Source organism: Cavia porcellus, unplaced genomic scaffold (assembly GCF_034190915.1).
Source record: "Cavia porcellus strain 051 isolate PalLab524CR breed Dunkin Hartley unplaced genomic scaffold, mCavPor4.1 scaffold_20, whole genome shotgun sequence".
NCBI classification, from domain to species: Eukaryota; Metazoa; Chordata; class Mammalia; order Rodentia; family Caviidae; genus Cavia; species Cavia porcellus.
This window is the reverse complement of record NW_026947503.1, coordinates 50,179,198-50,240,145: the sequence shown is the minus strand read 5'-3', so window position 1 is coordinate 50,240,145 and position 60,948 is coordinate 50,179,198. Positions and strand designations below refer to the sequence as shown.

General features: G+C 40.2%; 1 protein-coding gene across 1 annotated transcript; it reads left to right on the top strand.

The window, feature by feature from the left end:
* The first annotated feature begins 1,163 nt into the window (after nt 1-1,163).
* Nucleotides 1,164-45,647, top strand: Dsg2 (desmoglein 2). The gene is made up of 15 exons (XM_063231804.1): nt 1,164-1,714; nt 13,846-13,881; nt 14,984-15,118; nt 19,719-19,877; nt 19,985-20,129; nt 20,858-21,021; nt 22,914-23,051; nt 23,139-23,324; nt 27,282-27,547; nt 30,983-31,125; nt 31,397-31,624; nt 36,474-36,701; nt 38,559-38,680; nt 40,461-40,799; nt 42,846-45,647. The coding sequence occupies exons 1-15, from the start codon at nt 1,667-1,669 to the stop codon at nt 43,857-43,859; spliced, it is 3,351 nt and encodes a 1,116-aa protein (XP_063087874.1). The 5' UTR covers nt 1,164-1,666; the 3' UTR covers nt 43,860-45,647.
* Nucleotides 45,648-60,948: the final 15,301 nt, after the last annotated feature.

The following is a 60,948-nucleotide window of genomic DNA, read 5'->3' as shown; positions in this document are numbered from 1 at the left end:
GCTCTGGGCACTGGAAGCAGCACGGTAAACTCAGCAGAAACTCTTCCTAGTTGCTCAACTACTTTAACATCCACCATACAAAAACAATAAAAAGGAAACAAAACAAACAAAAATAAACAGAAGTCACAGCACTTTGAGAGGCTGAGGCAGGAGGATCACAAATTCAACCCCTGTCTGAGCACCTCAGCAATTCAGTGAGATTCAGTCTCAACACTTAGAACAACCCGGCCAGGGACATAGTTTACTGAGAAGTCCTTGAGTTCAATCCCCAGTACACGGGAAAAGGGGGGAGGGGAAGCGAGGCGGGAGAGGGTAGGGAGAAAGAGGGAAAAACAGAAGTTAGGAGCTAGGCTGCAGGTAAACTCTAAACAAACATAGGACAATAGGAGACTGTTTCTCAGCTCCCCGGAGTGGGCAGGAGCTAGGGCAGAAGGGACTAAAGAGACAGCAACTCTACAGAGTTTTAAAAACTCGCCAAACTGGAATTGGGGACTGAGGGTGGGGGAGACAGTGGGGGAGGAGGGAGGCCCTTCTGAGAACCTGCTGTTTTTACCCCTAACCGATCTTTCCCGTCTCCAGTCAACCCTCTTTGCTCCACTGGGCTCTTCCACCACTTTATCGCCAGTCCTTAACAATTTTTCTAAAAGAAATTTCCTAACCAGTAGAGAGATTCCAGGATTTGGAAGTCCATACTCTGTATCTCTGCTGTTCAGCTTGAGCTCAACTGAACGTTCCACCATTTCGATAATATTGGGAGAATTTTAACAGCTCTCATTCACTGAACCCCTAAGTGCTACAGGTTTTTCAATTCGCACAACAGCGAGATGTGTTGGCCTCCACTGGCCCCGTTAGACCGAGGTGAAAATGCGGCTTGGCGGGGCTTGTCAGGGGTTCGCAGCCAGCTCCTCCGCAGAGGTCTGATCACCGCACGGGTGCGATCTGTGTACGCGGATTTGCACATCGAGGCCTGAGTATACGCCTTCCCCCCAACAGCCCAGGCTAAGCTTTCTCCTAGCCGTGCCCAGCCTTCAAAGGGTTAAAGGCCTGTCCATTTTGACCTGTGAGTCTCCGCACAACTGTTTATCCCGAACCGGACGAGCTGCAAACCTGCTGGACGCAAAACCCGGCCCCGTGGACTAGGTGCTAGGGCTCCGCTGGGGCCGCCACCTCGCCCCCGCGCTCTGAGCCCCGGAGCTGGGCGCACGCCACGGGAGGGCACTGCGTGTACCCGCGCCACCAGGGGCCTCCGCGCGCCACCTGCGCTCGGGCCCCGCGCCCGTCCGCCAGACACCCGGCCTCCCGCCGTAGTGTGCCGGCTCCCCCGCGGCTCGGTGCGGTCGCGGACTGCGCTTGGACCGGGGCCCGCGTGCGGCCCGGGGCTCCCAGCTCCCGCTACTCTCGGAGGAGGCGGGGAGCGCCCGGCGGGGCCGGCGGGGCGGGGCGGGGCGGGGCTTGCCAAGGGCGCCACCGTCCCGGCGTCACGGCCCAGGTGCGCGTGCGGCCCTGCGCCTCCAGTGCTCGTGCGCTCGGGCGCACCTCGGGGTGCAACTTCTCGCGGCGGCCACACCTGGAACCGCGCCCCAAGGAGAGGCGGCCCTCAGGCTGGAGCGAGGCCGGGACGCGGGCGGGCGGCAGTGGAGCCTTGGGCGGCCGAGTGGAGGGCGCGATGGCGCGGGGCCCGGGGCGCCCGTGCGCGCTGCTGCTGCTGTTGGTGGTGAGTGCGGTGGGCCGGGGCGGCTGCGGGGACCCCGACCCGGGCTGCGGGAAGTCAGTCGGCCGGGCTGGCGGACGGGGTGCTGGGACCTGTCGGCTCGGCTCTGCTTTTCCTTTCGCCACACTCGGGACCCGGCGTCCTTGGCTAACCGTGATCGGTGAGTGTAGTGAGCCTGGACGGGGGACACCTGGACTGGGAACGAGGGCTTTGTTTGAAGTCTTTCCGGACTGGGTACTTGAAGACCGCAGGGACCGGTACTGGGGCCTTCTTCCCAGCTCCCGAAAGTCCCCTACAATCCCCAGGCTCTCCAGCCATCGCCGCTTGGCAGGGGGAACCAGAAACAAACCTGTATTCTTAGAGTGCAAAACAAGAGCTAAAAGCATTTTCTTTAAGACCTGCGACTTACAAAGCTTTCTGTTTGCCTTTGATGAAGCTGCATTACTTTTATGAAAATCACATTTTTAACTTTAAAGATCACGAAGTCGCGTTTTAAAAACAATTTCCTTGTACTAAAAGGAAGTAATCGTGTAATCGTTTCAGTACTTTTTCGAAGAAAATAGAAGTGTAGAATCACCACAATCCAGTGGGGATTTGAGAGCTTTTCAACCACGGAAGTCAACGTTCACCTCTGAGCTCTGTTTGATCATGTTTTATGTCGAGCTCTTGTAACCTGAACAGCTCCTTCTAAGATAACAACGTGCCAATATGTTAACTAGTGTTAATATCCTACTATTTTTTTGAAACTCTGTATCATTTCTAACCTTTTTTGTTTTGCTTTTTAAAATAAAAAGTAGATTTTTAACTTTTGATTTCTATATTCAAAAGAATTTTTAAACCATTGCTTTTCTTTTTGTTAAAGGGATTGCACGTAATTAAGGAGCATAGCTGACTGACAGGGTTTGGTAAATGGGATTTGATAAAGTGGCAGATATCTTGGTAGTGTAGGTGTGGTCTCAGCCTTCTGGAGACTTCACAAGTGCTTTTCACAGATGAGACAGGAAAATCATTCTCGATTTTCTCATGTAATTATTAAAATTAAAAATACAAGTAGCACTCTATGAATGACTCTGACTTTCAGAAGCTGAGGTTTTTTTTTTTTTTTTTTTTTTTTTTCCATTCTGGAATTGTGGAGGAAAAAGAAAAACAAGGTGTGTGTGTGTGTGTGTGTGTGTGTGTGTGTGTGTTTGATCTCCATATAGGTAAGATTTTTTGAAATAGAAATAGAATGCTCCTTTAAAAAGAGACCATAACTGGGTGTAGTGGCACACTCCTGTAATCCCAGCACTTGGGAAGCTGAGGCAGGAGCATGGTTGCAAGTTCCAGACCAGCCTGGGCTACAAAGTGAGTTCAAGGGCATCCAGAACTGCATAGCAGGAACCCTGTCTCAAAAAAAATGACCATAGTCAACTGGTCAGGAGCAAAATTCTTGGACTATTCTATATATTTTATAGTATTTTTTATAATATAAATTTTGAGTATGATTTTTTTGTTAGTGTTTTGCTTACTTGTCCAAGAATAGTAGGTTTTTCAGCATTTTGCTCCCAATGTGTTTAAAGTTGGAAGGACAGTGTTTCCGTAAAGAAAAGAAAACAGCAGGCCCTTTACCAGAAAAAATGTAAATTTTTTTTGCATTTTGATGCAAATTCTATTGCATCAAAGTCCTATTACAAATAACAGAATTTCTCTAACAAGCTAAACTATTGAGATTTATTTCAGCACACTCATTGGACTACGTAAGTGTAGGGAGGATGAAGAAACCCACTCTAGTTTGAGCTGTCAGTCATGACTTCAAAGCCACAGAGCCCAGTTTAGAGAGTTGCTGCCTGTCCTGTGTCCACTGCTGCTTCCACAGTGAGAAGCTGCAAGTATCACAATGGAACTTTCCCTGCCAGCTTCCAGCCCAGGTCACACCTGATCCAAACCCTGGCAAAGGCAAAGCCGATGCACTGCCCCTTAGCACCAGTGAATCTAGAGACCGATATTAGAGCCCACATAAGACCACTGCAAAAACCAGCCAGATCCAGGGTGTGCCAGCCAACACAGAAGACACATTCAACGTCTACTTCCTGTCACTCTTGCAAATATCATGTAAATTCAGGAGAAGCATCTCAAATCTGAAAATCCTAAATGCTATCACCAAAATACCTTTTTGGACAATGTGTTGGGGCTCAAAACAGTTTTGAATTTTAAAGCACTTCAGATTTGGGCTTTCCAGTTTAGGACTGCTCAATCTGTAAAGTCTAAGGAAATTTCAAAATCTGAAAGAAATTGAGAGCTAAGCATATCACAAAGCAGATGGCCAGCCGGCACTGACCTAACCCAAAGTTACCGAGAAGTGGGCCTGCAAAGGACCGTCTTTCGCTTCAAATGTGGATTTGGCAGCACAAGGAAGCACATCAGAGGGTAACGGTTGAGTGTCACCTATACCACTGTCATTCAGGACAACACTATTAAAATGGGAAAGACAAGTTATCTGAGTAAAACTTTAAAATTTGTCCTCTTCAAGCAGTCTTTATCTACGGTCCATTGACTCTCAAATTGTCCATTAACAGAATTCAGACTCTTCCCCAAGATGTGAGGGATTAATTACATACGTATTTCCACTAATCTCTAAACTGAAATTAGCATGTAAGTCACAAAGATGACAATGTAGTAGGGTTGGCAAGATCTATGACTTTGTGACAGTGGAATTCACAGCTGTTTTTACATATTCCAGTTATTTCAAAATAGCATTTCTGCTGACTATCACTAATAGCCTTTACTAGCTCTTTTAATTCTATCACATATTTTAAAAATTCTACAACTATTTCGATATAATTGGGCTTATTCTTAATCCAGTGTAGTTTCAAATCTTAAAATGTTATTCTGAAAGGGGATCGTAGGCGTCACCAGACTGGTAAGGAGAGGATTCAGGAGAGTGATTGTCTCGTGATTGCCTCAGTCTAATTAACCTTGTCCTTTGCAATCGAACTCCATAGCAAGGATCCAGAGGCAGCCTGTGGTACTGTGGGCGGGCATGACTAGTGTCCATTTGCTGGAACTGCTGGAACAAGTTGCAAAGTCTGGGGAGCTTAAAACAACAGAAGTTTACTGTCTTAGAATTTTGGAGGCTAGAGATCCACAATGAAGGTATTGCCAGAGCCCCACTGCCTCTGCAATCTGTGGGTGTGCCTCCTCGCCTCTTCTGTGTGGTAGTTTATCAGCAGCCTTTAACTTTCTTCTCTTACAGAAGGGCCACTCCAGTTTTCCATCTCGCGTAGAGTTCTTTCTCTTGTACCTTTCTAGCATCTTTCATTTGCATGTCCGTGTCCAAATTTCCCATTTTAGAAAAACACTGGTCATACTGACTATGGGCCTAACCTTATAAGCTTACCTGAGTTCAACCTGTACAGACACTGTTTCCAAATGAGGTCACATAAGGTGGTTAGAACTTCATCATGTCTTATTTTAGTTTTACCTATATCAAGATATTCCATTATCTCTAACTTACCAATAACACCAGAGTTATGCTTAATGTTTTATTATGCAAACGAGCTACACAAATTTAAGAATAAACTGCATGGTAAATATTGAAGTTAGAAAGAATGTTTAATTATCCAAGGATTTTAGAAGCTTTGCATTTGCTTTTATTCTAAAAATTTGTAGATAATGGAAAAATGGCATAAACTTTTGTTTATGAGTTTGAAGCAAAATACTTTACACAAAAAAATGAGCATTCTAAAGTGACCCTATATTAGAAATACCTAGTGAGCTAACTTCAAATCTGTAAGATTCACAAATACGTACTGATAGAAACTTTGCAGTTGACCTATCAGACAGATAGGTGTAAGGGAGAGTAACTGGCCTAAATCTTACAGAATAGCTTATCTGTGAAGAAAGAGGCACAATGTGAACAACACATTGAATAGGAAGTGGTATTTTTGAAAATTGCCAAACTATAATAAAAATTAGAGACCTTAATTGAAATCATAAATGAGCTTTAGGTCTATTCGTTTTTTTCTTTCTTTCAATGTACCACAAATTTCAGCAGCTTTGATAGCACTTTTCAAACATTTCATCTGTATATAATGAAATACTCTTTTCTGAATTTGGTTTACTTAAAGTATCATACATATACTTCATAAGACATTGAAATTTTTTTACTTCAAGTCACAAGTAAAATTTGCTGTACTTGTTGGAACACCAGGGTTTATACTATAGTATAGTGATAAGATGAGAAATGCCCACAAGAAAAAAAAACTAAGTGTATATGACTACTGTTTAGTGAGTGCTTCCTTGATGCTAGGCAGTGTTCTAGATTGTGAAAGGCCAGACATATATTCTGCCTTCCAGGTACCTGTTACAGTCTGGTAAATGATACAACAAGGAAATGGCTAACTTCTCAGTTGGTAATGATAAAAAGAAAAAAATGATAAACAAACACACAGTCCCACAGGGCCTGCAGAAACTGGGCGTCCCTGCCAGGATCTCAGTGTAATTCCAGATTGGTGAGATGACAGGCAGAGAACCAGGGAGGATGTCCTGGGTTGAGTGAATAATATGTACAAAGGCCTGAATACAGGCACACCTGGTTCTTCCGAAGAACTGGACTTTAAAGCCTATTGCTGCTTCATCATAGACTATGAGGTGGAAGAGTTTGCAGATGAGTCCTTGACCTTCGGACTAACAGAAGTCAAAACAATGGCTATAGCTAGGTGAGTGTTTTTAGGGATATGTTCAGATTGCTAGGTAAATGAAAAGATCTTTTTTGCTTGAGATGGTCAGGAGAGTCAAAAAGGAATAAATAGAATGTGGCTGGTTGAAAACAATAACAACAGAAAAGGCTGATTCTTAAAAAAGAAGGAAGAAGGGGTTCAGGACGGGGTCAGCTGGGATCAGACAGGCAGAGAAGCCCAGAGACTGTGCAGCCTGCAGGAGCAGAGAGCTGGTTTGAAAGCGAAGGAGTGGGACCGATTTTGGTTATCAGATGCCTGGTGCTTCATTCCCAGAGTCTGAGGATGCTAAACGTTCAAGAATGCTTGACTGCTTATGAAGCATTTTCCTATCTAAAATGCCAGTAGCACTCATGCTGAGAAACAATGATAAACAGATGTAAGAGGTTCAGATTTGGGCACTGGATGATTTGTATCCAGGTAGGGACTCTGCCTCAACCCATGTGGTTCATTGCTGTTACCCTACTGCTGGTCCTCATTACTGTGCATCTCCACCGGCTTACTCCCTGCTTTCATCTTCAAACTGTCTCTTGCCTTTTATGTTGTGTGGAATTGCCAGATTTCTCAGAGGCAATGCTAACAAATGCCCTATGCAGAAGTGGGCAGTGATGCTGTTCTCCTTTGTAAGGTCAGCGAAGCTCTCAGCACACCTGCACCTCTTTCTTCTTGCCACTCATACAGTCCAGGTACCAAACCGGACCACTCGTTCTCCATCCTCACATCTCCTGTTCAGGTGTGTGCTGTCTCTGATCTGTGCATGTTCCTCCTCCCATCTCTACAGACATGTTCTGCCTCTTCTCCAAGGCCCAGCCCACAGCTCCATCTCCTCATCAAGCAGAAAGTGGTTTCCGCCCTTCCTGAGCTCCAGAGAGCTATTTCTGTAGGTGTTTATATGATTATGGTGACCTCCCTCGTAGTGTGGTACTTAAGAGTAGCGACCCTCTCTCCTGTCACCTCCCTTTCTCCAGTTTCTGTTACCTGTACTAAAACTTGAAGGAATAATTCATAAATTTTGAATAACTTTCATTACAGTCTATTATAGTTGATTTATTATTAGTTACTGGTCTATTTAGTACATTATTATTAATCTCTTTCTGTGCCTACATTATAAATTGAACCTTAATATCGCTATAAATGTAGGAAAAACAGTATACATGCAGTGCAATGCTACCTAAAGTTTAAGGCATCCTTGGCGATCTTCTAACATACCCATTAGACAAGGAGGGAGCTGCTATATACTTTTTTCTTTTCTGGTAAACTGTATACTTCATTAGATCAAGATCTTTGCATCCTATATCTGCAAACTGGCTAAATGTCTTGGTCTTTAAATGTAAGAGTTAATAATCTGAATTTCACTTGTTTAGAATTAATTTTTAATGCCTAGAGGTTGGGTAGCTCATTTTGTTTGACTTCCTTACTTTTAGGAATCACTCATCATGCTTCTGGGGTCAGGAAAACTGTACCCCAAAATCCTAGCACTTACAGTAGAGAAAAGAGCAGTGTAGGGAAGAGAATGTGACCTGTTTGAGCACAGCCTGTGTGTCAGATCTGGATTTAGTGAACGTTAACATGCGAGGAAGCTGAATAGAACCGAGTTTGCTTGACACCAAGTTCATGTCCGGCTGTCTGGAAGCGTTGTGTCACCTGCCTCCCTGGTGGCAGCCATCAGTACAATAATATTCTAGAAGAATATTAGTTAGAATTACTCCAGAAAGGAAAAAATGAGAGAAGGCTAAATCCAGTTTTATTTGCTTACATAAATCTAACCCTAGAAAAGTATTCACTTACCTTTTTTTTTGTATCAGAAACTGAACTCATGGCCTTATGCTTGTCATGCAGGGATTTATGCTGCTGAGATAAATCTGTGGCCCTGACTTACCTTTCTAAAGCCCGAGGTATTTTCTGTATTACTAGTTCCCTTCTATAGAGTTGTTGGTCCCATTCTGATGAATCCTCGATTTGCCTTCCTGACTGACCAGTGCCACCTACTGGTAAAAAAAAAAAACCATCTACAGCTCTTGGTTTTCAGGAACTTTTCTGAGAGAGAAAAAAGCAATCAGTTTTGGTTTTGCTTCGTTTAATTTTTTACTGTAATTTTCATAAATCCTTTACAGCAAAAAAAGGGGGAACAAGCACGATTTTTGTCCATCAAGTAATGTGAAATATGTGAAGTGTATTACACAAGATTTATTTATATTTTGCCTGATTCAAAAGCATTATGCATCTGCTACAGAAAATGATGACATAGTTCAAAAATGATAAATGCTCAGCATCCGTAACACTTAAACCAGAAAAGAACTATACACAAACTAGAAAGGAACTATAAACCAGGGGGAGTACCACTTAAAGCAATCCCAGCCTGTGGATTAATCCTAGTAAAGTAAAATCTTCCTGTGATGGACTCAGTTCCTGCATTTCCTGAGTTAGAGCACTTCTTTCCATGCTCTGTTATGAAGGGCCCCTTCTCAGCTTGCGAATCACGGGTACCCTCTTCTGCCCTCTCCCTCGCTGCTCAGTGGTTTGTACACTGGCTTTCTACAGTGCCCTTCCAGGAGCAGGAGCATTCTGAGCATTACCAGACACTTGTTAGAAATACCAGGTCCTGGGCCAGCCTCGCTGAGGTGGGCCTCGCAGTCCGTGTTGTCACATAATCTCCAAGCCCCGTGGGTGTCACAGCCACCGCTGGCCTCTTCTTGAAGAAGACAATTGGGAGCAGAAAAACGAATTATTAAAAAGCCTACTTTTAACTACTTGTTAGCAACTCTGATCTTTTTTTAAAAAATGATTTAGGGGCCAAGGAATTGACACTGAATAGCATAATGTTGACCTATCTGGGCTTTCAGTTAATTTGTCTATACCAAGAGGGGAAATTGGAGCCGTCCACAATTGTACTGGGTAGAAGGATGCACAGATGACCTAACAGGCGGAGGGTAGCGTGGCTCCAGCAGCTCCCCACTGTACAACTCTCCAAGTCAATAAAATGACACCCAGGAAAATGTCTTCCTCATAGGCGCTGACTTCAGGGTGACTCACTAAAGTATTTGTTACACTGAAATTACCCCAGACATCTGAGGAGCAGGCGAAAGATGATGATAAATCATGTACTATACTCTGCTAGTCAGAGGTATTTACTATCTAAAGTTGAAGTTCAGAGTTCTTAACGAGTTCAGAGTTCAACTTAGGTGAAAAATAATATTTTTAAACGAATATTGCTGTGGGAATACATAAATGTCTGGATCACATAATCCTTTAAATTGGGATTTTTGAAATAAGTTGTAGTATTTAGCTGTAAAATAATCTTATAAAGACTATCCCCCCTAAGAAACCATAAAGATTAAAAGGAAGCATGGTAGCTGAAATTTTATCGTAAACTTGAAAATGCGTTATGTGAGATTCAGAACCCTAAGAAAACAAATCTAGATTATTTACATTTGAAAGGAAAGCCCATTAAGCTTGGAGTTCTACAGTTGACAAAATATTATTGTAATTCCTATGGTTTTTTTTTTTTTTTTGGACTTTTCATTTTTATCGGTACCGGGGATCGAACTCACAACTGCCTGCTTGCAAGGCAGGTGCTTATGCCGCTAAGCTAAATTCCCAGCCCCTTCTCTGGGGTTTTGTATTATGAGTGTGGAGCAGGTATTTCAGTCTAGTGCACCTTATGATCTAAAAATAGCCTGTCGTAGAAACTTCTATAAAAATGCAAATAGCAGAACCATATTTCCTGGATTTTGGGACATCCTTTTATTTAAAATGTACATCCATTTTTTTTAGAATTTTTAAAAAATTCTTTTGGTATAACATGCAAACACCACCATCAGAGTGAGAACATCATGCTGTGTCATATACCAGTGACAGTTCAGCCCCAAGAGCTGGGCAGGTTCTACCGCATACCTAGACAGAATGGGCTTCTGTGAGCACTAGAGATGAGAAGCCATGGCAGTTTACTACATGGCTAAAGACATCTGTCATATGTATTCCTGCCATAATTATGTTGCTGATGAGGAAACTTGGACTAAAGCAACTTGTCTGGCAAAAATCAAGATTTAAATCTAAATATGACACTTTTCAAAGCTACCTACTTTCCAACCAGGTGATGCCATTTTGCAAAAATAAAGCACTCTCTAGTAGTAATAACAAAGTTAAGAGAAGTTCTCATCTGGGCCAGGTGTGATGGTGCATACCTGTAATCCTAGCACTCAGGAGGCTGAGGCAGGAAGATCACCATGAATTCGGGGCCAGTGTGGGGTACACAGTGAGTTCAAGAGCAGCCTAAACTACATAGCCAGACCCTATATCAAAGAAAGGAAGAAGAGGAAGAAGAAGAAGAAGAGAAGGGAAGTAAGACAGTAGTTTAAAAAGCAAAAATTTTATCCAGACAAATGGCTAAGAAAATAGAAACAATTTTATAACATGTATGTTACACCTGTTTTCAGGTCTTGGACTTTATATGTCATTTTTCAATTTCAGAAACCAGGGTTCCTTGAAGAAATGGCTGGTTCTTAGCCTGGGACAGGAGAAATCCAAGATCATATAACTCTAGAAAGTAATAAAGTAAGAAGAACTCAAACACAAAAGGATGAGAACATGCCAAGGACCTTGCGTCCAAACTGTGCAATCTTCCAGCAGCCAAAATTGAAAGTGTTTGAAGAACACAATATATAAAAATAGCTCTGGGTTATAGCCACAGAATAAAATAAATACATATGAACCCCATATGGATAGATATAATTGAATAAATAAATGGAGAAAGATAAATGTTTCTTTCCGTAGAATTCTGAGTATGTAGATACCTTCATAAGAGATGAAACAATTATTTCCTTCTAGTCTCCTCTGACCCCAAGGATGGGCTACCCTTGGTGACTTACTTACAAAGACCAGAGTAGGGATGCCTGGGAGAAACTTTGCAAATACTTCTCCAAGTGCATTGTTAAATGTTATCAATCTCTTCATTCTGACCTAGCAACTTAAGATGTTAACATGAGGGAGAAATGGAAAGGGAATTCTTGATGCTATCTTTGCTCCATTTTTGCAAATTTAAAATTATTCCTATATTTAAAATTAAATTTAAATTATTCCTTAATTAAGAGGAAATGTGTGCTAGATAGTTGTTGAAGCTGGATGTCAGCTGCAAAAGTGTTCATTGTCCTAGTCACTCTGCTTTTAGACATTTTTTCAATATGAAATTCTTTAAAAAAAACAAATTAATAAAGCGAAATGAGTCTTCTGCCTTCATGGTATTAAGCAATAGTGAGTGACAAAGTTTCTTCCCCTAGGACAGTAATGAATGGAGCACGCTTTGTTTTCATAGTTAAACTAGCAGTGGGTACTTCCTGTCCCATTCTGCAGCTTTGCTGCTCTAGGTATGATCAGTGCATCCACAACGTTGGTATCATGTAGGGTTGTGTCAGAAATGCAGTATGACCTACTGAACTGGAATCTCCATCTTTAACATCTGCAGTGAACAGAATACACTTTAAGGTATTACAAGCACTGTTTACTGTCATGTGCTAGTTCTGCATTTAAACATCTAGAAAGAGAGTGCCACTAAAGTCAGTGAAGATGTTCGCATGATGAGTTTGCTTTAACTACCTAGACGACCATAACCTGCTCCTTTTTACCTGTCTCTTACTAAAATGTGATATTTAGTTACAATAACAGAATTCATGTGAGATAACGTGATTGTTACACCATTTCACTTGGTCATTGAAGATGCCCAGGGGCAAATGCAAGTAGTAAATATTCCTACATGGCTTATACCAAAAAGACAAGACTAGCGATTAGGAGGCCAAACAAGAAGTACAAGTTTTAAAAATGTTCTCTGATGATTTGACTGAGGGATCTTGAATGCAGGGACTAAGCCTTAAGCCTCACTTTTTGACCCTTTCACCAGAGAAACACAGATGCGTGATCTATCTCAGCTTCCGTGTTTTGCATCATGTCACCCTGGAAAATACATGAATTTAGTGAGCACACCTTTGGTTAAAGGCATTACTAGCCATTGCTAGGTAGGACTTGAATGTGTTTGCCTAGTCAGTGGGAAGGGAAAAAATGTTTGATTCGATAGTAGAGAAGAAAGATGAAAGGTTAGTGACAGGACCGAGGTTCTAGAAAGGGTCAGAGTGGGAGGATGGAGAGAAGAGCTGAAGGCAGAGCACAAAGATCATCAGGGAACCTCAGAGAGGATCGGAACTCTTCTCCTCTGAGGGAAAGGGTGAGGACGAGAAGGAGGAGGAAGAGGAGGAGAAGACTGGAGACACAACAGCAGATAAAATGCAAGGCTTCACCTGAGAACGAGCGGCCCAGAGATGCAGTACGTATGATGGGAAGGTTCTGAAGTTTGGAAAGCGATGGCAGGAATATGATAGGAGGAGACACAGCCAGGAGCCTGTACTTTGTAGTCTGAATGAATGCATTTTTCTCAGATCAGAAGGAAGCTAACAGCTGAGATGCCCAGCAACAAGTGTCAGCCCACACTCTCTGGGGCGGGTGGAGCATGTGGTCACCAGCAGAAGTCCCACTGCTATAAAGGGAAGGAGGAAGGTCTGTGGAGAGCTGCCCTAATCTGCATAAGGAGAGCATTTGACCACTGTGGCCTTCTCTAGCAGTGCTGCTGGCACAGGCTGGGAAACAGTGGGACGGTAATCAGCTTCATATGAGGCAGGAGTAGCAGAGGGTCAGGAAAGTGAAGCTCCTTACCTGTCACTGACAGCATCGTCAGAATGGCTGGCAGTAGTCCCCCGGTCTGCAGTGACAGGAATGCTCTCCATCTGCCCTGTTCACATGGGACAGTTGACCAAGGGAGTCCTATTAGAAAGGGCTGGGTTAGAGGAACCCAGGTGGGTGAAGCCTGCAGGAGATTCGCGGACAGGAAGGAAATCACAGCAAGATTCAGAACACAAGACAGGGTTTGTCGGTGAGATTGAGCATAGATATAAGTAATTAAGAGTGGTACCATGTTGTGATGAAGCCCAAATTGTGACAGTGCCTCTGAAGAACCAAAGAAAAGACTTGGTGGGACTGAGGACCTAGAGGTATAGAGAAATCACAGCATGGGCAGGGGAACGTGCGCGTGCACACTGTGTGTGTGAGTGTGTGAGCAGAGAGTCTCATCTCTCCCTGACAGCCTCGAGGAAAAATAAGTAAATCCCAGAGAGAACATGAGATGAAAACCATGGGGGGACATGGCTCGTATTTCACAAGACACATTATTTTGATTTGTTTTGTTTTGTCTTGTTTTATAAGATACTAGTCATTTCTAGAAGATGCAGCATAGACCAGGAAGAATGTAGATACTTCCTATTGGTCCTATTGGTTGTTGGGCAAAGGCAAAAGAGAAATTATAATTTGTTTCTTTTTGGCAAACAGTAGTTGAAGTTAAACTTCTGTTTTTATTTTATTTTATCTTTTATTTTACAGATCTGCTTTACCTTTGGAAGTGGACTTCACTTAGAGGTAAGGATCCAAGGGGATTATTTCTATCTTTGGGATTTAAACGCTTAATCTCATGGTGGACCATTTGGCTACACCATTCCCATTCAGACGGCTGCAGAAGAGTGTGTTTCCTGTAATGCAGCATTTTAGTGGTAAAAGACCTTTGCCTGGATGCATGCACATGTGCACCTGTGTGGTCATCAGCGATCGTGAGAGGTATTCATGAAGTTGTCAGCTGTGATTGGTCTGTGAAAAATAAGTGAATAGAAGTTTTGCATTTTTACATCATAAGTTTTACTGTTATCCTTTGTAGTGTTTTATTATGTAATGTATTTTTAAGTTAAGAAAATATATTTAAATATAAACAAAGAAAAATCTTTGGATAAAATATATACTTGCCTATAAAACTCTAGTGCAAATTTACAGAATAGTTTCCCATCTAAAATTTCAAAGGGAGATTTCATAGTTCACTCAGTTCTGAGCAGGGTAAACTCTTTAATGGCAGTTGACCATTTTCATTAGATTTATGTTTACCAGAGATTAGTCTTGTGGCACTGGGGATTGCACCCAGGGCCTTTGCAGTGAGGTGCATCTCCAGCCCTTTTTACTTGTTTTATTCTGAGACAGGGTCTTACTAAGTTGATGAGTTGCCCAGGCAGCACTCACACCTAGGATCTTCCTGCCCTGGGCTGCCAGAGCGCTTGGATTACAGGCATATGCCACCGTGATCAAATTAGTAATTTATTTTTGTACCATCAATCATTACAGAAAACTAAAACGTCATCTTCAGCAAGTAATGGAAAAACGTTCTTACGTGGTTTATTTCTAATTTACCAAATTGTAAGGCCACTAAATAGCCCTTCAGCCTTTTGAATTCCTTCCTCTGGAAAATCTTTTTTTGCTGTGAGAAATGAAGTCCTCCTGCTTTACTGATTTGAATATAGTCTCTTGGAGGGTCACAAAGTTGACTTGTATATAAGTGTCCTCTTTGAAAATGCAGTTTGTCCAGAAATAGGAAATATGTCTTAAAAATTGCACTATTTCTAAAGGCTAATAAATTGCAGAACACTGTACTGAACTTTGTAACTCATAATAATATGTGGGCAATATTTCATTGTCGTAGTTCTTTAACACAAGAAGAGAAAGCAAGCTGCTTCCTGGCCACACTCACCTGGTACGCCAGAAGCGGTCATGGATCACTGCCCCAGGGAATCTCTGGGAAGGCGAGGATCTGACCAAGAAGAATCCCATTGCCAAGGTACCTCTGAGCAGGGATGGGAGCATCGTGTGTGTGGTTGAAGCTGGGCTCTGAGCAGATTTTTATGTCTGCTTTAAAATTAAAGAACGATGATGTATTCGCTGATTTTTTTCCTTAATGTTTGGATACAACTAAAACTTAACAGAGCATATTAACAGAGAGTGCCAACCTTAAAATCTTTACTGTAGTTATTCTGCAAGATGCTGCATCATTGCCAAAAATGCATATAACTTTAGGTTTTGATTCAGTTCAGAATTAAGGGATCTGGCATTAGTTTTCTCTTAGTTTAACACAGAGTGTTGCAATAATCAAAAGAGTGTATTATCATTAGAAAGTAGTGGAAAGAAATCATGTCTAAGAGGTAGAGTGACCAGATATCACTATTTGCCCAGGACAGCTAATTTATGCCTGTCCTGGCTTAACAGCTCCTCCTTTACTCTCTAAAGTCTGGTTCTTTTCATCAATGATGTGGTGGTCCCTATACTATGTATCTCAAAGGTGTTAGGTATAAACCTGAACCTTGATTTATCCCTCCCCTAAAGTGGCTCTCCGTAAGTTCTACCCATTTCTGTAAATGTTACTATCATTCTATTGAGTTTTTCAAACCAAAAATGTAGCAAGTACTTTTTGTTCTATTGCAAATTGCCCACTTCCGTTCCTCTCTGCTGCCACGCCCATCGTCCCAGCCTGTCACCTCCTGCCCACAGCAGCAGAAGTCCTCCCCACTCGTCCCCTGCATTCATTCTCTCCCAGCTCACCCCAATATAGTCCAGTCCCCAGAAAGGACCTAGAGCAAACTTGCGAAAAGACAACTAAAGCATGTTCCCCCTCCACACGCTCTTAATGGGATGCTTGAGGCGCTCCCCAGTGTGGTAGGAGAAAAAATCCTCTTCCTGTGGCTGTGAGAGCCCGTGAGACTCGATGGACCTTGGCCTCCTCTCCGTGCTCAGTGCCTGTCACTTCCCGTCACCTATCCCATGTCCCCAAACTGACATAGCTCATCATAGCTTCCTTCCCTTTGCATTTGTTCCCTGCCCTGAAGCTGTTCCCCAGAGGTCCTTGTGGCATCATCAGGCCTCTGCGCAAGTGTCACCCCTCCTCCCTGCCGCACTTTATTTCCCTCTGCCCTCTTTGTCTCTTTAGGGTTGTCCTCATTCCGCTCACTGCCTGTCTCCGTCAGGTACAGTGTGCACTCCGTGAGGCTGGAGCTGCCACCTCAGGGTCCGCAGGTCCTGCCTGCATAGAGCTGGTGTGTGGTAGATGCTCAGTACACCTTTGTGTCACGCATACTCTGTCACATCCACGTTTTTACCTTCTTCTTTCCAGTCTTTTAAAGCTCATGAGTGAAAAGGCTCCTTTAACAAGGGGAGCCGCTACAGAATAGAAGACAACGATTCTATTTTTCTAGTGACTTGTTGCTTTTATAAATGCGGCCAAAACTCCTCATGGGTTCATGTAATAGTACACAAACAAGCTGTTGAGTTTTGATTTTGTTTTGGCCTGCTTGTTTCAGATCTAAGTCATTCACACCGTCTTTTAATGTGGGTCCCTAAAATGTACTGATTCATCAGGAATAAGTGTTAGCTGATTTTTACTACTTTTATTTTTATAGGCTCAGAGTAAAATTTAAATAAAAAGCAAAAGATCTTGTTAAATTTTTCCCTAGCTTTCCAAATTACCCATGTAAAAGTAATACTGTCAGCTGTTTAGAATTTTCCAAAATTTCCACTGTTGGTGGGAGTGTAGACTGGTGCAACCACTATGGAAATTAGTATGGAGATTTCTCAGAAGACTAGGATTGGAAGTTCCATTCAACCCAGCTATTCCCCTCCTGGGTATTTTCCCAGAAAAACTGTAAAGGTCATATTACAGTGATATATGTGCACCCATGTTCATAGTAGCACAATTTTTAATAGCTAAATCTTGGAATCAACCAAGATGCCCATCAACAACAGAGTAGATGAAAAAGAGGCGATATTTTTATATAATGGAATATTACTCAGCTATAAAAAAGATGATCTTGAGGCCTTCATAGGCAAATGGAGACAACTTGAGGCTATCCTCATTAGTGAAATAAATAAGAATCGTATTTATAAATATCACATTGTGTCTCTAGTGTAAAAACTAATAAGAATTGTAGGAATAATAAAGCCCAAAATGTGTAATTGCTATTGTAAAAAAGAGGAAAAGAAAGTTCTCTAAAAGATATAATTGCATATGTATTTAAGTGTGTAGAATTGATAACCGTATTACTAAGTTTTTGTTGGATAGTTGAGTCTTGCTGTTTGAATGTCCACTTCGTATGCTTCACTTCTGTAACTTGAACAACTGTTTCTAAGAGGACAATATATAATTATCAACTAGTAATATTTTTTTGTTTTTTTTTGAAGTTATGTATTATTTCTACCTTTTTTCTGTTTTGTTTTGTTTTCCTTAAAGAATTTTCCAAACCTTAGAAAACACCTATGTGTATATATGTATGTGTGCAAACACTTACTTGCACACATATGTATGTAAGAACTACCAGTTCTGTCTGCACCATTTTTGTTTTCTGAGTGGGACTGTATGATCAGTACGCAAAGGCATCGAGTACCTATACAAATACTGTTTATATGTAAATATACAGATCCATGCAGGTGTGTGTATGCGGTGCACATGGCAGAAAAAGAGGGCCGGCCAGGTGGAAGCTCTGTGGAGTGACCACACCGAGTTCACTACCGCACTCACGAGTACGGCTGGGGTGAGGGCTGGAGAACCCGTCTGCTGTTCCCTAGGCTGCTCAGTGATACATGAAGAAGAAATTCAGGAACCATTAGGGTGTCCCAGAGAGAAATGACCAATGCAGAATGAAAGATGTGAGTACAGTTGTTTGTACAGAATAAACATGCTAAGTTTAGAAGATCCAGAGAGTGAGAAGCAGTATTGATTTATTCCATCTTTCCAAGCAGGGAAGTAGCCCATTCAAATCCTTCTCTGGAAGATGCCTTGTTCATACCGTTACAGAGGTGATGTCAGAACCTCCAAGTACAGTATAAGGAAATACTACAACTCCCAACCTGTTAGATGTCTGAGATGCTGAGTTTGTGTTCTCTAAAAATCAAAGAATGAATTCTAAAAACAGAAGAGGTAGAGAATAGGAAGATATTTAGTGAGCGGATAGATAGGGTTGTCCGAGGAACAGGAGGGGTCCCGAATGGGTTGCGTCAGCACCCCACTTTACAGGCAAGTTTTATAGAGCATTATCCACAGGGGTACAATGTGGGTTAAAGTTACGACTAACCAATAAGTGATATAGGGGAATGAAACTCCCAGCCTGCTATGTCTGGTATGACTGCGTGTTCTCTAAAATGGAAGAATGAATTTTAGTAATAATGGAGGTTAAAAACAGGATATATTTATTGAGAGAGACATAAGAGGTCCCAAGTGGGTTGCCAAAAACGCTTATCTTTTCTAGGGACTTCTATAGAGTAAAATCATGGGGTGAAATGGGTTTAAAGTGGAGAAAACTGGGAACTCGAAAGGCAGATGGGCATAAGGTAGAACAGAACTATAGTTAACCAGTAAGACTAACTGTGCAGGTAAAATTAAATCATAAACAAATGGAGAAGCAAGTCACATAGAAAGCTGGCATTCTTAGAGAACAGTGACTCTTCCCTAGGGGGTTGGGATGGTGACTCCTGACTTCCTCAGGGTAATAGGGAACTATTTAGAATATCAGTCCTTAGGATGTGGATGCATTTGTTTGATCTTTGGTCTTGAGGCCTGGCCCATAGCAGGCAATTGCAAGATATCTGTCTGGGCTTCCGCACTGGCTTCTTTGAGGATCTAGCCCTATCTCACTACCTACAGTATTTCCAACTTACTCAGCTGCCTGTAACAGAAGGCTACAAATATAGACACTTACATCATAATGAAGCCATTGGGGAAACAAGTCAGGTAAGAAGGGTGCATGGAAAGAACAAAGACATTTTCTAGGAAATGATGGACTAGGAGGTCCAGGTCATGCACTGGGGTGACTGATGCTTCTCTGGACTTCGTCAGGCCTGGTGTCTGTCCTTCAAGGAAGTCTACAGGCGTAGTCATTTCTTCTTTATCTTGAGACCTGGTCTCCAATGGATGTGTCACCGGCCACAGTTGAGATGTGTTTCATCTTTGCCCTCTCTAGCCCTATCTGACTGCCTATAATATTTCTACCTCACTTAGCTGTTTGTCATAATGGTTTACAGATGATTAAATGTGTTTATAAAGATGACTTTGACTTTATAATTTCTGCCACATGTGTAACATGTAAAATCAGCCCCACTCGAAGACAAGCCCCAGCCATTTCTCAGTTTCACCATAACCCTCACAGGGAAGCCTTGTTGTCTTCCGTATCTTACAGGGAAGAAGCTGCAGAGCAGGTAGGTTGAATGCTAACTAAGTATCTCCTCCCAGCGTGTGTGGTGACAGAACTAGAACCAGGTTCCCTGACACCAGCACACGTGTTATGTCACTTCCTCTCTACCAGGATGCTGACAACTTCCAAGGAAAATTGTCCATTAAAAAATTTACATGTAAAGTATAAAGAATTTAACCTATTCTTTTGTGTCTTTTATGTTAGATACATTCTGATATTGCAGAAAGCGGAGTAAAAGTGACATACAAATACACTGGAACAGGGATCACAGAGCCTCCTTTTGGTATATTTGTCTTTAATAAAGACACTGGAGAACTGAATATTACCAGAATTCTTGATCGGGAAGAAACACCATTTTTTCTGGTGAGAACAGTTTTACATTTATTTGCCGTTTTTCTTGATTTTTTAAAAATCATAGCAGTTCAATTATTTTAGCTTACAAACATCTATGATTGTTGTCGTATTTTCAGCTAACAGGTTATGCTATGGATTCAAAAGGAAACAATCTGGAGAAACCACTAGAACTGCGCATTAAGGTCCTTGATATCAATGACAACAAGCCTGTGTTCACTCAGGAAGTCTTCACAGGCTCTGTTGAAGAGTTGAGTGCACCATGTAAGAGTTTTTGTTTTTTTATGAATGAATAACCAAAGTCATTTTATCCCCATTGTGTAAATCCCATTTGTCCTAGAGAATCACAATGTTTTTCTTCTGATCAGTTCAAATGCCTTTAAAGTTCATCTTTCTTACCCTCAGAAAAGATGGTGGATTGATGGGGCGGGGCAAGTGTGTCTCCATAGTAACTACCCCCTGGGAGAAAGGTAGTCACAGTTGCTATGTAAATAAATGGGTGTGGCTTTGTTCCAACAGAACTTTGCATACTAAAACAGGTGGCTGGCTGGCTGTTGGTCACTGTGGTATAATTACTGACCTCTGGCTTCCATTACTTGTACTGCAACTTTTTGTTGACATTCAATGCATTGCTCTATATAGGGCTTGAGTAGAGATTTCTTTGATCAAAATAAAGACCATACTTCTGATGTGTCTTTAATTTGAATGAACATTGAGGCTTTACATTGGCTCAGCCATATATCTCCGCATTTGCGGCTAGAGTAATTTCGTGAGACTCCTATAGCAATTTTGTAGAATTTCACCTTAATCTCAGCTTTGCCTCCATCTCATACTTCGCACACACTTTCTCATCCAGCTAAACTTTTGATCATGGTAAAATAGTGCGCAGATTTGTTAAGTACCTGGAATTCTTTTGGTAACTGCTGAAATTACTAAGAAATAATAACATACATAAATGTACTTACCTTGAACACCTCTTTTTCTAATGCTAGATACACTTGTGATGAAAATTACTGCCACAGATGCAGATGAGCCCAATACTATAAATTCTAAAATTTCCTACAGAATTGTGTCGCAGGAGCCTCCGTATCCTGTAGTGTTCCACCTAAATACAGATACAGGAGAGATTTTCACAACCAGTGCCTTGGACAGAGAGGTAAATTATTTCATGGTACCCATCTTTTACACTGCTCTAGTTTCTACTCTATTACTCTTTTCCAAATTTCTTTTGTTCTATATTCCTCACTCCTAGTATAGCTCTAATTGTTCTCCTTTAATAAGAATGTAATGTCCACTCTGGTATCGGTGAGTATACGTGACTGCATCTGAATTCAGAGGTGCCATGTGCATAGTGAGCTGTTTAAAAGACACATCGGATCTGGAAGAGTTAGCATAAAGATACAGAATATCATGTTCATTTTTTATGTCGACTTTTCTGTTCAAATGATAATGTTGTGTATCATGCATTAAAAAAATACGTGTTTAAAGTTAATAACCACGTATTCCCCTTTATTTTTTTATAGTGTGGCTATTTAAAACTTTTAAATCACTTAAAGACAGTACCATTCTTATTCTTTTTTATTTAGTATTCTGTTTACTAAGGATCCTACAGTGGCATTCCTCAGTTTGTGGTTTTCTGTGGTGATGTCAGGAGTCTCTTCCACTGCCAATGCATAGACAGGGAGCAGGCTGGTGGTGGTGGTGGCGGTGCTGGTGATGAGAGGGTCTGAAAGTTGGGGACAGGAGAGAGGGTTCTAATTCAGGTGTAAAAGCACTCAGAAGAAAAAATTGTTTTAAAACCCATATTAAAAAAAAATTGGATGGTTTTCCTGGAAAGATTGTCCTCCCAACATTTCATTCTTTTAGTTTTAGTTCAAAATTTTAAAATAAAAGGTATGATAGAAGATTTTTTAAACACTACATACATGAGTGTGCAAGAGTAAAATGTTGATTCTAGGACATGGCACTCTCAGGAAACACAAATCATTGTTCATGTGCATTGTAGCATACCTGGAAAACTCAGCTGTGCTCAGATGGGAAGGATCATGGGCAACGTTCCTGTTGGAGTTTCACAGAAGTTAAGGATATGATCTCGTACTCCTACCATTCTACTCTACAACTTCTCACATAAATTTAGAAACAGGAAAGGGTTACTGTGAGTCAGCAGCGTGATTTTTAACAAGTGTCTGTCTCTGAGGTGTGGGAAGTTTATCCAACAATAGTGGTTGTCTCTTTCCGTACATTTACGATATCCCAGGTGCCATCCTAAGCCCCCTTTACATGAATTAACTCACTTAATCCACATACAAACCCTGTGAGCAGATCTGGTTATTATCCCATCTTACATGTAAGAAAGCCAGGGGCCAAAGGGATTACTCGTGTGTCCAGCATGGCTAGTGAGTTTCAAAGCCACCAGGATTGGAGCTGAGCCGCTGGCCCTAGAGCCCCAGCTGTCCTCTGAGCTAGGGGGCCCTGCCACACCCACACCTCCCACAAACTGGCCACTAGGTTCCTTAAACTCCAGTCACCTTGAAAAGAGCTGCAGTAAAGGGTCCACGCAGAGAAGAAGGGCTCACTTTGGAGTAATAATGTCATGTGACCTTCTAGAGGCTGTCATTCTGCAGAACACATTCCCTGAGAGTCCTGACTCTGGGGAAGTCTGGACAAATTGCCCTCACTGGCCCAGATTTTTTAGGACTAGAGTTTTCTGATTTAGCAGCTGAGAACAAAATGTGGGGCAGAAAAAATATTCCTACAGTCCTGCCATGACATCCAACATAAAACAAACTACATTTTGAATGGTGTTCCTTTGTGCAGACAGTTTTAAAGAGAACCATCTCCTGAGAAGAGCACCAATGACAAGTTTAAGAATTTGTCAAGTAAAAAAAAAAATTTGTCAATAGCTCCTTGAGGTTTTTCTGGCTTTCTGCAAAGCTCGGACTGCAAATAAATAGCATGGTCCATTTTCTATTAGCAAGGCAAGTTAAAATCAGAGACATTTGAAAAGATTCATTTTCACCCCAGTGGATTTTTTTCACTCCTCTGCAGGAACACAGCAGCTATTCTTTGACCGTGGAAGCAAAAGATGGCTATGGGCAAGTAACAGACCATCCAGTCCACCAAGCTCAAGTTCAGATTCGTATCCTGGATGTCAATGACAATATACCTGTCGTGGCAAATGGACTGGTAACTTACTGTTACAATAACTATAGCTACTTATTCACTTTTAAGATTTGTATTATGTAAAAAAAATCATGTGTTCCTATTTTTCAGCTCGAAGGGACGATCAAAGAGAATCAAGTCAACGTAGAAGTTACACGCATAAAAGTCATTGATGCGGATGAAGTAGGCTCTGATAACTGGTTAGCAAATTTTACATTTGTATCAGGAAATGAAGGGGGTTATTTCCACATAGAAACTGACGCACAAACGAACGAAGGGATTGTGACCCTCGTTAAGGTAAGTCGTGACTGTTTAAGACAGGTGGGACAGGTCGCTGCTGGAGAAAAGCTAACAGATTTTAAGCCTAAACACAAATATTTTAGGCGCACAACCAGCATTGTAATTGTTTGCGATATGGGCCATCTGTTTGATTAGTAAGTAGTCGCAGTGTAGGTTAAATTTAGATCTCGGAACTCTGAGCCTAGCCAGTCGGCATGGTACCAGCGACATTGCTTAGTACACTTCCGGTCTTTGTTTGCTGCCCATGTATGGCTGCAGCATGACCTTGTTCTCTACTGAGTATCCTTTAATTACCAGTGCGTATGTATCTGCTTCACAGTAAAGCTAAACCCCGCTAAATAACATTGAGAAATTGAACTGTGTTAAATTGATAGTCAAGGGTGCTTAAGAATCACTCACTAAAGCTTCATGCCAAAAAATAGATTCCTAAGCCCTGTTGTCAAAAAAGTCTAACTAGGTTTGACTCAAGATCTTGCCTTTTAGGCAAAAATCCACTTGTGGTTCTAATATAAATTGTGTGAGAGCTGCATTTTAAAGTAATCTAATCTTGTATGTCATTGAATGGATGAAGAAAAAAAATGGAATTTAAACCTCATTGTTAAGCATGTGGTTCTTACCCATCTAGGTTTTCCAACAGAACTTTTTAAACAAAAATTACAAGGTAATTACCTTACCAGATTTAAAAATAAAATGTAAAGCTACAAAGTTTCAAAATATCTCTTTAAATTATATACAGACCCAAAAAAATGGATTCCAGAAATTACCAGTTTTATAAACACTTAATTTTTGAAAATCTAGGAAATCTAGGTAAAATCTGATAGGAAAAGGAAAATGTATAACAGAAAAAGAAATAATTACCTTGATATTTCTTAGTGATAAATTTGAGCATGACTTGTTGATAGGCTACTGTATGCATTTAAACTACTTTGAGGGAAATTGAATTGTTTTACCCTAAGACACATTTTATGGTTATGGGAAAAATGGATAATGTCATCAGAGACAAAAATAATTCATCTGAAAATGAAAATGAAAAATAATTCACCTGCTTATGATGAAAGAAGCATAATTTTTAATCATCAGTTTAGGCAAAACCATGTCCCGTGTTTGAGATACAAATGCCATAACATGCATGAGAGGAAGCAGCCGCACACATGAATGACAGGGGTGCTGTAAGCGTTTTTTAAGTCAACCATGACACATACAGAAAAAGGAATATGGTTATTTCTACCAAGAGTAGTATGGATGAAAAATAGTAGAATTAGCATTATAGTAAATGCAACAGATTTAAAAATTACAAATTTATTTTCTCGATTAAATAAAGAATTGCTTCCAAATTTTAAGGACAGTAATCAGCTACTGAAACGCAGTTAGATAAAGAAGATACACAAATAATAAATGTGCACAATGAAAAGGTGCCCAATGCCATCCATCACTAGAGAAAGTTAAAAAAACCATAAAAACTACCAGTATGCATATGCTAAGATGGCTAAAATCAGTGTCTTAGCCTGTTTGGGGCTGCTGTAACAAACTACCACGTACCTCGTAACAACAGAAATGTATTTCTCACAGTTCTTGAAGCTTGATTCCATTCCTGAGCACTGACACCTCCCAAAGGCCTCTTCTCTCAAGATCATCCTTTTGAGGGTTGAGATTTCAGCATATGCATTTTATAGGGCTACAAACGTTCAGTCAAAAATGGCAAGAGTATAAAGAAATGAACTTTTCTGTATTGCTGTGGAAATAGAAAATGACTTAGCCAGTTTGTCAGAATTTTTTTTTAATTTAAATATAGAGTAGCTACCCTATGACCTAGCAATTTTATTTAGAAATACTTGCCCAAGAAAGATTAAAAAAAAGTGTCTATATGAAGACTTGTAATAAATGTTCATAGCAGCATTACTCATAATAGTGAAAATCTGCTAACAAACGTCTATGAACTGATGAGTACATTAAGATGGTTATATCCACATATTAGAGTACCATTGAACAATAAAAAGGATTGGAGTATTGATAATATGCTACAACATGGATCAACTTCAAAACCACTTGTGCTGTATGGAAGGAGCCAGATACAAAATTCCATGTAATACAGGATTGCATTTATGGAAGAATTCTAAGGGCTGGGTTTTAGCTCAATGGCATAAGCGCCTGTCTGGCAAGTGCAAGGTCACGAGTTCAATCTCCAGCACCAAAAAGAAAGAAAGAAAAAGAAAAAATATTCTAGAAAAGACAAACTATGGAGACAGAAAACAGATTGGTGATTGTTTAGGCTTAGGGAATGTGAGGGAGGTTGATCACAAATTTGCATGGAGGAACTTTTTGGAATGATGAATGTATTTTAAACTAGAATGTAGTCAAGATTGCAAATATTACAAGTCATCATGCTTTAAACATAAAATGGGTGGATCTTACTGTGTATAAATTATGTCTTAGTGAAACTTTCAAAATACAGAGATGAAAAGAAGTCATAAAATACAGTATAATGACACTAATCATGAAAACAATCCATTGCTTTGCTAACAAATTTAAAACCTCTAATGCCATTGAAAAATAGCAGAAATGGAAATGTAAAAATGCTGATAAAGTTATAAAAAGTAAGTATTTGTCCTCATACGATATTCCTGATGCTGGAGCATGGTGGTTACTGGTGACAAGCACTATGAAACAGTACTTATGACCCCAGAACCTCGCTGACTTTTTCCACATTGTCCTTGCCATTGAATGCCAGTGATAGCTGACTGGAAGATTTTATTCCTCATCCAGTCAGCATGGCAGCATCAAAACAGATGTGCCAGCAGCAAGAACAGTTTAAAAGTGCTTTCATCAAGGTTTTACAACCACGAAGTGTCTCATTTCTCCATGTTCTGTCACGTTCTGGTCCCAGCACCACAGTAACCCATATTTAAAAGGGAGCAAAAGAATACTGTTGATGGAGAACGCTTCACAAAGAAAAACAAAATTCAGAATAAATCATCCATGAGAGAAGTGAACAGCTTTGCTATAAATCATGTAAACACATGTATAGTGTTTAATTGTATGTTGAAGAAACAAGCAAAAATGATCCATCTAAATGGGCAGGGACACTGGAAATAAAAAGTAAAAACAGAATAGAAACAAATACTGAATTTTGTCTAGGTAATTGTTTCACTAATAGGATATAAAATATAAAGCGACAGAGGAAAAGCAAGTAATATAAATGTTCAGACCAATATTTTATTTCAAAGTTGCAAATAGCCCAGATGCTTAGTAACAGAATAGCTAAGTAAATTATATGTAAATATCAAATACTATAGAAATGTTTATAAAAGGAAATGGAAAAATTGAAATTAAAATATGTGTGCAGTGATAATTAGCTTGTATCAAATAGGTGTGAAAAATACGATTCACAAAGAACTATTTGAAAAGAACCTAATTTTATTGAGTGAGTAGCAAAACAGATTTTAACAAGTATCTGCTACAAAAGGAAAAACTAGGTTTTTTTGTTTAAATACATCTGAAAATACCTGAGTTTTTTCTTTACTACAGAAATTTATCAGTTTTTTTAATATGTTAATGAGCAGTATAAATCTATTTTAGGGGATAGAGATGGCAGTGTAAATCCAGGGGACACATTTTAAGGAATACTAATTTTTACTGAACGTTCATTAATGTTCCCATTCCACTTCAGCATGTTAAGATAAAAATGTATTGCAAGTTACTTTGTGCTTTACTTGTGCAAGTTACTTTGACCTTTAGAAAAATAAATTGGGAATACTCTTCAAGCACTTAGCTGGATATTATGAATATCCAGACTACTGCTAGAGCATTTTTAACTGCGTGGTATAAATAAGAGTTGGAACATCCATGTATCGTTATTATATTTAACATTAAAAGTGTGTGTGTGTGCGTGTGTGCACACTCTATGTCCTAGTTATGTTCTCTTAAAAAGATTCCTCTTTGATTTTGGCTTTCTAGGAAGTAGATTATGAAACAATGAAGAATCTTGACTTCAATGTTATTGTCACTAATAAAGCAGCTTTTCACAAGTCAATTATGAATAAGTATAAACCTACACCCATTCCTATCAAAGTAAAGGTGACAAATGTGAAAGAAGGCATTTCTTTCAAAAGCAGCACAATTTCGGTTCATGCTCGCGAAGGAATGGATATATCAAGCCAAAGCCAATCCATCGGAAAGTTTCAAGTTTTTGATGAAGACACTGGACAATCAGCTAATGTAAAGTAAGAAAATGTTATGACTATATTTTCTCATTTTAAATTACTTTAAATGCCTATTTTCAAAATTAATAATGAAATTTAAGCACCTTACTTCTTCACGTGCCAACATTGCAGTTCACCAAAGGTCTATAGATTAAATTTCCCAAAGTCATGCCTGAAAATGCAAGATGAAAACAAATTTTCCAGAACCTTCCTTCAGCCTGTGTTTGGGGACGAGCCTGGGTTCCTTACCACAGAAACAGTCGTGGCTAGAATTGGCTGAAAAGCAGTAAAGGCAAAGTTGGAGAAAGAAAACCAGCTTTCTAAAATCCATCTTATTTCTCCAAAGTACTAGAAGGAAGACAGAAGATGATAAAACTTGCCACAAATTCCACTTTACATAAGCTTGGATAAAAGCCGTAGTTGCTTTGTGTAATTTACTATGGGAAAACAAGTTCACTCACAAATAAAACATAGGAACTAATCTTCATTTTAAATCATGCTTTTTTGGTTCAGGAGTGGATGAATTTTTTTTTATATATTTTTCTTAATCATGGTGACCTTTACTATACTTACTGAAAACCCAGGAAAGACCACCACGGTGCCAGAAGGGCCTGGTTGTTTCCTGTGTGCATTCTATAGAGTCCCCTTAGATTGGCATGATATTTTTAAATTTTCAAAGTAACTTCTTAGGAAGAATGCTGTCTACAAAGTAAGTATTTATGGAGTTACAGTTACTTGGTTGAATTTGAGGAAGTCCCACATAATGCACGCACAGTTCTGTGTCTTTCTGCCCCAGTGCTAGAGCTGCATGGTTGTTTGTCTGTCCTTATGTCTCTGTGTGCCAGTACTCCATTTAGAAGCATGGATAATTATGGCAAAAGTAAGGAGAAAATCTTTAACAATTTTCTTTTTAATGAACCTCCTTTAACGGAACTCATCAACCATAGATTCAAATAACCTTTTTCCAAAATAATAAAACAAACATTTCCCATGTTTTTCACAGTGTTTGGTAACCGTCTTTTGCCTCCCGTCCCTGTAGGGCAGCCAGCCTTCTTGAACTAGGTGGTTTAGTTTGTTTTTTGGTTTCTTTGGCTTTTTAAAACCATCTTATGGCTTTTGTTAAGCTATGGTAGGGTATAATATTCCACAGAAAAGGTTGTCATAGGTTTGTATATTTACTAGTACATGTTTCCTGTACATGGTGATTACATTCATCGTTGGGAGTTGGTACTCTGTACCCAGCCAGGCAGTCCCTAACGGGTCCACAGAACTAAGGTTCGCTGTAAGGTTCTGTATGATTTCTCACTGCTGTCCTCTGAGAAATCTGTGCTTCCAATGAATCATCTGCCAATAATACTGTGGCTGTCTGTTTAAAATTCTCTGCTTCCTACCAATGTTTAAATTTTGACTGCTGTTTTTATTAGGTACTGGGAATGTGTTTTTTTTTTTTTTTAAAGTGTGTTCTCACTGGAAAAATGATGGAGCATGCATGCTTCTTTTATACATATTTATAGACTTTAGAATACAAGAAAAATGCTGGCAAGGTTTTGGGGGGAAAGGAACCCCTTTCCATTGTCAGTGGAAATGGAAAGTGATACAATCACTAGAGAAATTAGTGTAAAGGTTCCTCAAAATGGTAAAAATAGAAATTCCTTCTGACTCAGCTATTTCTTTTTTGATATCTCCCCACGAGTTAGAGATATCATATTACAATGATACATACATACCCATGTTTATAGCAGCACAGTTCATAATAGAGTAGCTAAATCCTGGAAATAGCCTGTAGGCCAATCAACAGATGACTGGATAAAGAAAATGTGGTCTGTACACACAGTGGAGTACTACTCAGCCATAAAGATGGATAAATTTGAGTCACTTGTAGAAAAATGAATGCACCTTGACAATATAATACCAAGTGAAATAAGTCAGACACAGAAGACTGAATATTGCATGATTTCTCCTGTATGAAAAACCCAAAATATAAATAATTTCAAGAACAAAATAAAAAAATAGATGATAGGAAACAGTAAGGCAGACTTTGTGAAGATGAGAAAGGGATCTGGGGATTAGGAGAGACGGGAGAGAGGAGAAGAGGAAGTAAAAATGTATATGTACCAATTTCCCAGGCTGAATGTAATTATTATGTATCACAGCGTGTGCTAATAAAAATTTAAAAAATGAAAAAGATCTTAAAAATCAGTGCAAACTTATTATTTTTCATAATGGGAGACACAGCTAAATTAAATCATTTCCCAATATTCACTTACTCTGTAGTTACTATTTTGAAATCTTAATAAAGACAAAAAATCATTCCTTTAACTGTGTTATAATTTTCTATTTTACTGATTATTGTTGTCAGTTGTTTATGGATATTTGTTCCGTGTGTGAGCTGGATAGTGCCTGATTTCCACAACAGAGACGAATAGTTAGAAAGTCCCTGAAATTAGACCACACGAACCACATCTTTGTGTGATTTTATTTGTAAGACTCTGCCTTCATTGTAAGGATGAATGAGGGAAACTGAATGACAGGTAAATTCCAGTTTTAAAACTCCTGACATGAAATTCAGAAGAACTTATGAAAATCCAAATATATAACCATTTGCCAGCTGAAATACTAAGAGGCATGAAAATTTAGTTCAAGTGTACAATTGGGTCTTTTTAAAAACAGCACCATCAGCATTGCTGTAAGTGAGCCGCCCAGTCCTTTGGCCATTAGACAGTCATTTAATAGAAAACAAGTGAGTAATCTTGATTGGAAGAACCAAGATACTCATACATTGGGCTTGCATTTGTGTTTTATGTCTTAAACTCAGAATTAATTATATACTTTTTTGAAAATACAATCTGGACATTCTCCCAGCTCTCCTGTAACTGAATCTTTCCATAAGTTAGGTCTCGCTTCTTTGCAGTAAGAAACCCAGAAATCTTTTCAGCATGTGTTCACGTCTAACAAATTCTGCTCAAAAATTACTGTGCTCAATAACCAACAATAAACTTTGTAGGTGTTTCCATTTAAGGCAACTATTGCTTTTAAAATGAAGATTTTAACATACTGACAGCACAGAAAATCCAAATGTGTTTTCCAGTACACAGTATAATTTAAGAATACTTTTCTCCACCTATCTTGTTGTATAACCAAGTTATTCCCCAAAGATTGACCCAGATTTAAGAGAGACCGGATCAGAAGCTACAGGACAGGGCAGAGCGGTTTGTGAACTTCCACTCACCCTTGGTTGTGTGCCTTGAGTACATTATAGTGTAGGATGCTTCCAAGGTGGACTGATACGCAGTCAGTGAGAAGAGTTTCAGCACAATTTTAAGGAATTAAAAGCATTCCAAACAAATGCCTGTCACAAGAACATTTCCAGTGAGATAAAAATTATATTTGAATGATTTGTCAAGATTCTGAATTTATCCAGAATGAAAACTGAATTTTATGTTTGTTTTATCACAGATACGTAAAGGTGGAAGACAGAGACAATTGGGTTTCAGTGGATTCAGTCACATCAGAAATCAGACTTGTAAAAATTCCTGATTTTGAGTCGAGATATGTCCAAAATGGTACATACACTGTAAAAATTATAGCTGTGTCACAAGGTAAGTTATTAATATGCTTTTTTAGTCATTACAGGTGTTTGGATTTTATCTTCTAGCATCAGAAGCTTTTGTTTTGAATGTGTTTTTAAAAATCAAATCTCTTGAATGGACTACCTTCATATCTATCATTTAGTAAACATGGGACATACATAGAATAAGAGGTGTCCGAAGTGTTTCATATATGCTGGGTGCCAAAATGCAAGAATTTCAGGTTATCTTATTGTTGGTCTTATGATCAGAGCACACATAGATTTTTATTCTTACTTTTAAGATGATCTTAGAAAAACCATCACTGGCACCGTCCTTATCAGCGTTGAAGACATCAATGACAATTGCCCCACCCTGGTGAACCCCGTGCAGAGTGTCTGTAAGGATGCACCGTATGTGAACGTTACAGCACAGGACCTCGATGGATACCCCAACAGTTGGCCGTTCAGCTTCTCAGTCATTGATACACCACCTGGAACAGCAGCAAAGTGGAAAATAATACACCAAGAAAGTAAGCAAAACCATTGGACTACATTCACGTCATGTATAAATATTAAGCGTGGTGGATATCTGCTTATAAATGACATTTCTAGTGTAGATTTTTTCAGAGAGATTATATAATGTAGTTCAGAACCCATGGGCATGGTATTTTAATATCATTTTCATGTCTGCAGAGAGGAGAAAAATGTTCTAAAATGCCTTAAGAGTAACTCTTGTCTCATAAGCTGAGGATGAACAAGCCTTCCTGGGTTTCAAATCACATCAGGAACTGTCTTAAAACTCTTGAGGTAGGCTAGTAATAATTCCATTTCAAGTAACATTTATTGAACACTTACCATGTATATCAGGCACTGTTTATGCATTATCATACTTAACCCTTTAATCTGTTCAAAGTTTCAAAGTCAGTATGTGATAGACAGCATGATAGGGTTCTGTCTGATACCCCACATGCAATGTCCCTATCTTGGGAGCATCCCACTTGCTGATGTGTGCCTTTGTGTGACCTTCAAGATGGTCTTGAATGTGGAAATGTCTCTCTAGAAGACTTGTTCCAAACAGTATTTACTTCAGAAAAGTTTCACATACAGCCCTCAAGCTTAGTTTACAGGTTTAATGTGGTATTTTACATCGGGCAAAGGTTTGCAGTCATTTTAAGTGCTTTGAATAATATTTGGTCCGATTTACAAGTTAAATACCGTCTACATTCCAAACTACATTATAAATTTAGTATACTTGGTTTCCTTTGCTTTAAAGATTTCAACAATTTGAATTGACAAGTAAATCCTCCCTATGTTCCTTATCCTTTAAAATTCCAGTAAATTAGCTGGGCATGGTGAAACCTTCCTGTAATCCCAACATGAAAGAGGTAGAGACCAGAAGATCACTATGGGTTTAGGATCAGCCTGAACTACTTAGTGAGACCCTAAATAAGTAAATAAATAAACATTTCCAATAAATTGAATTTATAAGTGTGTTGAACTTAGAATTCTCTTCAGTCTTCATACTGAACGAAATAGTGACCTTTCAGTCTGGAACCATAAATCTGTGTCAGTAACACAATCATACATTTTAAATTGGAGTTACGAAGCTATCATGCTAAGAGGACTACTTTTCCTAGTCCCTTTATAAGTATAATAAGACAAATAATAAATCCCTGACGCACAAATATTTAAAAAGTATGCCTGATTTGTTCTAAGTATTCTTTTGTTCGACAGCAGGTCTTCTTGGGGTTTATGGTGTGTCTTGGTTATTTTTTTGTGACTGGGACAAAATAGCTAACCCCCAAAGTTAAAGGAGAAAAGATTTACTTGGCTTCTAGGATATAGAGGTTTCAGCCCATGGTTGGCTGGCCCCAAGGCAGGGTGGCATGGCAGAAGGGCATTGAAGAGGAAACAGTCCATGGCAAACAGGCAGGTGAGAGCCTCTTTCTGCCCCTTATATTTATACAGGCTCTTTGCCCTAGGGTGGGTGTAACACTCATACCCTTAATCCTAGCAAGAACTATATCAAATCAGTCACTGGACTGATTAAGTAATCACACACCCTTAATTCCAGCACCACACACTCAAGATCCAGCCACCTCTGAAAAGCCCTACTATGACTGCCTGAGGCTTTAGGGGAACATCTAGACATAAGCCATTATAGTGCGCTGACTTGAAGCAGTCACTTATGCCCAAGGTAGGCCAAGGTTACCCTCCGTAGGAAGGATGACAGTCATCACAGTAATCAGTTGAAGTTCCCTAAAATCATGCGTTCAGCTGGTGAGATTCCTCGGTCGAGGATCTAGGTAATTTTTCATCAGAGACCTCAAAACTTGCACGTATTCAGCTTATACTCAGAGAGGTCTGGGGTACCACCAGGATAAATGTTTGATGGAGTTCGCCTTTCTTTGAGCAAGATACCTAAATGAATTTGGTATTGAACTTACTGGAAATCCAAGACATGTTTATTTTCTCTAAGAATTATATGGCGTTCAGGATATGCTGGACATTGTCTTAAACACTTTTTAATATTAACAGCTCTAGAAGTTTGTTATTATGATCATCAATGTTTTCTAGATAAGGAAGCAAAGACACAGCAAGCTTTACCCACTCCCCAGACCACAGGTGTTAAGAGCTAAGGTTGGGATTTGGCCCAGACCATCTGGCTCTGATGCCTGTACTGGCTGGGTTCTGTGCTGTGTTTAAGTCTGATGAGTTCTTGAGTTGTCACATCCTTAGGAGCATAAAACTCTTCATGACCTATGTTGTTACCAAGTTACAACCAGAAGTCCCTGAGATTGTCCTTTGTGTGATTGTGCAGTTGAGAGAAAGAGAAATCCGTAACTTTATTCATGGTTCTATAAGAAGGGGACCAATCAACTGTTGGGATAAGCAGGAGCTTCCATCTATTTTTATTTACCTGGGAAAATGTTTAGATACAGAAAATTCCATAGGTAAACAAGTCAGACCTCCTTATACTTATTGCCTACAATGCAGAGAATACAAACAACCAGTTGGATTTAAGTCAAGCTTCTGTCTCCAAAATGATAACTGATAAGAGTACAAATCCCTTTCCCCTCCTCCTTTACCCACCTCAGAGTCCATCTGCATTGATTTGGTGAATCTGAGGAGCTGTCCGCACACCTTTTTATGCAGCAGTGAAATAAGCCTGGTTATACTGTTCTCTTTCTCCACATTTCATAGGTATAATCTTCTAGGCCACTTCCTGAGTTCATTCTCCTTAAACAAAGCCCCCCCAAGCCTAAGAGGTCACTTTAAACATGTGTTACTGACCACACAGACCAAACTCCATAAAATGTAGAATTTAAAATGCAAAGCTATTTCTTACTTCAACAGAACAATCAGCTGGGTATGGTGGCACGGGTTTGTAATCTCAGCACTCAGGAGGCTGAGGCAGGAGGATTGCAGGAGTTCAAAGCTAGCGTGAACTGTATAGCAAGACCCTGTCTCAAAAAACCCAAATAAATGAATAAAGCACCCAGAATAACAAATTGTATAGTTTTTACACTTGATCTTAGCCAAAAAGCCAAGAAGCAATAATCATGTAGCTTTTTATCATTCTCTTGCAAGTAAATTTTCTTTTTTGATGCAGGGTCTCATTAAGTTGCTAAATTACCCTGACTGGGCTCAAACTTTTGATCCTCCACCCCTCAGCCCTCCAGCATGCTGAAATAGGCATTTCTCAACCATGCCTAGCCAGTAAATTATTTTTAATAAGTAGTATACTTACTGAAAAGTTTTAAACTATTCTAATGAATTACTATTTTTAGTCATGTGAAATCTAGTCATTTTTACTAGACATGGTGGTACACACCAGTAATCCCAGCATTCAGGGGGCTGAGGCAAAAGTATTGCTGCAAGTTCGAGGTCAGCCTGGGCTGCAAAGTGAGTTCAAGGCCAGCCTGAACTGAATAGTGAGATCCTGTCTCAAAAAGAAGAAAAAAAGAAAGAGAAAACTTGTCATTTTTATATGTGAAACAAAAATTTTAAATGATCATTAGTCTCTTTGGTTTTTTCTTACAGTGTTGGGAATTGAGCCCCGTACTTATTAAATAGGTGCTCTACAACTGAGCTAATTAACTAAGAACATGTGGTGGTAGCACGTGACTATAATCCCAGCACTCAACAGGCCGAGAGGTAGGATGATCACTGTGAGTTCAGAACCAGTCTAGGCTACATAGTGAGTTCAACAGTAGCCCGAACTACACAGTGAGACCCTGTCTCAAAAAAAAAGAAAAAAGATGAGGTCATTCACCGAACACTTCCTGTGTCATCTTCTTGCCAAAAAATGTATCACCTGAATCCAGCTTTGAGGAAGCAGACAAATCCAAGCTGTGGAACAGACTTTGAAATCAGTGGCTTTCAAATATGTGCAAGTTTTGAAATACCAAAAGGAACAGTGAAATTCCAGATGAGTAGAGACCACAAGAAATGTGTGGTTGTTGGCTGGACGTAGGGTCAAAAAAGAGAGCAGGACAGAGGCTTCCAGGGCATTATGAAAGGATATTATGACAGTTGAAACGTTGGCTAATGAGTTACACACTAGGAGGCGTTTTTATGTCAGTAATATGTTTTTCACTGTCCCATCATCTTAGAAAGTCTGTGCTGAAGAAGGTCCTGCTATCCATAACTGACTTCAAAGTAGTTCAGAAAGTTGTTTTTCCCAGTTCTGCATGTGTAAAGAGAATGTAGTCACTGCTGGTGTGAACAATTAGTGCAGGATATAGCAATATCCACTATAATGTTCTTGCAGCCTTGTAGATTTGAAGCTTTCAAATTTTTGAATACATGGCATTGAGAACAAAAAGGAAGGAACTAGAGAAAATGAGATTAGCTGTTGGGGGAAATCATTAAGGCCGGGAATGGGTGTCCCAGGTGTTGCGGCTCTTCTCTATGTCATATTCTAGGTTTGAAGACTGCTCAGTACTATTTGTTTATTTAAGAAATGGTAAAATAAGGGCGGAGGTTGTAGCTCAGTGGTAGTGCTTACCTGAGCCCTGGATTCCATCCCCAGCACCAAGGAAAAGGAGGAGGAAGGATAAGGTAAGGGTCATCCAGCGTTGGTTAACTCACCTGTTTGCCACTGTATTCCTGCTGTGTGGAACAGTTCCCGGCATTTGGTAAACTACACATATTAGCTAAAATTAATCATCATGAAAATAACATGTCCCCATGGGATCCTTCCCTGTTTAAGCTGTGTGTTCAAAGGCTGTAACAAATTCTGACAAGTACAGAGCATAAATCCAGTAAGAATGAAGGAAAGGCGAGGCTTCCAGGTTCCAAGAGCTCTCTGTAATCTGGCCTCTCCCTTTCCTTGGTGGTCACGGTCTTCGCTTCCCTCCCGCTTCTCCCCTGCAGGTACCAGCGTGCTGCTGCAGCAGGATGAGCACAAGCTCGGGAGAAGCAAAATTCCGTTCCTGATTACAGACAATCAGGGCCTCAGCTGCCTGGAGAAGCAGGTCCTGGAGCTGACGGTGTGTGAGTGTCTGCACGGCAGTGGCTGTGTGGGCGCGCAGCGTACCTCCTACGTGGGCCTGGGGCCTGCAGCCATTGCTCTCATAATCTTGGCCCTTCTGCTCTTGCTGCGTAAGTCTCGAAAGCCCTTCTTGAGCTCCCTTAGTGATCTGAAGGCATTACTGGCAGTTTCTTACGAGAGCAGTTTCTTAGGATTTCCTTACAGTGTTTCTTGAACGCTTTGAGACTGCATGAGAAAATATAGTCGCTGATAGTTGACAAGTTTACCAAATCTTATTACAGGGTTCTCATAGTCCCTTCTTGTCACTGGGACAAAATACTTGGCACCCACATCTTCAGGAAGGAGAGGTTTATTGGGGTGCCTGTTCTCAGCACAGGATCAGCTAGCTCCAAGGCACAAACAGCAGAGTGAGTTGGGGTTGGTGGAAGAAAGCCGAGGATGCTGTGGCCTGCAGGAGCCAGGGAAGGGAGACACTCTGTCCCCAGTGCCACCCCTGAGAGCACCTTCAGCAGCACAGGGTGCTGGGAGCCATCGGCCCCGGGAGCCAGTCACCTCCCAAAAGTCACACTTCTGAACACAGGAGGCCTTGTGGGGACAGTCTAGCTCTAAACCATAGCAAGCACCCTTATCAGAGTTTTGTCTTAGAAAAGTGTATTCTGATTTTTTTAAAAACCAAGGTACCACGTGTTCTCCAGGCTACTTTTGCCATGAGCACCGCCGTGTCCTAGGTAGGATGCTGTCTGTTCATCTCTGCTCTTTTCAGAGCACCCAGAGTAGTGCCCCTCACATAGTAGATCCTCAGAAATGACTTGCTGCATGAATTTGGAATATGGACACAAGATTGTTTTATGAACCAGTTTATTCAGTCGATCTTCACTTTGTGCACTGAAATTGTTAGAGCTCTGCCTCACTGACCCCTGCGGGGCAAGCTTCTACATCTGCACCAGCAGCAGCCAGGCCCTCCAGCCTGTCCTGTCTGCCCTGCCTACCTACCGTCCAAAAGACTGGAGTTTCCTCTCATGAAAGAATTAAAGGGTGCCACAGGGGTCACGTGCAGTTCACTCCACTCACCCCTGAACCCAGGCAGAGCACCTCCTTGCAGGCACTCTGGACTATCTCAGTGAGGAGCCAGTTAAAGCCATTAGCAGGTGCCTAGTGGAACACAGCACTCAGCAGCTTACAGCATAGCCGTGTGCCACTGCCTGCATGTCCCAGGTCGTTACAAATAGACACACATAAGGGAAAATGACCCATCTCGGCTTACCACACCAGGACAGCACCTCTTCTTGGGGCATCCTTGCACGACCTTTTCACCTCAGACTCCCCAGAGCCTACTGAGACTCTTGCCGCATGACAGCCAATTAGATCAATGTTTATTGAATATGTTGAAATTATTGAGTCGCCACTGGCCGACTTCAGACTCTATATTAATCATGGTAGCTATAGTGACTGGGCAGAATCACATGGAAGTAGTACTCAGATAATCCAAAAGTTAACTGAGACCTCAGAGGTCATGCCTTGTGCAAAATTTCACTCTAAGGTAAAGTATTTTAACCATTTCAGTGTTCTAGAATATTTGAATATATTAAATTTTTTCTTTTAAGAGCTTTTGATCTTGGTAATATATCTCTCTGTGGATAGTAAATTTACAAAAACATTAGGGAAGTAGTTTTTAAAAATGTAATCTGTGCATTGGATTTGCTAGTTTGCATATTATCTCGCACATTCTTAATATTCTACTTGGTGCCATAGATGGTCTCTTTGTGAGGAACAAGGCGTTTAAGCCTGTCAGTGTTTCTTCTTCTGCCCTCAGGCTGTGGCATAGCACATCCAAAACAAGCTTGGAGGGGTTGGATGAGGGTAAAAAAAAACACTGAAACACATGACGTGCAAATTCCAGTTGTACAGCTCATAGGAGAAATGTGTCAAGACTGACCTTCTCTGTACTCACTTCTGTGTCTGTGTAGTTGTGCCATTTTTGCTGCTGCTGTGTCATTGTGGAGAGGGTGCCAAAGGCTTCACGCCCATACCCGGCACTATAGAGATGCTGCATCCTTGGAACAACGAAGGGGCTCCACCTGAAGATAAGGTCAGTTTGGTGGATAACCAGTGCAGCTCTCATCTTTTCTGATCCTCAAGGGGCTTAGGAAGTATTTCTGATGTCTTTGGTTATGAAAGAGTAATATTGTAATACTGTGAGCTGCATATTTGGTGTTCATTCCCATTTCCTGCCGTACAACTCCAAAAGTCCTTGGAAATTTGGAAGTGGTAGTTTCCTGACATCTGAGATGGCGGGGGGGTGGGGGGGGTGGGCGGGGTCTGAGTTTTCTCCATCTGAGATCTGCCACCATCTCCAAGTAGACAATGTCAGCATCAAATGGACTTACAGGGTCCTAACTGGAGTGCACTGCAGAATTGATTGCTTGCTTGCTGGCGGGGGAAAGACCTCACAAGAAACGCTTGTGAGGTCACAGAAGTCTGCATTAATCATCGTATTGAGAGCAGAGCAAAAGCAGGTTGTTTTCTCAACAGTAGTCATCACAAATTTCATGCACATGCCTTTGTGAAGCAAAGGCTTCTAGTGACAGCATATTTTGCTTGGTTGCCAGGGCAAAACTGAGGTGGTCTCACAGCATTGTGATACAGGGTGTGTTAATCACAGTGTAACCATGGTTGGGTAGTGACCCAGGGAATGCAGAGCAAGGGTCAGGGACAAAGCATTAGTTAGCTTTCGTGTTGCTGGAAAACAATACCTGACACCCAGGATTTAAAGAAGGAAAGATTGAATTTGGTTCATGGTTTCAGGGGATTGGTGGCTGCAAGGCAGGAACATCGTGGCGAAGGGGATAAGAGCAAAGCAAAGCTGCTCAGTAGCAGAGCTGTCCCCTTCCTGGGCAGAGGAAGGGGACAGTGCCAGAGAGGAAAAAGCAAGGGACCAGAAGCAGTACCCAAGGTCACACTTCCAGGGCCCACCCAGACATGGCCGGAAGTATACTCCACCAGTCCCTTGGTGTCTCCCAAGCCATTCAGGTTGACACAGTCTAGCTTAGCCACCACAGACACAGAGCTGTATAGCAGTCCAAGATAGAAGTTTTCATCCCAATATCAAGTGGCAAATTTTTCATCACAGAAAGTGCTCCATTTCTGTTCTCCATACATCCAGGTGACAGCAGTAAACCTTCAATCCCCATGACAGAGTACTGGGTTTCAGTTCTGTGCTGTCCTCATATTCTGGGTGCCTCCCTACTGCATTCACATTCAAACTATTGGTTGGGAGGAGAGTAAAGGAGCACTCTCCGTAAACACATTTTCCGTGAGTTGGCTTACACCATTTCTGCCAGATTCACTGGGGCTTGAACCCAGATCCATCACACTGAGCTACATTCCCAGTCTCTCCCACCTTCCTTTTTTGAGACAGGATCTCAATAAGTTGCCCAGATTGAATTTGAATTTACAACTCTCCTGCTTCAGCCTCACAGAGTATTCAGATTATAGGCATGCACCACCTCACCTGCTTACAGCCCTTATTTTGAATCCATGTGTCCAGCTAAAAATGAAATTAAGGATTCTTTAACCATAGCAGAAGGCTGAAACCTTAGAGGAATGTTAAAATGCTATTGGCCCCCGTGGAGTAATTGAGCTGAGACTATAGAGGAAGTTTGGTTTTTGTTTCTGGTTCATACTTAGCTATGAAAGAAGGCAGAATGAAGATCACAAGACTCACACAGAAGTTATTCAATCCAAAATATCCTTGCTGAATCATCTCTGTGGAAAAGCTCATTCATTCTTATGCCCCCGTATCTCTGATCCTTCTAACACCCGTGCTGACACTCTGTCCTGACCCTGGTGTCATCTGTGTTTGCACACAGGTGGTGCCAGCGATCCTGGCCGTCGATCACGCGGAAAATGCAACAGTAAGAAATGAAGTGGGAAGTGCAATGGCCAACGAAGGCACCATGAAAGGAAGCAGCTCTACCTCCTTTTTCAAAGTGCAGCAAGACCAGACCAACATGGATGGGAGATGGGAAGAACACAGAAGCCTCCTCGGCAATGGCGCCACCCAGGTGACCGGCACAACAGGAGCCAGGCTGGGAGCTAAGACTTCGTGGATCAGAGGAACCCTGGGGGCTTCCAGAGAGGTGGCTGGAGCCCACACCGCTGCCGCCGGTGTGGTCAGCGAGGAATTCTTAAGAAATTATTTCACTGATGTAAGGCTTATTCTCTTGTTTTCTAGGTAAAGGGTGGGCAGTGAGAGCTGAGACCTGCCGGGTGTCCGTGCAGCCCTGGGAAAAAAGCAATAGCAAAGCTAGGCAGTGGCTCATGAAGCCTCTACCTCTTCTTACAATCTCATGTCAGTGGTCAGAGCAAGTCACACAATGTGCGGAATGCTAGTGTGTCACAATGTGCAACTCCAGGAGGGAAGGGCAGAAAATACATGGCCTGCAAGTCACAGGCTATTCAGTCCATTTAGACTTTCATACACGGGTTACGATAAACAGATAGCTTTGCCTTGGGTATGAAGGCTCCCTATTATGGGAGTTCACAAAAAATGATAAAGTTACAGGAAAAATGATCAGATGCAATAAAGAAACGCATAATGGAATTAATTAATAGCAAGATTAGGGGAAAATGCTGCCTCAAGATAAAATAGATTGCAGAATCCATTTCATTAGCAGGAATAATCAGGAATATTTATTTCATCATGGAAGATGGATCAACTCATCTGGAGACCTAACACTGCTAAAATGTCAGAACCTAATAACAGAAATTTAAAATCCTGAAGCAAAAATTGATAAAACTAAAAGAGAAATAGACAAGTCCATAATTATAGTTGGGAGGTTCAACCTCTTCTGTCAGTAATTCAAAGAAAAGCAGACAGAAAATCCGAAAGATATAGAAAATATAACTGACCACTGACTGGATCCGCTTGGCATTAATACAGCATTAAGTGCCTTAAAGCACAGTACACATTCTTTTCATACAGGCTGAGGTAGAAGTTTAAATACATTTAGTAGAATTTCAGTTTTGCAGAGTAATCTGGCAATAAGCAGTTAAATCAAAAAGTCAATAACAAAGTGATATGTAAAATATAACCAGATAAACACTGTAAGTTGCACATTCTAAATAACTCATGAGTCAAGGGGGAAGAACAATTCATAAACAGTTTGAGCTGACTGAAAATTAAATCATACTTTATCAAAATTTGTGAGGCACTGCTGAAGTAATAATTTGGGGGAAATTTTTATCAAAGAAATGATTATATTAGAAGGCGGCCCTCAATCAGTAATCTAAATGTCCTCTTAAGTTATTAAATAGTAAGCAAAAGGAGGAAGCAATGAAACCAAAAGCTGTTTAAAGAGATTATTTGAAGTTGAACCCCTTAAGCAGTCTAAATAGGATATAAAGGAAGCGGACACAAAATACCAATAAAGAGAACAAATTACAGATCTTACAGGCATAGTAATCAATAAAGAAATGCAAGATGGGCTGCCTTTCTTGAGAACAAGTCCCTTGTGTCCACAGAGATAGGGGAGTGTCAGTGATCTCCAGGACGCTTGAGAGGAGCACGGGGCTTTATTTCCGCCCCTCTCCTCTAAGTTTGTAAATTCCTGGAGTGTTCGGATGCCTTCCACCTCCCCTCTGTAAGTGACCCTTGACCTAGCGTCAGCCTGACAGGTGTCATCCAGGAGAGCTGCTGTCTTCCTTTGCAGTCTCACTGCCACGCTCAGTTCTGGTCCCTGTTGGTGGTGTTTTGATTTGTTTCCTGTTAAAACTTGCTCAAGTCAGTCTTATGTGTGTAGTAAACTTCAACTTGGAAAAATTTCAGCGTAATCTGAAAATTTGCTAGTAGACATTTTGAACTCTTGTGTAACAAGTTTATATTCTCCTGCATTACTGTAGTACAGTTAACAAATTCAGAAATTAACAGCCTACATTTGCTTTAACCAATTTCTGCAAAAATGTCTTTTACAGCAGTTGTTTTCTCTGTCCAAGATCATCCACAATCCTGTGTTCCTTGTAGCTGTCATGATACTTATCTCTCCTTTAATCTGAAACAGTCCTCTCTCCCTTTGTTCTTCATCATATTAACATTTTTTAATACACAGTAGCCATGACATACAATGCTTCTATTTGTATTCCTCTGTTTCTTTGTATTTGGGCTCAGGTTTTGCATTTTAAACAGAAATAGAGAATCTTGTTTCTTGAGTAAATTTCTGTTGCTGATTCTTTGCCTCTTTTTATTTCCACTTTAGAAGGTAGCCTCCTACACTGAGGAAGATGACATTCACATGGCCAAAGACTGCCTCCTGGTTTACTCCCAGGAAGAAACAGCATCTCTGCACGGGTCCATTGGCTGTTGCAGTTTTATTGAAGGAGAACTGGACGACCGCTACTTAGATGATTTGGGACTGAAATTCAAAACACTAGCTGAGGTTTGCTTGGGTCGGAAAATAGATGTGGATATGGAAATTGAGCAGAGGCAAAAACTTGTCAAAGAAACAAATTTGAGCACAGCTGCACACTCACTCTATGAGCAAACCACAGTTAATTCAAAGAATACCTACTCTGGCGGCAGCTTGCCAGTTCCTAAACCCTTGCAGGAAGCCAGTGCAGAGATGGTCACTCAGGAAGTAGTCACCGAGAAATCGGTATCTTCCAGGCAGGGTCACAAGGTGACACCACCTCCTCCTGACCCACTGGCTTCTGATAATATCATAGTGACAGAAACATCCTACACCACAGGCTCTACTGTGTCACCAAGCACTGTGATCCTGGCTCCCAGGCAGCCCCAGAACCTGATCGTGACAGAGAGGGTGTACGCACCAGCTTCCACCTTGGTAGATCAGCACTATGCTGGGGAGGGGAATGTCGTAGTCACTGAAAGAGTAATCCAGCCTAGCGGGACCATCCCTCATCCTCTGCAAGGCTCCCAGCATCTGCATGATGCACAGTACGTTATGGTGACTGAAAAAGAAAGTATCCTTGCACCCGGCTATGGCGGGCAGCCCACCCTGGCCATGCCCAATGTAGGACAGAATGTGACCGTGACAGAAAGAGTGCTGACCCCTGCTTCTGCTCTGGATTCCAGGTACCAGATTGCCTCTGAAGCCTCAGGGAAGGCTGGGACGGCTGTGATTTCTGGGGCTGGAGTCCCTGGCCCTCTGCCACATTCTGGTTTGGAAGGATCTGGCCATTCAAATTCTACCATTACCACATCCTCCACCAGGGTCACAAAGCACAGCACTGTGCAGCATTCTTACACCTAAGCAGCTGCCAGTGCCAGACACACCCAGAGTCTAGCTGGCAGAGACTGCGGGCATATTTTCTGTCTGCCTGGCTCTACGTGGGTCTCCCAACCGTGCAGCGGTGCGCATGCATTGAGCTTACATTTTCTTTCTCAGTCACCAGTACTCAAAGGTCCACACTTTCTCTGCTTCCAGAAGCATACTTCAGAAATGCTTCATGTATCACAGTTGGCATAGTGATGATGCCGTTAAGTGCCTTTTAGTGAGTTATGCAAACAATATTCACAAAACAGAACAGAGTAAATCTGCCTTCTGAGAATTTATCAGATCAACACACTGCCATCCAGGAGAGCAACCTAGGAGCGTGATTGGGTCTCTTCATGAACTGCATCAATATTTCACATCCATGTTCTGTGTTCTCTATGTTACTGCACCCAGCAGGTCATCAACAGCTCACTCACCCAAAGAGCTACCTACAGTCCGGGGGCCGGTTTTGTTGGTGGTTTTCTTTTAATTTGTGGGAAGTTGATTAAACTTTTGAATGCTAGGACGTATGTGTCCATAATGTCACATGCTCTTAAAAATTCCATTGTATTTCCTTGTCTCGATAGTCATAAAAAATTTGAATACTTCAAATTCGATTGTGTAGTCCAGGACAAAATTTGTAAATATAATACAATTTTACTACTTCTACTACTAATAATATCCTACAGGGGAATAGAAACCTCAGGATGTTCTTAATGGCTGCAGTGTAGTGCAGCTAAATTAACCAGCCATATCCTTCCCCGTGGTAGGAACGATGCCTATTTCACTGCCTTATGCTTTCAATGACTCACAGAGTGCCAAAGAATATTTGTGAATTAAACTGAATTTTACAAACCATTTTGTACAATTGCCAAAAATATCAAAACACTTTTAGGCTTTGACTAGCTGGTTATAACTTAGTACATTAGGGGTAAATATCGTTAAGAGCCTTAATTATGTGACCTCATTTTGCACAGTGACCTTGCCTTGTTTTTTTTTTAAAGTTACATGATCAGGTGTGGTGGTGTACGTCTGTCATCCCAGCACTTGGGAAACCAAGGCAGGAAGATCACTGTGAGTTGGAGGCCAGCCTGGGTTACACATAGTGAGTTCAAGGCCAGTCTTGAGTACGTAGTGAGATCCCATCTCAAAAAACACAAAAAATTTAAAAATAAAAATAGAAAAAGTCATGTAGGTTGTTTGGCTCCTAAATAAGATTGTATTTTATTGTTCTTAGAAACAGTAATGTTTCAAACTATATACAGATATCACTAATTAATAGAAGTATTTGCAGCCACAGAATAATTTTCATTATTTTTAAATACTGTCTCATTTGTTGATATTTAAGATATTTACTAAAAAATTGGAACTTTAAAGTTATACTTTAGTAGACTTTTTAAAATATCATTTACTTGAATTGTGTAGGATTTATGCAACTCCGTTCATTAACTGTAATGTAAGGGCAAGTATTTTTAGGCATCATAAGCTGTGGTTAAGATGAAGGTCACTCTTCCATGATCTTGAGTTGTTTGCACCCTATTTAGTGATTTTTTTGTGAGTTTTTTTTTTAATTGTCTTATATATTTTGCCAAGGATGCTACAGGAGTGTCTCATTATGACCTGTGTACTCCACACAAACAGAAGATGGTCCGGGCTAAAAACCTTAACCTGTTTCTCACATGTTCTAAATGATTTTCTTTGTTTCTGGAAAGGTGACTTGCGTTAGTGTTTACATTTGTTCTGGGGAGATTGTATTTGTATTTAATAAAAGCAGTCCCTCCTTCACATCTTCTTGGTGATGCCATCTGTTTGTGTTATTTTTGGCCAGTCCCATTTTACAAAGATTACAACTAGTTAGGATTACAACTTGTTAGGGAAGGTTGCTCCCTAAAGAAAACTGGTGTTTGCTTGTTTGTTTGTTTCTGCTGTGTTAATTAGATCTGCATACTGCCAGCCACTTTGAAAGAGCATTATTTCTCTTCTTGAGTACAGTAGAATATAAGGTGGCCCAGTTGTAGGGCTGAAATATGAATTTCAGACCTACAAGGAATAATTTTTTATTGTATATCTAGTAGTTAAAAAAAAAAAAGTACAGCTGCCTCTCAGTTTATGATGGAGTTCCATCCCCATCAACCAGCCATTAATTGAAATATCATAAATCAAAGGTGCATTGAATATCCCCAGCTTACTGAGTACCCTCCTAGATTCTTGTGAATTCACATTGCTTTCACACCATGATACTATTGAAAGTTAGGGACCATCTGTTCCTGTTATTTACCTGAAATCTGAAGTTTACAAAGTACCTTATCTTTCTGTTAGCCAGGCCTGGCAGCCTGGTTCTGCAGGGGCTCCAGATCACTCTGCCCAGAAAGTAACTCAGAGGAGCCAGTTGCATTAGACCTGAGAAAGCTCACACATCTGGGCCAAAGATATGGACTCCTGCAGTGTTTAAGAAGCTGCTGTAGCTGCTGGTCATAGTTTACCCTTCTCCCTCGGGCCTCTCAGCTGACACTCTGTAAAAAAACGCAGATTCACCGGAGGAAGTCTGCTAATATGTGCTTCTCAGAGATCCAGGGGAGAAACTCACAGAGGTGGTTAAAACTTAGCTTTATACAGTTTACAGCAAAGCAGTAAGTAAATTTAACTGTTTAATTGAACAACTCAAGAAACTGGGCTGTCCTGGAGCCAGAAGAGGTTCAGAGAATTCTGCTCCCCATAGTGGAGGGACAGGATTTGAAGACAGAGTGGAAGCAAATTACAGAAACAGCTTTTGGCTGCTTTAACGAGGTATAATCTGCTGGTAGCCTGTGATTGGCTGAAACTTAGCTGCTGTGATTGGCTGAGACAGCTATTTGTTGGCACAGAGTGGGGGAAACTTGGGCTTTCAGTTTATTTACTTACCAAGCTAGGGGACTGTGGATTATGTAGGCGCTTTGGGATACAAAGGCAATCCTAAGCCAAAATCAGTTTAACAGTATACACTCAACTTGAACTAAAAAAAAGGGGGAGAATTGACAAAGTTAAGTTATAAAAAGAACATTAGGAAAAGAATGGTAAACAATGTGAGATTTGAGACGCTGGTGTAAATCGGCACCTTCTTCAATCACAGGCTGTTTAGTCACCGTCTCCCCCATACACAGAAGGAGCTGCCTTTGAAACTGGACATTTTCCTTCCGTAAACTTCCCTTTAGAAAGGGAAATATTCTGTCTTCTCGGCTTTGCTTGTGTCTGCAGCCCAAAGTGATTACCAATCTAAAACAGAAAAGAATGGCAGAGGCAAACATAAAATATCGAAGAAGCCAAGCCTGGTAGTGCATTCCTGTATCCCAGCACTCCGGAGGCTGAGCCAGGAACACCAATGCAAGTTCAAGGCCAACCTGCATGACAAAGCAAGAACCTGTCTCAAAAATTGAACAAGCCTTTCACCAGCTTTATGACCAGGGCTCTTTGAAGGACCTGGGCCTCCTCTTTGAAAGCCGAACACACAAGCAAACAGCATCCTTATCTCCCTCTCCAAGAGTATGGAGAGCAAAACTAACCAGTTACCTGCCATACAGAACAAGAAGTTTTTTGTTTTATCTATCTTTTAAATTATACTTTACAGAGAAAAATTTTCAAAACAAGATAATAGGAGATAACACATTATCTTTAGTTAGTGTACAATATGCAGACATTTGACTACAAACACTATTAACATAAACCTTCCTTTTCAATGAATGAGGAGAGATTAATATAACTATTGTAACTATCTTGTTTTGTTTTCCTTTCTTTTCTCTTTTGCCCCATTCAAGTTTCTCTTTTCTTATTCAAAAGGAATTCAAAAATTTCTTCCTGTTTTATAATATCTGTTGTACATTTTGGATTTTATTTACTCTGTCAGCTTCTTACACTAAGATGACAATACAATGTTTACATGTGTGTCTGGTTTATTTCACTTATGCGTATGGTTTCAAATTGCATCCATTTACCTATAAAAGTCTCCAGTTTATCCTTCTTTATGACTGTGTAGTGCTCCATTCTTTTTTTATCCACTCCTTAATTGCTGGGCATTTGGGTTGTTTCCAAGATCTAGCTACTACAAATTATGCTGCTATAAACATGGGTGCACATGTATCACTGTAGTATGATGTTTTTTAATACTTCTGGAAAGATACCCAGAAAGGAAACATATGGGTCAAATGGGATCTTTAATCCTAGCTTTTTGAGGAATCTCACACTTCCACTAATGATGGAGAAGGGTTCCTTTTTCCCCTTTCTGGGATGAGATTGAATCTCAGTGTTGTTTTAATTTGCCTCTCTCAAATGACCAGAAATGTTGAGCATTTTTTCATATATTCATTTGCTTTTTGTATTTCTTCCTCTGAGAAGTGTGTATTCATCTCAAATGCCCATTTTTGGAATGGGTCTTTAAATCTGGGTGGTCTGATATTTTTGTGTTCTTCATATGTTCTTAATAGTAGTTCTTTGTCTGAGGAACAACTGACAAACACTTTTTCCCACATTGTGGGTTGTCTCTTCATTCTGCTGGTTTCTCTTGCTGTGAAAAAGCTTTTTAATAACATGAGATCCCAGTTATTCATTCCTTGTGATAGCTCCTGTGCAGTTAGGGTTGTATTCATAAAATCTTTTCCTACAGCAATGTCTTCAAGAGTTTTGCCTATTCTATCTTTCAGCAGGTTTAATGTTTCTGTTTTAATATTTAGAACTTTAATCCATTTCGACTTTAGAAGGAATAACAGTGGGAAAGGAAGAAATTAAACTATTATTTGCGGATAGCATGATCCTGTACATAGAAGACCCCAAAAACTCCACTGAAAAAACCTGCTACATTTAATAAACAATTTCAGTAGCATAATTCGATACAAAGTCAGTACTCAAAAGCAAATAATCTTCCTGCACATAAATAACAAACTCACAGGAGTCAGTGAAACAACACCTTTCATAATAGCATCCAAAAAATGAAATACGTAGGAATCAATCTAACAAAGGATGTAAAAGACCTCTGCATTGAAAATTATAGTACTAATGAAAAAGGAGATTGAAGAAGATATCAGGAAACAGAAAGCTATTCCTTGCTCTTGAGAAGGAAGAACCAATATAGTGAAAATGGCCATACTTCTAAAACTATCACACAGCTTAATGCAATTCCAGTCAAAATTCCAACAGCATTTCTGACAGAGTTAGAGAAACAATACTAAAATTCATTTGGATCCAGAAAAGACCTAGAATAGCAAAGGCAGTTCTAAGCAACAAAAGCAAGGCAGGAGGCATCACACAATCCCTGACTTGAAATTATACTATAAACCTGCTGTGATTAAAACTGTGGTACTGGGAGGGGGGGTGAAGATCAATGGAAAACATTAGCAGATGCAGAAACAACTCCAGACATACTCGACATACTCAGCCACCTTATCTGTGACAAAGATGCCAAACACATTCATTGGAAGAAAGATGGCCTCTTTAATAAATGGTGCTGGAAAAACTGGTTTTGCGTGTGTCAAAGATTAAAATTGAACCCCTATCTTTCACCATGCACTAAACTAAATGTATTGTTTCTTTAGATAAAGACAATTAACAGAGATAATGAAATTGTGTCAACAAAGGGTACTGGCAAATCCTCTAATTTGAGGACAAATTATCCTTTGTCTTGTAAACACAGTTATTTTGCTTGGCTGTATAAAAAGGAGAGAAGTTTTTCCTGTATTAGCAATCTCTTGTAAGTTGCCAATGATGTACAACACATTTTGGCTTAATGTTTATGAATAAAACTATTTTCCCTCTCTTTTACCTTTATGGAAAGGACTTTTTGGCTGGTAGGAGATTTTGTTTTTAATTATATTTCCTCAACAAAAGTAACCAGTTAAACAATAAACACAGAAAGTGAAGTTAAAGTTCGATAGAGAGTCAAGGGTGGAATCCTAAAATACACATCACAAAAATGGAAGCACAACAGAAAGAAAGATTAACGAAAAAGCAGGTGGGACAAACACACACACACACACACACACACACACACACACACACACACAGCTTAAACTTAGCAACACGAATAATTGATGCAAAGCTTTGCTTTAGAAGCTAGAGAGTGTCAGAATGGATCCGAAGTTAAGACCTGCCTAATGCTATTTATAAGAAATGCACAATAAATACAGAAGCATAGAAAAGTGAAAAGTTAAAGGATTAAAAAGATAAATTACAGAAACTAAGAGAACTAGTATGGCTATTTTATTAGGAAAAGTGATTTCCAAGATGAAGATAACCAGAGATAGACATAAAAAGTCATCACTGCAGGAACACACTTTGGGAATAATTGTGTATTTTTTTTTTAATAAAAGGACAGCTATCCAGAGCCATTCATATGGCTGCAATTTGACATATACAAGAAAAAACATACTTAGGACATTGATCTCCTTCAGGGACCTTCTAGATCTAGAAATTGCAATATGTATCTTTAATTTGTCATAGTCTACCTTCAAAGTTTCTGCTTTCCTACAATGATGGAGATGGACCTTGAGCTTTTACTTTGTAGACCTCATTATGCCCTTAGATCTTTGCCAGTCAAGATGTTTCAAAGGTTCCTTCTTCCCATGTCTCCTGCCTGTCACTTAGTATAATGCATTGTGATCCTGAATATTCTGAAACCTGTATCAGTCCATTCATGGTTGAGAATGGAGCTGTATTCTCCATAGATTACAAAACCCCACCAACACATGAGCCAAGCTGAGAAAATTAGCTGAAGAATGTATGCATACCTGTGTTAAAAATCCACATATGCCCTAATCACTTCATATATATTATTCTTGTTTCTTGCTTCCATCCTCACTAAGTATTCAGATAACGGAGGTCAGGGAAGGGCCCCTTCAATTTTTGTCATTTAGTGTTTATCCTAATAACTATACCAGTGAAGTCAACCAGTCAGGGGCTAGTTGAGTGATGAATAAATGACCAGGAAGAGGAAGAATGATGAGCTGAGGTGCTTTATTTGATAAGGGGCTTTTGATACAGTCAAACAGGACAACTGTGAATTTTGAAAATCCAGCAATTTTTTCAAAGTGCATTTCCTAGACCTGGGCTGATTCATGCAGTGTGCAACATTTGACCAGATACATCCCAAAGTGGAGTTGCTTCTTGACATAAAATCTGGATGGATGAACTCTGAGAAGAGCTTGTGGGGTTCTGATACGAGGACTAAAGAGGAGTTAGTGCCCATTGGGAACAATCTGTTCATAATATCTTCTAGTATTTTGCAGTTTCTTTCTGTGGTCTGGTCACCTGGATTTTCTGAAGTTTTCCTTAATGTGCTTGAGGTTTATTACTCTATCCTTTTCCTCAAGGATACATACCAGGGTGTGATCCAGGTGTCCTAGTGCCCTTCACCTATGGCTCTCATAGCTCCTGTAGAAAGTTTGCTTTAAAAGCCTCACTTGAGCTAGGCTTTTCTAACATTATCTTGAGCTCTCTCATTGCCATGCCTTCCACAGACTATGTCTACTATTTCCTCAATTTTACATGGGATTTAACCAAAAAAAAAAAAAAAAACCACTGGGCTTGAAGGGGGAAACAGCCCTTGGGGTACTACAATGAGAGAGGTTGGGAAATGCACAAAATACAATAATCATAAGTGCTTATAAGTATATTCTTATGAGATGAGACCCAACCAGAATTGTCTAGCAGTAAACCATGTATATGTTCACCCAGAAATGATTTACATTTTTAATTTGGAGATGCTCTGGATTTTAGAAACAAGAAGAAATAACAGGATCTGGGGACAGATCACTTGTCTGAAATGCAGGAGGTTCTGCATTTGATCTCCAGTGCAGAAAAGAAATGGAATAACAGAATCACAGTTATGAAAGCTTGTGAGCACCCAAAAAACATAACCTCAACGACACTAGAGACACTATGAATGTCATATGCTCCGTGGCCACAAGATGACACTATATGTGCAGTAAAAGATGCAAGGTCAATCAGTGCTCAAGCTAGGAAAAAAAGAATTAAGCAATTTACCAAGTTCAAGAGCTATGAAAACTCACAAAGGCCAGTATTTTCTTCACTAATTATTCTCCTCCCTGATAAAGGGAGATGCTTCAGGATTGCCTTGGCAACAAAGCCTTGATTATGATCATGATTAGACTTTCATAATCAAGGCTTTGTGGGTTTATCACGAACATTTGGTTATCTTAAAAATGCTTTGCTATGAAGGAAATGATGCCGTAGATGAACAGTAACACACAGCCTGGTGCGGACTAACTTGAACAATTGATTTTTTTTTCTGCAAACCTAGATTCAAATAAACAAACATCTGTTGAAGTCTCACTTTGTGCAGGGCATTGTTTAGTGTCTCTACTGTGAGCAAGATGAGTAGACCCAGTGTTAGGATAGGGGTCTCCTGGGAGCTCTTTCCAGATTCTTGGAGTCCTGAACAAAGACTTGGACAAGACACAGAAAAAGCAGTGAAGGTGTGTGTTTGTCTGTCATTGGAGTTATTTCTCCATAAATTCTGAAGCATTGGTTTTTGGGGTACATCACTCTGGGTTGGAGGTTGTTTTATTTTAGGTATGGAAATACTTCACTCCGAACTCTCCTTGACTTGAGGGTTTGTGTTGAGAAATCTGCTATCTGATAGGCTTTCCTTTATAGGTGATTTATGTCTTTTCTCTAGTAGTTTTTAATGTTCTGTTCTTGGGTTGAATTTCTTTTGGGGGATGAATTACGTGAATCTTGACTATGATTACCTTACCATGGATTTTTTTTCTTAATCATGGATAATTGCAGTTCTATATGACTCATTTACCTATATGTCAAATTTTTTTCCCTGCCAGGGAAATTTTTTGCCTTGTCTTTAAAGAACAGGTTTTAGGGGGTTTTTAAATATTATTTATGCTAGCTCCTGCTTTTTCATTGATTCTAATCAATATTATGTTATTATTTTTTGCATCATCTAGCAGCTGCAGGACTGATTTCTCATGGTCCCTTACTATTTTTAAGAAACCTTTCTTTTCATGATCACTAACTGAAATCCTGTCTTCTATATCTGAGATTCTGTGCTTGCATTGGCTAACTCTGCAGCATACACTTTCAATGGAATTTTTAATCTCCTGGATATCTGTCTGAGTCTGTTGCATGGATTCCATTTCTTTCCTATGTTGGACATTCATGATTTCCATCATTTTCCTAAGCTCTTCTGTTTTTTTAAAATCTGTATCTGCTCTAGAGTTACTAAGCATGTCTTTCATTATGGTCACCATCCCTATAATTATCTGAGAAATTATTTCTGATTTGAATCTTTCTAGAGCATTATTAATCTGCTTTGTTACTACCACTGTTACAACGTTAGAAAATCCAAGTGGGTGGCTTTAGGTTGATCCACCTCATTGTCTCCTGGGTTTATCTTTGGTGAGCTGGGCATGTGGAGTTGCATCTCAAGTGTATTCTCATTTTCTATTTTTTTAGTTTAATTTCTAGGTTTATGCTTATAAATTACAGCAAGTAGCATTATTGTTAGTATTTAAAATCCTTAAGAATGACTACTTCTCAGAAGTGTCTGCCAAATGTCTGGCTCTTGAGTTTTGAGACTGTTGCAAGATCCTACCTCTTCAATTTAGTAGGGATAAGAAATTGCTGCCTAATTGGCCTATTCCCTGGTTCTTTGGCACTGTACTATAGTATTTTTTATGGTTCATAGGTAATCTCACTTTTGGAATCAGGAAGAACAGCTTTTAGAGCTATTATGTTAGGAAATGAACTGTGATGACTATTAATTTGCCACCTTTAATTGTATGAAACAGATTTTTTGATTACATAACAAAATCTAAAATGAACCAAAAATGGTATGCGGTAAATAAACCAATAGCAATTTTACCCACAGAAGAGAAAATTTAAAAGGGTTAGGGGGGAAATAGAGAAATAGAGGAAGAGATTAGAAGAAAGGCCAAAGGAGAATCACAAACTTAGGGAAATTTATGCAGAGGACAAGAGGGAAGAAAAGGAAGAAATAAAAATAAGAACAGACCAGGACAACAATAACAAAAGCTAGAAACCATATTTATATTCATATAAAAGCAAGAACAGTAAAAAAAAAAGATGAGAGAAAGAGGGAGAGAGAAGAGAAGGCAGAAAGGAGCAGAAGGAGAAAGAGGAAGAGGAAGACAGGAGGGGAGAAGGGGTGGAGGTGGAGGAGAAGAGAAAGAAGGAAGAAGAGGAGGAGAATAAAAAGAAGAAGAAAGAGAAGGAGAAGGAAAAAGAGAAGGAGAAGAAGGAAAATAAATGTGTACTTCAATGCATGTCTCTGCTGTCACCGGTAGATAATGTGTGCAGACAAGAGTCTCTATCCAAATTGATTAATCCCAGCAAGCCAGCTATAGCTTTACTATTGGGTAGTGAATAACTCCAGCAAACCTTCCTTTCATTCAGCTGTAGTTCAGGCTGGTTTCTGGCTGTGAAGCTGGAATCATATTTGTTTGGCCTTCAATAGTCCATGTGCCTCCTGGCAGCCTGAACTCTGTTCCCCATCTGCTTGAATTTGGCTCCCTGACTTGGAGCTCAGCAACCTGAGCCTATAACTTAGAACCATTAGGTGTAGCCAGCTTGAAGCTGTTATGAGTTCTGAGCTCAGTTGGCCCCTCTCCAAGATGGCTACCAGCCAATTACCCTCTTCTGGGGGACTTTCTTAGTTACTTTTTACTCATTGCTGAGACAAAATACCTGAAGCCCAAAGTTGGGAAAAGAAAGGTTTATTTCTTACAGTTTTTGGAGGTTTCAGTCCATACTCAGTTGGCTCCAAGGCAGGGCGGCATGGCTGGGCAACAGTTTATGGTGACTACAAATGGCAAGGCAGAAACCAGCAAAAGAGCGAGACACACCTTCTCCCTGCCATTACATCACATCCTGGCTCCACCCCTATGTGGGTGTAGCACTGACACCATCAATCTGAGCACTAGACAATGAACCAATCACAAATGCATAATGCAAAGGCATGAGGCCTGGGGGCCTCACACATAAACCTTGATAGGGAATCAGAGCCCAAATAACTCACCAACCATTGTAGTTCACTGCATCCACTACTCCATTCCTCTGGTGCCTTTGTCTGTGGAGGCCTCTGAGATCACCAGCACTCACTGTGTGTCCGCAAGTTTGAACTGTCCCTCCCATGCAGTATTCCAGCCCAGGGAGAAAGCACCATCTGCCACCTCCTTCTTCTTTGTTGAAGTCTCTCTCTTCTCTATCTTTGTGGGCCTCAGTTCTCACTTCCAATCCTTCCTGGGTCCCAAAGACTTACTTCTCTCCTTCTTTGCTTTTTTTTTTTTATTTTAAAGAAAACAGAATGAAACAAAGCAAATCAGAACAGGAAAATGCAAGCAACACAGCACTTCACAACAAAATAACTGGACATCAACAGTAACTAAAATAATATCTCTTTTCTTTGAAATAGTTGAGCATACCTTCACACACGATAATATCAAACATTAACAATATAGAAAAAAACATTCAAAATAATGAAAGTATTACAAGACTTCAAAACCAAATAATAGGAAATGAACAATGGCCATTATAATACCTCATTTTCCTCAAAAAATTTGTCTGTAACATTACATATAATAAAGTCAAATAAACCACAACAGGATAGAACCAATCAAAACAGAAGAACAAAAGCATGGTAGGACTTCAAAACAAGATGATAGTAAATCAGCAATAGCTCTATAATGTCTTGTTTTCTTCAATGTAGCGTTCATACTATCTCACATAATAAAATCAAACAAAACAAAATAAAATCAGACCAATGAATGAAAGCATTTTAAGACTTCAAAACAATATAATAGGAAACCATGATTACCATAAGATATCCCATTATATTCAAAATAGCTGCCCTTACTATCTGAAAGCCTAAAATCTAACAAAAGACAAAACAAAACCAAACCTAATAAAATTGTGTAAACAATGCAAGAGTTCAAGATAAGACAATAAGAAATTGACAGTAGTTTCCACCTTTCCCTCCCTTTGCTCTTCCTTTTTTAAAACTTTATTTAAAGAAAGACTAAACAAAACAGAAAATGGGTAGAAATAATACATACTTTCATAGAAAGAATAAATAGTAAGAAATCACTAGTTGATATTTACATATTGTCCTCTTACAAATAGTTACTCAAGATACAAAAGTGGAGCATATAAAGTGGGGTTTCGGGGGCTGGGGATTTAGCTCAGCAGCATAAGCACCTGCTTTGCAAGCAGGTGTTCATGAGTTCAATCCCTGGTACCAATTAAAAAAAAAGTGGAATTTCAGACAGCAAGACTGCAACCAGTTCTGTTCAACAAAAAGTCACTCTGAGCAAAGAATAATAGTATTGCTGGGTTTCATATTATGATACTCCTGGATCAGCACTGGGTATTTTAATGTCTCTTTTTCTTCTAAGTATTTGTTCATTTCATCATGTGTCATAAGATCAGTTCTCATAAATTGTTTATTGGTTCTATGCATGCATGAGTCTTAACATGTATTTCTATCCTTTCTATATTAGAGGGAGGAACAAAACAAAGCAAGGCAAAACAAAACATCTTCCTATAAATACATGAAATGAAAAAGATATATAAAACCACTGTGTAAGAGATTCTACCATGGTTACTGTGTTGTTTCTTGTTATCGTCAATAGAATTGGCTATATCATCAGACATAGTACAATTGAATATATCAGTACATAACAGTATTGATAAAAACACAATTTTGTATATAGTATAAAATTTCAAAAACAGGTAGTAATCAAGCCAGAATGGGTATCATAGTGAGTCTTCTCATCTTCAATGTAATTGCCTAAACTCTCAGACTTGATACTATCAATCATATGTTTTGAATAAAATCTGTCAAAACCAAACAGCAATCAGACAAACCAGATTTAACTAAAATCAGTCATGATAAACCAGTATAACTCATACAGGACTCCAAATTAAGTTAACAGGAAATTAAAGATGATTACTATGCTATATCCTGGTGTTTTGGGGATAGCTTTGCCCTCAAATCTAATGCAAGTAGACAAACTAGGACAGAATAAAAATCTATCTAAGCAGAGTGGTGCAAGTAATATGGGTTTTAATTCTTGATACACTATTAACAATATATTCTGCCATCTTTTTAAAGACCATTCCTTCCCTTTCACTTCCCCAGGGTGCACTGTGTATTTTGGGGTCTCACCTAGATCTTTGGTTTTAAACGGGGTGGGGGGGGGCAACCTGTTATTCACCTAAGTCATTCCAAACCTTCTCCCTCCTGGACTTGATCTCTAATTATATTCCTTTACCTATTAAAGCCTGTCTTTCCAATCTATTCACAAATACTGGTCTAGTTGCCCCTATTACTCTCTGGCTCCCTGCCCCATAGAGCATTGTTTTCCCATATTTGATTTTCAGTCCATATATCCTTTTTCAGGTTAATTATATTTCCTATAAAGAGCATTTGAGTGGACCCTACCTCCTGATCTACTCTACCTGTGATTCTCTTATTTTTAATTTAGTGTTTCAAAGCCATCTGTATTAGAGTTTATAACCAACCTTCTCTGCTTCATTTCTGTTATGCTCTTTGTTTGCCATTAGTTGTCTGCTTGTATTCTTAATTCTCCTTTCTGCTCCATTCATTGAGGCCTCTCTGCCACTGTTCCTGGAATCCTGGCACTTTTCTCTCTCTCTAGAATGCCCTGCATTATTCGCTGTAGGGTTGGATTGGTGGTCCCAAATTTCCCCAGTTCTTTTTTGTCTTGGAAGGATCTTGTTTCTTCATTAATTTCTAGAGAGAGTTTTGCAGGGTATATCAATCTGAACTGGAGGTTATTTTCTTTCAGGGCTTGGAATATTTCACTCCAAGCTCTTTCTTGACTTGATGGTTTGTGTTGAGAAGTCTGCTGTAATTCTGATGGGCCTTTGTTTATAGGTGATATGTTTCTTATCTCTAATAACTTTTAATATTCTGTTCCTATTTTGAATTTCTAGGATCTTGATTATTATATGCCTGGATGTGGCTCTGTTTTGGTTGTAGGTGGCTGTATGCCACATGTAGTTCTGTATGCCTCATCTATCTGAATATCATTTCTTTTTCCTATGTTTGGGAAGTTTTCCTTAATTATTTCTGTGAATAGCCTTTGTAATGCTTTTGTTTGTACCCCTGCTTCTTCATTCACATTCTTTATTCCAAGTTATAGATCCTCTTGTCATCTTCTAGCCTTTGTATAGTTACTGCCTGTTTCCTTGTAATTTTTAAACAGTTTTTCCTTTCATGATCCCACATTGCGAACCTGCCCTCCAGTTTGGATAATCTGTCCTTCATTTCTTTCAAGCAATTTTGCCAGCTTTCAATGGAGTTTTTAATTTCCTGGTAATCTCTTTGAATCTGCTTTATGTATTCTATATTTTCTTTATATTCTTCATCAAATGGTTTTCTCCTTTGTGTTCCTCATTCTTTCATCTGTGTCTTCTTGAGAGGTGTTTAACATTTTTTATTAATCTATTTATATCTTGCTTTATTTGGTTAAATATTTCACTTTTGAACTTGTCTATGAGGTCCCAAATATATTTCTTTATGTCTGTGGTCACCCCCGCTTCCTGAGGTATGAAAGAGCCAGAGAAAATAATTTGGAAAGGAAAAATTATTATTAAAGCACAGGCCTGGCAATGCAGCCTCCAGTAGCTAATATAGAAGACTACGTGCCTAACAACTAAAGGCCAGGGTTTTTATCCTGTAAAACTGAAAACAGCTGCTGGTCTTCACAATGCCAGGGGGTGGAGTTTGCAGTGCACTACAGAACAGGAACATGGTGGTTACATTTCTTGGGAAGAACAAGGTTCAGGTGAGCCAACAAGCAAGTTTAGATTAGGCAAACATCCTGTTCTACTCTTAGGGTTACCTTTATCTTTCTCTTGCCTCTGGGGAGACTTATGAGGGTTTTTTTTTAATATAGGTTACAACATTCCCCACTGATTTTATGTCTGCTTCTCCAAATCTTTGGGGAAGACTTGAGAACTAATCTTGATGGTGAACCAGTAACATTTCATAACCTTGGTGGCGCAACACCATCAGCCTCACATCCTGTACCTGCTGCCTGATAAAGGCAGATAGCCCATTGACTATACAGGGGCCTATTAAAACCAAGAGTAGCAATCCTAGCAACAGTCCAAGCTAGGGCAGAAGATAAGGCAGGATTCCATTCCAGATGCTCCAAAGGGAGTTTTCAAATAGCTCTCTTCTTCTTTTTACCAGGTCTTCCTGCAATCTCTTGATTTTATCTCAAATAATGCCAGACTTGTTTACATACAAGCAGCATCATTCTTGCAATGCCATACAGATCCCTCCTTGTTCTGCTGTCAGGAGGTCTAGCCCTCTTCTGTTTAAAGGACCACTTCAGCTAACGAATCTATCTGACCCTGAATGTCCTGAATGGTACTAAATAATGTCTGTACATCTTTAATGATCTTGGTGGAAAGTTGAACAGAGACCCCACATTCCTGCTGCCCCTGTACCCAGGGCTCCTGATATTCCCAGACCTAGCAATAATCCAGGCTAGGAATGGGGACAGGCTCATCCCTGGGTAAAACCTCTATATCAGGCAACAGGAAAGCTGTTCTTTGCTTACAGGAGATCCAAATCACTGTGTGAGATCAGTAATAGTGCCATTAAAGTCCCCAGTAGTGGGATAGAAGGGGCAAAATCAAGCAAGCTAACACAGCACATGCTTGATACAATTTAACTATGCTTAGTCAATTTTAACTTTAAGGGGTTACCCGTCTGCTGCACAGTCCATTGGTCCTGGGAAGGTTGGTCTCCTTGGGTGTCCAGAACCTTCACATGAGAGTGGTGGATCCAAGGCATTTTTCCAGCCACCTTCACTGCAGTGGGAGAGCTGAGGACCACAGTGTAGGGTCCCTCCCAGCAAGGCTCAAGAGTGTCTCGTTGGTGATGCTTGACTAGGACCAGAATACCGGGTTCCACCAGCGAGCTGGACTCAGAGTAAGAGTCTACCGGAGGATGCTTCACCTGAATAACCAATGTATAGAGGTCAAGATGGGCTGAAGAGCCTGCAGGGACTTAATGAGATCTTGGTTAGTCAATTCCACCAATTTTTCCTCAGAGAGTTTTGGAATGAGAGGAGGGGGCCTCCTGTACATTGCTTCAAAAAGGGATATACCAGAAACATAAGGAGTACATCGGGTCCGCAGGAGGGCAAAAGGAAGGAGACTTACCCAATTATTGCCAGTTTCTAGAGACAGCTTTGTAATCATATTGTTTAATGTCTGATTCATCTTTCTCTACTTACCCTGAGCTTTGAGGCCGGTATGCCCAATGAAGTTTCCAACCAATCTGTAAGGCCTGGGTTAGTTTTTGAGTTATCTGGGCTATGAAAGCCAGACCATTGTCAGACCCCATAGATAAGGGTAGGCCAAAATGAGGAATGATTTCATATAACAACTTTTTAACCACTGTGAAAGCTGATTCTGACCTGGTGGGAAATGCCTCCACCCACCCAGTGAAGGTGACGACCATCACTAGCAGATATTTGTGTCCCTGGAGACCCAGCTTTTTCATTTCAGTAAAGTCTATTTTCCAGTGTTCTCCTGGGGAAGTTCCCAGATTTGGGTTAATTATTTGACATTGAGGACATCTTGAACTGGCAGCCACTGTCAGTTTGGACAGCTGGGGTATAAAGAATTGGTCCCAAAAGAACTCATCTAGTTTTGATCCTCCCAAATGAGTGGACTTATGAGCTTGCTGAATGAGCTCCCATCCGAGGGCTTCAGGCAGCAAGATTCTCTTATCTAGTAACTGATACCAGCCTCCTGGAATGTCGGGCTTTGCCTGGAGTTGGGCAGCCAAGTGGAGGTCCTTTTGTGTATACACAGGTTCTGATAACGTTGGAGGCATCAGCAAGAGGGTAGGAGTGATTCCTTCTATGTTCTCTTCTTCAGACCCCACTGATTTTATGGCAGCTTCTTTGGCTGCCATATCAGCCAAATTGTTTCCCCTGATAATGGGATCATCTCCTTTTTGGTGGGCCTTGCAATATGTGATGACCACTTTCTCAGGTAACCAAATTGCTGCCAGCAGGTCTAA

Excerpts from the sequence above, each read along its gene's own strand:
- Dsg2 (XM_063231804.1), top strand. The coding sequence starts at position 1,667 with ATGGCGCGGGGCCCGGGGCGCCCGTGCGCGCTGCTGCTGCTGTTGGTG. Across the intron at positions 21,022-22,913 it reads CCAGTGCCTTGGACAGAGAG|GAACACAGCAGCTATTCTTT; the intron begins GTAAATTATTTC and ends ACTCCTCTGCAG. Across the intron at positions 23,052-23,138 it reads CTGTCGTGGCAAATGGACTG|CTCGAAGGGACGATCAAAGA; the intron begins GTAACTTACTGT and ends CCTATTTTTCAG.